Raw genomic sequence first — 72,089 nt, 5'->3', positions numbered from 1 at the left:
GATTATTCATGGATTTCTCCCGCTCAAGGATTTGTCAATGGCATCAGAACTCATTCATGAAATGCGTGACAATGGCTTCTTTGCCGATAACACGAGAGTAGATCTGGTAACAAAGTATAATCATATTTTGAAATCATTGTAAATTTCAGTCCCTAAACTTTATTTTCTCAATAAATTTTTCTAATGATTGTTTTTCCGTTGTAAATTATTGGTACTTTAATATATCTTAATATTAGTTTGATGCCTCTAGTTAATTATATAGAGGCACCAACACTGAAGGAGATATTGTTGTAATGTCAATTATGCAATGGAATTCATGATATTTGTAGGCATATGACCTCTTGCATTCTATCACTAAACTCCTTTATCAATCATTGTTTATTTCCTGCCTTTGATGTTTTTATTAATTATATGTGAAATTGTTTTTATTAAATTGTTTATCTTCTGCTTTGCGTTTTGAAAGAATTCAAATCTTCAAATTTAGTGTAACAAGAATCAGTTCCTATCAACAATCAGTTCATTGGGCAGTTCATCAACTGCAGGTGATATATTTTTTTCTTTGATAACTTCATTTCCCTTGCAAAATTTGTTTCAAATATGTTGATGATGATTGTTGAATTTCTGCAATTTGAACACTTTCAAGTTATTAAACAATTGACTGGATTAGTTCTTGAATTCGAAGATTACTACACATGTTTTCTAATTCCATTGGAGAATACATCAGAAAAGGTTTGTGCTGGATTTATCTACTGTGTATTTCCTTTATTTTCCCTTCTTTGGTTCCATTGCTTTATAAATTGTTTGTTTCTTTCATTGTGGAGTCAAAGTTAATATCAATGAATTTTTGCCCGAGTTCTCGTATCATCGTAGTTGTGTGGCACAGGTCATGCAATAATGTCTCAACAATAATTTTTCAACCGATCCTATGATCGAGACTCTATGCTTGTTCTTGGTTGCAATCATTCTCTTCTCTGCTTTATTGATTTCTGGTTTTCAATGATCAAGAAGGTTTAAATTAAATTGCCTTTTCTATTATGTGAGCAAGTTGATTTCATGTGTGTCGAAAATCACAGAATTTTCTATTCTAAAACTATTATGAGTCAGAAACTATGGACACATTTGCATTGAGCCGAAATGAAACGATGTTACCTTGCGTAACTGAAAATTGAAATGATGTTGATATTCAAGAAATATTACCTTTCCTTTGGGATAAAGAAACATGAAATTGAAACTTTTTTCAGTCTTAATTGCTATAATTTTGTAGTTATCACATTTTCTTTACCTGATGTGTTTATCCATTTTCCTTAATTGGAAGTTTAGGATTCATTTAATAAGTATATATTGTCCTTTTTTGTGGACTGTCCGAACATACTACTCTGTAATTATGTGTGGCCTTCAAATTTTCTCTGAAAATATGAGTTGTTATCCATAATGAATGTTTTCTGAAGTCTAGCAGCTTGCTGAAATTTCATGCTTACTTCTATTTGATTTCCAATATGTTTCTAATATGTTGACAACGTTTGTTGCATATTTCTGCTGTCTCAGGTCTTTAGATTATTCAAATAAGTTACTCCTGAATTTTAGCCTGGAGATCTTGTAAGCTCTAGATATCTATACAGAATCATATATGAATCAATCTGAAAAAACGTGTAAGATTGTGCAAAGGAATCTAAAATTATGATTGTAGAATCTACTATAAAGTGATCCAATTGGAGATTTAATTAACTCACAAACAAATAAAGTTGGATCTGAAAAATGTATAGTTCTAAATATAAGTTTAGTGAATTTTGGATCATACATTCGGAGATATAAGTTGGATCCGACATTCTTGCCAAGGTTGTACTGTCTTTTTCTCAAGCTGCTGAAGGAAGATATTTCCATGGTCATACAATCATGTGGAGCTATGGAGCTAGGCTAGTTCTCTTAGGTGAGTTCTTTAGGTATATCTTTCTACAAGTGTTTCAATAATTTTTATATGTATTGGAGTTCAGCAATTAAAGTAACAAACAAATAGGCTACAATAAAATCATATACTATAAGTAGGGCTGGTTCCAGTATTTTAGAGGCCCTAGGTAGGGGCGATCCTGATTTTTTTATGGGCCTAGATGAAAAAAAAGATAAAGAAGCCCTTAATAAAAAAAATGCATTTAAAAGTTTAAAATAAAAATTTCTACATATTTTAGATCTAAAATATCATATTATTTAGTCATTTAAAAAATTACTATATATACAGTAAAAAACAATTTGAGACCATTTTGGCTCAGGTCCTAGGCGATCGCACTCATGACCTATGTTCAGGACCGGTCCATAAACATTTGAGCCTTTTTATGATTTATTGTCCTACTAGATTATAATTTTCATTTTGAATTTGTAAAAATATTAAGCATAAAAAATTTGATCGGTACAGGTTCTTATGTAATTAACTTAATATGTTATATTACAAAAAGAATTATTTTTTATTAAATGACGTCATAAAACTCGAATACCGAGCTCATTCCATATAAGCCCCAAAAAATATATATATTATTTTTAAGGATAAGAAATGATTTGCGGTAGTCCACAACGTTTTGCGGTGGACCATAAATATTCGGACCTTCTTATAAATTGTTGTCCTATTAAATTATAATTTTTATTTTGATTTTGATTTTGTAAAAATACTGACCATAAAAAAATTGATAGATACAAGTTGTTATATAATTAACTCATATGTGTAATTAACTCAATAGCATGAGTAAATTAGTGAAAAGTAATTGTGTCCTAAAATATATTGTAACAAGTAAATCAATATATATTAATTATTTTAGATTGAATATATATTAACATTTTGGTTTAAGGAAAAAATTAAAATTATAAAAAAAAAATTATTAAAATTATATAATAATAATAATAAAAACAAAACATATGAAAAATAAAGAGAAAAGAACTTTATATACTAATAAGAAACATATTCTTCTTATTACTAAGAAAATCAGGAATAAAAGAAAATGGAAAATGAGAACCAAAATATAAAATTTTGAGAATCAAACTCACACCTTCACAAATAGCTCAACTATGCCTTTACCATTTAGCCTAGCAATACATTTTGTTATATATCCAAGTCTATATATTTTTAATCATTGCAATTTTAATAATTACTCTCTCCATTCTCAAATAAGTGTCGTTTTAGAGTTTTTCACACAAATTAAGAAACACAATTAATATTCACTTAAATTAATAAATTTACATGGATTAACTAAATAAAAATTCTCTCTCCTATAATGGTTGGAGAAAAAACTTTGAACGTTTAAAAAACACATAAATCAAGACAAAATTTAAATGCTTAGACCAAAAAAACTATACTAAATTTTATTGAAAAACGAAAACGACACTTAAAAAAGAACAAAAACAATTATCTAAAACGACACTTATTTGAGAATGGAGGGAGTATCAAATTTGAAAAAAATTCCGATCGGAGGCCCCGTAAGTCGGAGGCCCTAGGCGGCTTCCTCCTAGAGTCGGCCCTGACTACAAGGTGGAGTAAAAAAATCGATGTGCTTTCACTTTTTTTCAAACTGGTATCTAAAAAAAATATTATCCAGATGAGAACTGTGATTTTCGTTTGTGACCAAAAGATGAATGAGATTTTCCCAAAATTGAAAATAACCGTTGACGACCTCAAAATTGAAAAATTCAAAGACTCCATTATATTTTAAGTAATTTTGATTCTTCAATTTTTTAATTTTGATGTCATTTAGGTGTTGTTTGGTGAGAAAAGAGAAATTGAAGGTTTAGAGAAAAAGCTTCGAAAATGATAATTTTGATAAATAATTTGGATCCATAGTAAATGTTGTGCTAAACAACTATAATTCTTGAAATTTTCCATTTTGATATCGTTAACTGTCATTTTTATAATGTCAAACTAAACAATACCCGTTTTTAATAAAAGGGAAATCACAGTCCTCATCTGTACAAATGTTGCACATGGTTTTTTAAGATTTACCCTCTAAATAATAAAGCACTATGTGCTCCAATTTGTTATGGAATTTTATACGACCCTTCTAAGTTGATCATAAAAACCAATAGCCTATGTGTTGAATGTATAGTTTGATATACGGGAATATTATGGAGATAGAGAGAGATAAGTAATGACACAATAATGATTTGAATCACCTTGATGATTATGGCTTAGAGGCCTTGTATTTATAGTGAGCCAATAGTAGTTTGTATAGGAATACAATACACAAGTATAATCGTATTGAAACTCTACTTAGCTAGGGTTATAGACAAATTGAAACTCTAATTAAATAAGAATCTATTTAGAGAGATAATAGGAACATTATCTCTAACACCCCCCTCAAGCCGATGGCGGGCACGAACAAAGAGGCGAGAGCGTAGCATCGTGAAGCGAGCCGGAGCTAGCGGCTTGGTGAGTATGTCTGCAACCTGATCATCGGTTGGAATGAATCTGACACTGAGAAATCCTCTGTGAACTTGTTCACGAACAAAATGATAATCTAGCTCAATGTGCTTCGTACGAGCATGAAAACTGGATTTGAAGTGAGATAAATTGCTCCAACATTATCACACCATAACTGAACCGAAGTAGGTAAAGGAAAGCCCAGATCCGAGAGAAGTGATTTGAACCATAGGAGTTCTGCCGTGGCATTTGCCACTGCCTTGTATTCACTTTCTGTGGAGGATCTGGCTATTGTGGGTTGCTTGCGGGTCTGCCACGATACAATGCTGGATCCAAGGTAGACACAGAAGGCACCCGTGGATCGTCGATCATCAGGACACCCTCCCCAATCACTATCTGAGTAATAATGGATGTGCTCTATTGGTTTGATGGACATGACTATCCCAAAGTCTGATGTGCCCTGAATGTAGTGTAAGACCCTCTTGACTCCTTTCCAGTGCTCATCAGTCGGACAGTGCAGGAACTGACATAATTTGTTAACTACAAATGCAATGTCAGGACGAGTGAATGTTAAGTATTGAAGTGCTCCCACAATGCTTCGATATTCATCTCCAGAGGTTAAGCTGATGCCTAGCTCTTTTGGAAGTGTTGGCGTGGTGGCCATGGGGGTCAGTGTAGGTTTGGAGTCAATCATATTCACTCTGTCTAGGATGTCAGCCACATACTTGGCCTGACACATGTGAATGCCATCCTTCTCATATCTTATCTCAATTCCAAGAAAGTATTCTGCCTTGCCAAGATTGCGAATGGGAAACTCATGTTCAATGGCTGCAATTGTGTTGGTGATGTGTGCAGGGTGGTTACCTGTTATGAGTATATCATCAACATAGCACAAAATGTAAGTCTTTTCAGTGTCGGTGCGTCTGATAAACAGAGAATTGTCAGCCTGTGACATCTTGTACCCAAGTGAGAGGAGGAATGTTCGAAGGCGTGTGAACCATTCTTGCGGTGCTTGCTTTAATCCATAAAGACTCTTTTTGAGGAGACAGACATGATCCGGTCGGTCACTATCCCGAAAACTCTGCGGTTGTTCCATATAGATTGTCTTTGATAAGTTTCCATGAAGGAATGCATTAGAGACATCCAGTTGATTGATGAACCAGTTGTTTGCTGCTGCAATGGCAAAGACAGACCGAATGGTTATAGCTTTGATTACTGGACTAAATGTTTCTTTGTAGTCAATCCCAGCTTTCTGAGTGAATCCCCATGCTACTAAACGAGCTTTGTGTCGATCAATGGTTCCATCAGACTTCTTTTTTGTATGAAAGAGCCACCTAGAGGTGATGACATGCTGATCATGTGGTCTTGGTACAAGTTGCCAGGTGCCATTGTCCAGAAGAGCTTGAATCTCGTCAGACATTGTCGTGTGCCATTCGGGTTGTTTGTTGGCTTTGCTGAAGCATGTGGGATCCACTGTGCCATTTGGTTGTGTAGCTAGAAGCCCCTCAAACCGTCCCCTTGAGTGAAGAGATGACTGTCGAAGCTGCATATAATGTTGACGTGGACCAATCAGTGGTGCATTGCGAGGTCTGGGCCTTGCAGTTGGAACAGGAGCAGGTGGTGCAGTTTCAGGAGGAGGAGACTCTGTTTGTGGCATAGCATTCTCTTCATGAGGTACTGCATTTTGTATCTCCAGTGTGGTGATGTTCACAGAGTCAACTGGTGTGGTGAGATCATTCTGAGAAGCAGGTGTTGATGCAGCTGTGACTATTGGTGACAAACATTGATGTGGAACTAGTGGAGCAGTGTTTGTGGCTTCAGAGTCAGGGGGAATAATTGGGGTACCAGGATGAGGTCCGGAGTGGACAGGTGTGATTGGTTGGGAACATGGAACTAAGTTAGAAGGAGATAATATAGGAGTGGGATTAGACAAATTACCTGGATACGGGCCGAGTAAAGACGGTAGTTGACACGATGTGCTTACCCCCAAGTTGCTAGATTTATGTTGGGGTTTAGTGTCCTATAAGACAATTGTTCTAGGATACAAACTTAATGTAAATGAAGTGTTCTTTATATCATTTGTTTTAATGAGATATATGTTTTATAACTATATAAAGGCAATCCCTTTTAAGAACTAAATAAAGTCTAATAAAAGGAAATCCGTAAGTTTGTTTAAAGTGATTATAAAGTGTTCATACAAGCATGAAGTGAGACGAAACTTTATAATAAACTAATAAACTTAAAACCACCCCAAGTCAAGTAATATGTTCAGGATTGACATATCACTGTTGAGACTTGCATGTAACAATGTCTTCTGTCCGACAGAAAGCTGATCTCACAAGCTTCATATATACAGATATCTGGACAGTTACATAGATCCGATGAAAAGAAGTTCATTAGGATTGGGGACCCGACTTGAGATAACAGGATGGGTAGATTCATCCTTGTCACCTGTTCATCTCATTGGTATTAATAAGTATAAATAATCCTCAGACTCAAAGGAATGTTAATTAGTCATTCTGGATTACGAAATGTGACGCTTTGATCCTGTTGTAACACGATCCTTAACAGAGATGACTCTGGGGTGTGAACAGCAGACGTTGGGTATCATAGGAAGTAATTGCGGGATCGTTATACATTGGATTGAGCATTTATCACTCCCGATAAATGGGAGATATGTCCATGGATCGCTTGTGGAAGACTTGACTCTAAATCCTTGCAAGGTGATAGCTTAAGATTGAAATGCGGATTTCTCTTAACCTATCTAATTGGAGTTGACTCGGCCAGAACAAGTAAAACGAACGTCTCGCTATATGTGACTTGACATTACCCATAGTCATAAGATTCAGTTCAAGGACGTAGTTGATAAAGGATCGAATTATACCATAACTAATACGGAAAGGTCAACGACAGAATCAACCTGTCTTTTTATAGCTCTGGGGGAATGATTACGGACTTGCTAATCACATACTTTGTACATCATTCCGTTATGCAAAAGATTAAATATAATTCTTTGAAAATTAATTTAATAGTTGCATATGGCTAGAAGCAATAAGAACCTAATGGGTCACACATAAGACTTGGAATCCAAAAGAGAGACAGATGTTAATTAATTGACGGAAGCCCAACTGAGCCCAATAAGGCCCAATTACTAAGGGGGCGATTTATGTATGTTAATACATAAATAATTAGTTTGATTTTATTAATCCTAATTAGATTAGGATTATGAATTAAATTAATTAAAGGATAAATAAATTAGGAGTTTTAATTAGATTAAATTACTCCTATTATTATCCAATAAGGTTATTATTATTATCTATTATATTTAGATATATTAATGGATAATAATTAAGAATTCTATTCCGAATTAAATTCTTATTTCAATAACCTAATTCTATCTAACTTAGGATTAGATACAAGAGATTATAAATACCCCCCTATATAGATTTTTGAAATCTAACCCTAGCAATCAAGAGAGAGAATTTCGACCCCTAGCTCGAGGATGAGATTTTCTACCGCTTCCTTCCGTTCAATTGATTTTCATCTTTTTCTCTTTATCCTTGATCTTGTGTTGATTAATTAGAGACAATCTACTTTGGTTGTTTTAAACGGTTGATTCTAACTTGATCTTCCATTGTTTTGTTTTGTGCTCGGGAACTCGAAGTAAGAGTTGTGGGCACTTCGTTTGCAACGGTAGATAGAACTTCTGAAATGTATTTCTTTTATCCCTCTTTATATGAAATAACGATTAACGGATCTTAGGGTTAATGGAAATAGGTTAAAAGTTTTATATTTCCGCTGCTATACGTTAGCCTATTTCCCTTCAGAAGGTGATGATGCAGTGACTGTTGATGCAGGAAATACTTCTTCATTGTGCTGCACAAATTTGCAGATGTATATGCGTCTGGTAGCATACTCAAGACAAATATTCCCAGAATGATTTTCCGATGGACCAATGTAGACACATAACTTGGAACGAAAATCAAATTTGTGCTGGTTGTATGGACGAAGAAGAGGATAGATACCACTGCCAAAGATGCGCAATGCCTTATAGGCAGGCTGTTTCCTGTAGAACAAGAAATAGGGTGAATTGTTGTTCAGTATTTTGGTGGGTAAGTAGTTGATTAGCCTAATGTTGTGGATCATGGCATAGTTCCAGAATTTGAGAGGTAAAGATGCATTGGCTAACAAAGTAAGGCAGGTGTCAATGACATGTCTAATTTTTCTTCTCAGCTATACCATTTTGTGCATGAGTGTGAGGGCACACAATTTTGTGTATAATGCCATGTCGTTTGAAAAAAGGTTGTAGTTTTTGGAATTCTCCCCCAAGATCTGAGTAAATATTCTTAACCCTTGCACTATACTGATTAGAGATCATGGCATAAAAATCACAAAAGGTTAAGAAAACATCACTCTTATTCTTTAAACAGAAAACCCATCCAAATCTACTGAATTCATCAATGATTATTAAAAAATAACGGTGACCAAGACAGGAAACAACTGGAGCTGGTCCCCAAACATCCAGATGTAAGTTCTTAAAAATAAATGTGCTAGAGCGACTAATAGAGGGTAAAGGGATTCTAGCAAGTTTGCCTAATGGACAAAAAGAACAATTGCTAACTGACTTTGAAGAGGATAGATTGTTTCCTTTGAGAACTGTGTTGACTGTCTGATTTTGACAATGTCCAAGCCGTGCATGCCACCTTTCAAAAGACACATTCTCTCCTACTAGCGCCTCCTTTAGGGTGGGTGTAAGCACATAAAGCCCATCTTTACTCGGGCCCCGTAACAGGATTTCCCCAGTTGTTTGGTCCTTCACAAGAAAATGGTTAGGCCAAAATTCAAAGAAACATGAGTTGTCACGGGTAAATTTTTGAACAGATAGTAAAGATTTGGTAAGCTTAGGAACAAGTAGGGCATCATTAATTTTCAAATTATTGATATTTGAATTTCCAAAGTGAGAAATTTGCAAACCTTGACCATTGCCAAACTGAACCGTATCATATCCTGGATATGGCTGCATTTGATGAAGTTGAGTCAGATTTGCCGTCATGTGATTTGTTGCTCCTGTGTCATGATACCACGGCTGATTAGGACCCATGAATGGATTTGGTGGTTGTTGCCATGCCATGTGTGCTTGTGGTCCAGGATTGTAGTTTGATCTTGAATTGTTCTTTGGTCTTTTGCACTTATCAGCCCAGTGGCTTGGATCACCACAGTTGTAGCACTTGCCACTTCTTCTCTTCTTTGGATTCTGCTTCTTTGATTGATTTGTTTCCATGGTGGATACATTAGCCTCCCAGTGTGCTGATATACCATCAGGTTGAAGCAGAGTAGTCTTTCTGGTTGATTGAATCATGCCTTCAACTGTTTTCAAACTGTGCAAGATCTCCTGATAGTTGATGTTTGTACCGCGCTGAGTGACAAGATTCTGGACGGTAGAGCGATACTCTTCTCCCAAACCCTTGTAAAGAATTGACGGTAGTAGATGTTGAGGGTAAGGGTTCCCCGAGGCAGCCAGATCATCAAGAATGGACTTCACTTTTTGCATATACGCAGTAACTGACATTCCCCCTTGCTCAAGCTCATGCAGTTCAACTCCCATCTGAAACTGCTTGCTACCTGTAATAAGCCCGTAGGCATCTTTCAAAGCTAGCCAAATATCATGTGAGTATTTGAGATAAGCAATATCAGGAAACACCTCTTCGGTGATTGAATTTAGGAGCAAAGTCCTAACCACATTTTCTACATCATCCCATTGGGAAAAAGATGGATTTATGATTAAATCCGCAGCAGATGTCACAAAACCTGTTCTAGAAATAAATTTGGGTGGAGCAGGTGTTGAACTAAGAATGTGGGAAAGAAGATGATAGGTTTGAAGGGTAGATTCCATGGACATTCTCCATGCTTTGTAGTTGTGAGGGGTTAATTTGATGTTAATGGTGATATTTGTGGGTGGTTGTCTTGGTTGATCGACATGGGTAGAAACAGGTTCTGGATGGACAGAATTTGGTAAAATAATGGTATTTGAGGGAGGAATAAAATTAGGTCGAAAATTATTTGAAGGTGCATCAACAGTATTGTGATACGAATTTGAGAAAAAAGATGGGGCTGGATCATGGGTTAATTGAGTATTATACCCAAATGGTGAAGTATTGGATTCAGAAATTACCTGACGGTTGTTACTGGCTTCGACTGCCTGATAGACAGTTAGGGCAGCGAGAACTGATGGAGAAAATAGGGTTTGAGTGGCCGAGGGTTGTTGGGATTGAATTGGTGACTTCTGAACCGGAAGTTGATGATTTTGTGGGGGCGGAACAGCCGCATGATATGCCGCAATCGCGGCTAAAACCGCAGCGTCGGCAGCGGACGTTGTCGGAGTTGGGAGCATCGCGGTTTGCACAAACCGTGAATCATGAGCTCCTGTCGCGGAGAAGATTGGCGCGGGCTGCGCATGGGCGGCAGACGCAGACGCGAGGGGCGCATGAGCAACAGCAGCAAATGCGAGGGGCGCATGGGCGGCGGATGCAGGTTGCGCCGGGGCGACAAACACAGAGGAGATTGGCGCGGGATGCGCCTAGGCATTGGCCGCCTGGTATGCTTCGAGGGCTGCGCGTACCTCCGGAGGAAAGGAATCGCCCACGGTTCGCTGTGGAGGTGGAGCTGCCGCGGCTGGCGGTGCTGTTGTCGCGGTAAGGAACACGGAATCGCCGGTGACGAAGGGCGAGGTGAACCGCCATCCTGAAGTTGCAAACGAGCCACCGAAGGCTTCGTCCGTGTTTTGAGCAGCCGCGGAGGTTGAAGCACCGACAGGTGCGATATTCACGGCAGCGACATCGGCGGCGGTGGTTGCGGCGGCAGCAGCTTTGTATTGGGTGTATGTTGGTGATTGTGGATGATCAGAGGATTCGGAGGATGCGGAAGTTGATACTACTGATACCATGTTGAATGTATAGTTTGATATACGGGAATATTATGGAGATAGAGAGAGATAAGTAATAACACAATAATGATTTGAATCACCTTGATGATTATGGCTCAGAGGCCTTGTATTTATAGTGAGCCAATAGTAGTTTGTATAGGAATACAATACACAAGTATAATCGTATTGAAACTCTACCTAGCTAGGGTTGTAGACAAATTGAAACTCTAACTAGATAAGAATCTATTTACAGAGATAATAGGAACATTATCTCTAACACTATGAACTTTAAAAATGACCAATAGCCTTTGAGCTGGTTTAAAGGGATTTATACTGTCTCTCCTATCTCTCAATCAATCATGTAATTTCAAATAATAGGTCACACATGATAAAATTTTGAATATGTCATAAGCTAAATAACACTTTAAACTTGAATATTATTATATGCGATGAAATATTTTGGATTTTTAATTATTTTCTCCATTCTCTTATATATGTCATTTTAGCAAATTAATTTTTCCCCCAAATATAAGTCATTATAGGATTTCAAGAACTTTTAGTTTAGTTTTTTGGTCCAAATATTAATTTCTTTGTATTGATACATATGTTTTTTAATATTCCAATGCTTATTCCTTAATAATGATATGAGAGAGAATTTTTTTTAGTTAACCAATATATTTCTTAATTTATGTAAAATACCCTATAATGAAAAAAAATGAAAAACCGGAAAAATGAGAAATAGAAAAACGGTGAAAAATATTGAAAATGGAAATTAAAAGAAACGAGAAAAATGTAAAAAAATATGAAAAAGTGAAAAACTATATACTAATTTATTGATTTCGGTTAATCTAATTTTGTATTTGATTTCAATTTGATTTTTCACATTTTTCATGTTTTTCGTTGATTTTAATTATGTAAATAAAATTTTATGATCACATTTAATTAGGAAAATATAAATATTGTAATGGTTATTATATTACATCATAATTGTCAACCAAACATGATAATAGAATCACTATTCCCTTCCATTACATTACAACTTTGATTACATTACGACATTGATTACATGTCATTGCATTACGGCATACCAAACAGACCTTAAATGAGTTCCCAAACATTTCGTTAGTTTTTTTTTTTTAATTTCATGTTGAGTTATAAGTGCAACAAATTAAAACTAGTTTTTGACTTGTGCGATACACGGATTTATTTTAAGCATATAAATATTAAGATTTTTTATAATTTAATAATTAAAATTAGTGATACAAAAGTGTTATCTAAATTAAATTTTATTATTTAGTTTTTATATTTTCTTTAAATAATATTTTTATAGATAAATATAATAATATAATTAAAATTAATATATTATATTATATATTTTATAAGTAAAAAATGAGGAAGTAACACCTTAGTTCTATCGTTACTATTATATCGTTACTATTTTATAATATATATGGATTTCATAGATTTTTTCATAGGTTTTGTGAAATTTAATTTAGTGTATGTATTTTACTTGTGTTGCTATCATAAGGTGAAGAGTTTGTTTCAAAATTGGCTTTCAAGCATGGACAGAAAACCATGAATTGATTTAGTTTCATTTTCAAATGCAACTCCTAACTCTATGAAAGAGATTAATTTAAACAATGAAAACCATATGACATTATTATTTCTATGATTTCTAATTCTTAACCAATTTTATTATAATATTATATTAAATTACTATTAGTAGTTTATAAATTTTTATGGTTGTAAATGCATGATTTACAGAAAATTAGGATTGTAATTCACACCATTAATAAATAAATAAAATCACCAACAATGATTTTTTTTTTTTACTAATTTAATTTTGCGAATAACTTATCGAATTAAAAGGTTGTACGGAGGACGCGCTACTATTTTGAAAGTGATTTTTGATTGATGGAGCTGTAATCTGTAAAAGAATCCGATCGTCAAGATTAATATAGTAATCCCCGAATTCACATACTTGGAGACTTTGGAACAACAAAAATCACTTGATGTAAAAGGAAAAATTGAATTATAATCCGGCTCTATATTTTGTTTGAACCCGGATTATAATCAGGGTCTATATTCTGTTTTGACGAGACGCAAGCATGGTTTATTTTCCAAATATCTATTAAGACTTATCTCAGAATAAATTTATAAGCAAATTAATAGCTTTTCAATGTGAGACGAAACTAAGCATTTCTTTTTTCGAAAGAAGTATTCATTTTTCGTAACTGTTTTTTTATCTTTTAATTATATATAGAAGATAAAAAAAATGTTTGATAAGATTTCAAAACAACTGATTTTAGCAGAAAAATCAATAAATAGGAACAAGTGAACCAAATGGACCGTAATTAGATTTGACGTGTTAATTTCAATACATAAAGGCATTAATTTTGGATTTCCTTTTTGTAGTTAATGAATGGCATAAACAACATCACAAAGTAAACTACAATCCTTCATTACAAATCTACAAATTCATACCTTTTTTTTTAGTACATCCCCTTTATATTATATGGTTGCTTTTTTTTTTTTTTTTTTAAAAGAAGGAAAAACATCATGCATTCATAATATTTTCAATTTTTATTGATTAAATTGTTTATTTTTGAATTTGACACTTTGAGTTTTCATAAAGTCAGTTTTAATATCAAAATCAATTAAAAATACATAACTAATTTCTTTTGCATTTAAAAAAGCTTAATAAATTCTCGACTTCCAAGTTGTCCAAAAACTGCAATTAACTCCTGAACTTCAAAATGTTACAACTAAACTCATATCCCCAATAAACTCATATCACTCTCATTCACGGCAAATTATTAGAAGCACCTGGTTCTCGATGTCAAATGGAAGACCTCCCATACATATTTTTGACACATGTAACATGGATCCACACATATTATAAAAGGCCCCATTATTTTAATTATTACGTAGGGTCACAATACATGTGTCCAAATGTGAACCGGGAGTCCTCTCAGTGACATGGAAGACCATGTGTTTAATATAAGAACTCGTCAATCACCCTCTTCCAAATTTACTTAGGCCTTCTCCTACCCCTTACCATTGCACCCTTTACCACTCTTCAATAGACCTGTCCACGGGTTCGGGTACCCGTCTGGTCCGTCCAGGACCGTGTCCCTCGGGCCAAGCTTGGACAATACTAATTGATGTTAGGTCCAGCCCGGTCCAGGCCCGCTAAAGCCCATCTATTTTTTAGGTGGGCTTGGGATTAATAAAAATAGCACGGACCGGTCCAGCCTGGTCTGCCTATTAATATTAATTAATAAATTTTATATACTTATAGATTTATATATTAAATTTTATTTTTTATAATTAAAAAATTATGTATATATGTTTAAGTGGGTTTATATGGGCTTGAGATTTGATTTTTAAGCCTGAGCCCGCCTAAATTACTAGTGGGATGGCTTGGGTTTGGGCTGAGGACTTTTATATAAAAGCCCGTCTAGCCCGGCCTGAGCCCGATCCATGGCCAAGTCTACTCTTCAATCATTCTAACCGGCGCATCAAACACTTTTCGTCTTACATGGTCAAACCACCTTAGTCGATTTTTTCTCATTTTATTCTCAATAGATATAACCCCTACTTTCATCCTAATTATTTTTCCCTCACCCGATCCTTTCTCGTATGCATCACTCTCAACTAAACATACCTTAAAGTAATAAAAATTAGTCTCCTTAACGAAACTTTGACTTCTCCACCATTGACTTGGGAGGGTTTTTAGTCAACCATGTAGTAGTAGTAAAAAGGAAGCAAAGAAGTGAAACTTAAAAGTAGAGAAAAGGGAAAGATTAGATTAGATAATCCCATCTTCACTTAAAATGGCAACGTGTAGGTAACATGCCTTTGCTGAGAAAGACAACAAGAATAGAATTTCTACCCTTAAATTAATTATATATCTTATTAATTTCATGAACTCTTCATTTCAGAAAAATAGAAATCTAGAGAGAGATTAATAGATGATAATTAGCTCATAAACTCTGTCTAATCTAATCTCTCCATTAATTAATTTCTGAAATCATAATGGAAGAGAAGAAAACATCATCAGTTTCAGATGTTGGAGCTTGGGCTATGAACATTTTCAGCTCTATTGGTATTATTATGGCTAATAAGCAACTCATGTCTCCTTCTGGTTTTGGCTTTGTCTATGGTAAGTAAACCCTTCATTTCTTTTTCTTTCTTTATATATATAAATATTGGAATTATTAAACCGAACCGAACCGAACCGATTCAATTCAACTTTTTAATTTGGTTTTCCTAGAATTTGATTTGGAATTGGTTATAGTTTGAATGTATTTCGGTATGTGGGTTCGATTCGGTTCGCTAGGTAAAAAATGTAGAAAACTTGAATCGGATTGTAATTTATTAGTTCTCACATTTGTATGTACTATATTGTTTAGTTCCCTATTTTAAAAAACACATTATAAGGTCTATGATTCTGTTTAGTAAAGAGTTTTTTTTGGATAAAATTAGAGGTTTGATCTATTTTAAAGGTTTTGACTAGTCAAACCTCTAATAGTATTGTTTGGTGAAAAGAAGTTTGAAAAAGCTTATTGAGTTCGAAAAACTAATTTTGAAAAAGCTGTTTTAAGAGTTTTTTTCAATTAGCTTATTGCTCCATCTTTTTTTGAAAGACATTTTTACCCCTAATTACTATCCTTTAGCGGAAATAAAGGCTTTATCATGTCATTATTTATCATTTTTATACAAACAGCTATTAACAATCAGCTAAGTTTTACCAAACAAGTTTGTACAATATGCTAGTCAAATCAACTACTAGCTATTTGCCAAACATATCGTTAACCTTATATTTGTAATCAAACATATCTTAGCTTTCAAGACAGCCATGGTGCGGTATAAAATGACCATGATACTCTGTTATTTTCTGTTTGCATGTTTATACTGAATATAACGATTAAAAATCTAAAAAAATTAGATAGAAGAACCAAAAGGTTAACCGTGACAAAAAAAATATGGACCTTATACGTAATAGGTTTTTCAAAATATGGAGACTAAATAATATATTAAGTAAAAAAGAGATGACTAATAAATTATTTTCTATATATATTATGGGCTTAATGCATCTCTAGCCTCTATACTTGTTCAGAAAATTCAACTGCTCCTTATACTTTGAAAACATCACTAGTTCTATATTTATCATATGATCTTGTTTAAAGTGAGTTATTGATCCCCTAAAATTCACGTGGAAGAGAAAAATGAGATTATGGTGAAAGTTGAAATCTGTACACGGTAAGTAAGTTCAGGAGGCTAATAGACTATTGTAAGCAAGTTTAAGGGCCAAAATGTTATTTTAAAAAAGTTTAGAGCACCAACGTGTCAATTTAAGCAAGTTATAGGATAAATAAGATGTTTTCAAAGTATAAGAGAGTAGTTGAATTTTTTGACAAGTACAAAGGCTAGAAATGTATTTTATATTTATATGAATATATATATGGGTTAAACCCCCAAAGGACCATTTATGAAAATTATTCCCGATCTAGTAATGGTTGAGAAATAATTTCATTGGAGGAGCTGTTTTTAACTTTGTAGTTAAAAATATCCTCATTACGCCGCCGCAATGATACCATTACGGTGGTGGCTCCACTGTAATGGTACGAAGGACAAAAGTAACTTTTCTCTCTTTTGTACCATTATTGCGGGTCCACCCCCGTAATGGTATCATTACGGCTCTTTAGAGCATCTCCAATAGAGGGTGCTTAAAAGAGTGCCAAAACTTAACACATAATCCCCAAAATATAATATTTATTGTCTCTTTCATCCATATCACTTTTGACCACTTTTACTTAAAAAATGCTTTAATAGTGGTTCCTTGAAAAGTTGCTATTATAATCCAACAAATTATTATTTTATTATAAATATTAAAAATAAAAGGCTCCAGATTTTATTATTTCTAGGAGAGGGACCACAGTTTTTATATTAAAAAATAATTAAACAAGGTTGCCAAGAGGTTGTCAAAAATTGACAACTTTTCTTGGCACCCACAATCACTCCAATAGTGGGCACTCTTTAAAAGTTGTCAAACCTGATGCCACATAAGCTGTCACTCTTTTAGGCACCCTCTATTGGAGATGCTCTTAGGCGCCATAATGGAAAAATTATTAGGAGTATCGGTTTCTCATGTCAAATGGAGGACTTCCTATACATATTTTGTCATGTATAATATAGACCCACACATATTATAAGAGGGTCCACTGTTTTAAATATTAGATAGAGCGACAATATACATATCCAAATATGAATTAGGGGTACTCCAAGTAACGTGGAAGACCCCACGCTTAAAATAAAAACTCGCCGTAACGAGGCTATTTTTAACTACAAAGTTAAAAATAGCTCCTTCAAGGGAATCATTTCCAAACCATTGTTAGGTTGGGAATAATTTCCTTAAATAACCCAATTTTCAGGTTTAATCCTATATATATATATATATTGTATGTAAAATAAATTTGATCATTTTAGAATAATTAATTAATTAAATTAAAAATGTGCAGCAACAACTTTAACTGGATTGCATTTCACAATGACTGCAATGGTTGGATTGGCATCAAATGCAGCAGGATATTCATCATCAGCAGCCAAACATGTCCCAATGTTGGAACTTATTTGGTTTTCTATTGTTGCTAATGTCTCCATTACTAGCATGAATTTGAGTCTCATGCTCAATTCTGTTGGCTTCTACCAGGTGATCTTTTTTTAATTATTATTTTCATAACTATATACTAAAAACTATAAAAAAAAAAAAATTAATGTGATTTCGTGCATTTGCAAGTATCACATGTTCGTGGATTGGGCTCGGCCGGACCTTTATCTAAAAATTCAGCCCATTGCATTGTTAATTTAGGTGGGCTGAACTCGGATTTAATAAATCCCAAACTCAATCGGATTAAGTCCACCTAAAAAACAATACATATTTTTAATAATAAAAGTTAAATTTCTTAATTAAAGTAAATATATAAATTCAAAAATTAACATTGACAGGAAGGTATGCCCGATCCAACCTAGGGGTGAGCAGAACCGAACCGAAAATTCAAAGACTAAAAAATCGGACCGAAAAAACCGAACCAAACCAGACCGAATTATATTTTGGTTTGGTTCGGTCCTAAATTTTAAGCTAGTATGGTTTTCGGTTTGATTTTGTTCGGTCCAAAACCGAATAAAACCGAACCGAAATATAATATATACTACTTTTAGTTTTAGGGTTTTAAATTAATTAACTAATTATATATAGAAAAGAAAAAACAATTAAACATGTTTCTTCTCTTTTAACTAATTATATATACAAGAGAAAAAACTAATTATATAATTATTGTCTTTATATAATTGTTTAGCTAGTGAAGGTAGAGGTAGAAGCAGGTCTCTAATGCTTTGTTTGGTCCAAATATGAACCAAACCAAACCAAACCTAAATAATTTAGTTCGATCCACACCAAATCAAATTATAATTTAGTTTGATTTGATCTTAAAAAATACATGTAATTTGATTTGGTCCAATTCAGTTTGGTTTGGTTTTTGGACCAAACCGAACCATGCTCACCACCTGATCCGACCTGACTCATCCTATGTTTATAAATCCCAATCTCGGTCATAGAATATGCAACTTTTTACAAGTCTGAGCTAAACTGGGTTTTATATCAATTTTACTTATCCAAACCTGTAATATTAGATGCGGTCTAGATGGGCTAAATTAATTACATTGAGGCCCAAATTATCGACTGAAACACTTTTAGTATTTTTAAGGGTAAAGTTCAAATAAACCCCATGTGGTTTCACTAATTTTCAGATAAAGTACTGTGGTTTACTTTTTGTCAAAAGGAGGACTTAGGTTTTCAACTTTAGCAAAATAAGGACTTTTTCGATTGATACTATTAAAATCACCATTAACAATTTCAAAAATGGTATATTTTAAGAATTACTAATATTCTAAGCAACTTTAATTCTTCAACTTTTTCATTTCGAGATTATTTAAATGATGTTTGGTAGAGAGAGAAAGTTAATGTTTAGAAAGAGAAAGTTCCAAAAAAGATGATTTTCTAAAATCGAAAATGTAGTTCCATAGAAAATATGACATTGAACAACTTTAATTCTTGAAAATTTTCATTTTCAAGTCGTTAAAGATAGTTTTAATAGCATTATTAAAAGTGCGAAACCTCAGTTATCGTTTTGACAAAAAGTAAACCACAGTCCTTTATCTGAAAATTAGTGAAACCACCGGGGTTTTATTTGAACTTTCCCCTATTTTTAATCACAAAAGTGAAATATAGATAGAAATTGCAAAACAAGTTAATTTTTTTTAAAAAAGAAATTTATGTGCTTTTACGTTTTGTCAAAACATGTATTTATGGATTTTTTTTTATCTAAACGTGAACTGAACTGAGGTTTTCATTAATAAAATGAGAATCTTTTAGTTTAACACTATAAAAATATCTGTTAACGATCAAAATAGAAAATTTCAAGAATTAAAGTTGGTTAGTACCACATTTGCTTTGAAACTAGATTTTTTATTTTCCAAAATTATAATTTTCAGAGCTTTCTCTTCTAAACATTCAGATTTCTCAATTCTCATCAAACAACACTTAAATGATCTCAAAATTAAAAAGTTGAAGAATTAAAGTTGTTTAGAATATTATCAAATCTTTGAATATTTCAATTTTGAGATCGTCAACGCTCATTTCAATTTCGAAATCCTTGTTTTTAGCAAAACGAAAAACCTGTCATTAGAGTTGACGGGTAAGAGGACAAGCTACCCAATTAGAGTCGCACCAACCAGACAAAGTCAACTCGCTGTCCGAACTCAAAAGAATTCCTTGTCTAACGAACCACATGTAAGGGCGCACCCCAGTGTTAATGTCTCAATGATTCCATAAATCGAGATAACATATGAATAGAGTAAGCCAAGTCAGTGTGAGTTTCTGGCAAAAGAAGAGAGCTGACATCATGAGCTAACCGATGATTTTGCTCCATCGGGAAAGACACATGTTTTGATCCCAATAAGCCAGCCTTAGAGATAATATTGAGTGCGAAAAGGCAAATGGATCACTATAAGTTTAGTAAAATTAAAACCTGTCATTTCCTGATCGCAAAAAAAAACCCCACTCTCCATTTTGACAAAAAAAAAAAGTTCACAAATACATGCTTGACAAAACGTGAAATCACAAAGATTTTTTTTTGATTTACCTTTTATTAATTAATTTACCCCCTCTCTCTCTATATATTCTATTTATTTTTATTTTTAATTTTTTTTGTTGATAAATTAATGTAGATATCAAAGTTGAGTATGATTCCAGTGGTATGTATAATGGAATGGATACTTCATGGTAAAAATTACTCAAAACAAGTGAAAATGGCAGTTGGTGTTGTTGTTATTGGTGTTGGAGTTTGCACTGTCACTGATGTCAAAGTTAATGCCAAAGGCTTTCTTTCTGCTTCTGTTGGTGTTCTCTCTTCTTCTTTGCAACAAATTGTAAGTTTTTCCCCTTTTTTCTAAATTAATTACATATGGTATTTAAAAAAAAAATCAGAATTTCAAAACGAATTATCGTATCGTAATCATGTTATATATGATATATATTCTTAAATGATTATATATAATAGGATTAATACACATATTTGCCATTGTGTTTTCTCGGAAAAACAAATATGCCCTTGTATCAAATAAACCCACTAAAATCTCCTTATACTTTCCACAAACCTATAGATATACCCTAAACTAACAGAAGTGTGATTTGGAGGAAGAACCCTAAATCGCGCAATTGTATAGCAAAAGGAGAAACAAAATTCTCTTTTATAGGGTTGATTTGCCATGTAGGATTCCTTTTAATGTGTTGGCCCCTGACGTGGCGGGACGTGGCGTCCCACGTGGCACGCCGTTTGTGCCAAATCACACTTCTGTTAGTTTAGGGTATATTTGTAGGGTTGTGGAAAGTATAAGGAGATTTTAGTGGGTTTATTTGATACAATGACATATTTGTTTTTTCGAGAAAACACAAGGACAAATATGTGTATTAACCTTATATAATATAAATGACTCGAAAACGATGATCGTTTCAAGAGTCCTAGTAATTATGGTTAAATCTAAAAAAAGGATTCTAAGGAAATTACTCGCAACTTGTAATGGTTGCAAAATAATTCCTTTAAAGAATTATTTTTAACCATAAAATTAAAAATAGTCTCATTATGACGATGCCCTGCTGTGATAATGAGATTGTTTTTAACCTTAGAGTTGAAAGCAACCCCTCAACAAAATTATTTCTAAGCATTACCATATTGAGAATAGTTCTTTTAAAGGACCATTATGGGATTTAATCTTGACAATTCACCTAATTTTATTTGTTTGTTACAATTTTCATTTTTGTTATATTTATATCGTATATAATCATTTAGAATATATGAATCATATAACACAAATATAATACGACACTCTTATTAAGAAAAATCACAAGATGAATTAATGAACCTTTTTTTGGCTAAATTTTTCTTGTAAATGTATTTTAGGAATAAGGGTTAATTTTGTGCCTGACGTTTTCAGGAAAATCCAATTTTTAGCTGAATTCTTCACTTATTTTCCTAAACTTTTGAAACCTTACTTTATACATTCTTACCATTTTGAAAATAGTAGTCATTCACCAATTTTTTCCCATTTTTCGGTAAATAAACGAAGTCTGATCTTATTATTTTTGCCGTAACTCAATTTTGCTAAATCATATCTCATTTTCAAGGTGCAATTTTAAATTTTCGTACCGATTTTTCCATAGAGGTTTTAATTTTAAAAACTTTACTGTTTGCGTGGAAACAGTCAATTGGAGCCTTACAGAAGAAATATTCAATAGGATCATTTGAATTGCTAAGCAAGACGGCTCCGATTCAAGCTTTCTCTCTTCTGTTAACCGGTCCCTTCGTTGATTACTTCATCACCGGAAAAGTTGTCACAGATTACTCATTATCTGCTAATGCATTTGTAAGTACATATTATCTTCCTAAGCATGTATTTTTCTTTTTTGAAAATTTTCTTTTAGCTATATGGACCGAATTCAGAGGGCTTTCGTACCTAGGCCCAAGCCCAAGCCAACCCGCTCCAAATTCCCCCGAGCCTTCTAACTACAATGCTAGATAGTAGGGTGATAATATACTATTATTATAAAATATACAATATTTTAATTTAGACGGACTTAGGATATGTTCATGTTTTAAAATCAAATCTCAAGTCCAACCTGAATAAATCAATCTAAAAAAATATTTTCTTTAATAATAAGTATTAAAATTTATACTTAAAAATAAATATTGAGTATATAAATATAATATTTAATATTAATGGGGTGGCCAGGTCATCCTATTTCTATAATTCCTAAACCTGGACGAATATCTAAACTTGTGATCATTTTTAGTCATGATCAATGGCGCTTCAAAACAGTACTTTTGGCGCCTAAACGTGTTAAGCTACCGAACTTGTTTGATCTCTAATATTTTGGTGGGTGACATCTAATTCTTCACTTTTGAATTTTGTCAAATGTGCACTCTTATAGACGAAACTATCACTCGTGGGGTCCACACTCCATTAACCGACAGTAAGTCAGAAATAACACATATTATCCAACTTCTTTTATGAGATTTTGATACGTAGTATCCAAAATGTTATATATTATTTCTGGAGTCCTACGTGTCAAATCGTTAAAAAGAAATCGGATGATGTGACATTATTTTTGCAACACACATAAGTGAACGGCATACACACTCCATGTATGACAGTTTTGTCTATTAGAGTGTAGATTTTAACAAAAGTGAAAAGGTGAAACGCTAAAACCTCATCAAATAAAAGGTACCCAATTCGTATCCGATTGGTCGGGCTTGAATATGAAAAAATGATATTAGACCCGACCCCAACCCGTTTTAATCTGCCTATTTTTGTGCATTGCTTGAGATTTTAAAAATAGAACGGGCCAACTTAGTCCGACCTGACACAATCTATTAATATCAATTAGGATTAATTATATATATAGATGTTTTGTAATTTCGCCGATTTGCATATGAGTACTTAGAGAGAGAAAACTCAAAAAATAATGATTTTGAAAAATTAAGAATATGGTTCCATAGTAAATATGATACTAAACAACTTTAATTCTTGAAATTTTCATTTTGAAGTCGTTATCAGCCAAATTTGACAAAGAAAAAAAAATGCAGAAATTTGCAAACCACATTGTTGCGCTTGCAAAAATATATACCACAAGTACCCATCTGCAAATTGACGAAATAACATGACATCTATGTATAATTAACCCTATTAATTATATATATAAGGAGTTGAGTCTATTTGTGCTAAGCTCGAGATTTGATTTTAAAATCTAAATCCAGTCTAATCTGAGCACCGTTAATTAATAGCAGATTGGACCGAATATTTTTAGATATAAACCCGTGAAGTCTAGTACGACATGACCCAATCCAACCCAACCCAACTCGACCCGACCTGACCCACAACTAAGCCTAATTAATATATGCTACTAATTTTTTTTCTTGTTTTTGGCAGTTTTTCATAGTACTATCATGCTCATTGGCTGTATTTTGCAATTTGAGCCAATATCTATGCATAGGAAGATTTTCAGCAACATCTTTCCAAGTTTTAGGGCACATGAAAACAGTTTGTATACTCATATTGGGATGGCTTCTCTTTGATTCTCAACTTACTCTCAAAAACATCACTGGAATGGCTGTGGCTGTTGTTGGTATGATCATATATAGTTGGGCAGTTGAATTTGATAAGCAATCTAAATCCAAATTCATCAACAACATTCCACCCTCTAAACCTAGCTTTTCCGAAGAACAATCCGCCTTTTTGCAACACCAAATTGATCGTGACTCCGTCGGTAAAGATCTCGAGGCCCCACAGTCCAAATGAGTTGATATATCGGGTGGCGATGTCGATTGGGTCTGAGCGAGCTTTTTGGTTTTGAAAAATATTATTGGGTATCTGGGGTTTGACACTCGAAGTAATGGTTATTTCGTTAAAAAAAGGAAGTAACTATACAACTTACCGTTTATACTTTCAATTTTTTAGGGTTTTTTTGTTCTTAAAATTAAGAGATTTTTAGGTTGTAATTGAGAAAAAGAATGGTGAGAAGAGGTGTGTTTTGCTTTCTTGTGCCATTTTTTATGTGTATTAATAAATTATTAAAATTGAAATAAATATGTATTTTTCATAATTCTATAAATACAATATTAATAGTCCGTGATTCCGAAGAACAATCTGCGTTTTGGCAACACCAAATCGTCTGTGATTCCGTCGGTAAAGATCTCGAGGCCGCAGTTCTTAAGTCGTAACGTATCGATTGAACCTATATGATTGATGGGTAATGTCGATTGGGGTTGAGCGAGCTTTTCGGTTTTGAAAAATACTATCGGGTTTTGGTTTAGAGACTCGGAGTAATGGTTAAAAGAAAGAATTTGCCATTTACATTTTCAATTTTTAGGGTTTTAAAAAAAATCAAGAGATTTGTAGGTTATAATTGAGAAAAAAAAATGGTGAGAAGAGATGTGTGTTTGGCTTTCTTGTGCCATTTTTTTCATGTGTATCAATACATTATTGAAATAGAAATAAATATGTACTTTTTTAGAATTATGTAAATACAATATTAAGTAAATAATAAGTTCATGAACACGAAAGCTCATGAACAAGCATGAAAGCTCGATAATAGGTTTATGAACAGAGCCGGTCATGATATTTTAAGGGTTCTAGATGAAATAAGAGATAAAATGCCTTAATAAAAGAAAATTATATTTAAAAGTTTAAAATAGAAATTTGAATCCATTTTAGGTCTAAATTGATATTATAATAAAAAAATTACTACATATATAGTAAAAAAAATTTGGGCCTTGTTTGGCCCTGGACCCTAGGCGGCCGCACTCCTACCCTATGCTTAGGGTCGGCCCTGCTCATGAACAAGCTCGATTATAATGTTCATGAATACAACAATGCGATTTTGTCTAAATTGTAGTTTTATAGATTTCAAAGCTATGTAGTTTTTGTGTTAATTTTTTTTTTCAAATGTAACATAATTAATGAGTTATTTTTGAGTGAAGTTCATCAATAGAATAAACAAGTTGTTCGTGAGCAGCTCGTGAAAAAAAAAATATTGAGTTCAAACTCACCAATTTTCTAACCAATTGAATATGAGCATGCTAAAGCTCCGCTCATTCGATTACGGCCCTAAAAAATGTTAGGCTAGTTCCAAACTTTGCATGAGTATGCCAATTTTAGTGAAAGGCTTGACATTTATAAAAATAGGACAAGTCAATCTATTTTTCTGAGTATGCCAATGTTGACCTTTTTTTTTTTTTTTATAAAGATATCTGTAATCTTTTTGGTAAAGTTAAGGGAATGCTTGGAGCTGATGATGCAAAAAACGTTATTGAGTATATAGAGTTTACAAAGCAAGATGATAAAATGTTTTTTTTGATGCCAAACTCGAAGTTTTGATTGGTACCAAAAGTATGGTGATGTTGTAGTTTTTTATACCACTTACAAAGTCAATGTACATAACATGCCTTGTGGGATTTTTGTTGGTGTTAACAATCATGGAAAGACAATTTTATTCGATTGTACGCTCTTTCGCAATGAGACTACATCTACTTTTAAGTGGTTAATGAAGGTATGATTTTATTTTTATTAGTAACAAACACTAATGGAATATAACTTTTAAGAGTAATTTATATCTAGATGGCATAAAGAGTTTGTAACTACCATTAGACATGCTCTAATTGGATTAAAAAAAGGCCTAATACACAAATAACCCCCTGAACTTGTCCAAATGTTGCAACTGCCCCCCTCAACTTTCAATTGTAACAACTTACCCCTTAAACTTGTTCAATTGTAAAACATAACCCCAAATTTGGAATTTTTTTACCCCGTACTTGAAATAACAGTAAAAGCGTTTCTCCGGATTCGTATCACGCCAAATATCTGATTATCACACTCTACGAATGTTGCAGAATTTGCATTTCACGTGTTTCTTCAATTGCAGTCCATGTCAGCAATTTGAGGTTATATTTTACAATTGGACAAGTTTAAGGGGTAAATTGTTGCAATTAGACAAGTTCGAGGGACAAGTTATTACAATTGAAAGCTGGAGGAGGAGTTGCAACATTTGAACAAGTTTGGAGGGTTATTTGTGTATTAAGCCTTGACAAAAAAAGAGAGAACTAAATGTCTCACACACACCCAAAAAAAAAAAAGTCTAATTAACAATCTTAAATGAGTCCAAAAATATATTTGTCACACACACACACAAAAAGTCTAATTAACAAAAGGCATATTTCTTAAATGAGTCCAAAAGTATATTTGTCATAAATGGTATTCATCTATTTCTCTTCTCGGAATCCTTCTTAGAAAAATTCTTGGCCGAAACTTTCACATTATAAAAAAAATTGGAATTTAGTATAAGAGAAACAACAAAACAAAACTATTCCGCAATTAATAAGCTCATTCGCACTCTAAAACCAAATAAGCTTAAAATATTTCACAGTTGAACCAACTGCGAAACAAATCATAAAACTGCGAAGACAATTATCTTCGCAGTTCCTGTATTCCCTTTCATAGTGTTAGAGACTATGGAGATAATTCTCAACTCAATTATTTTCGCAATCATGAAAAACCTTTCACAATGGAAATAATTGCGGAGAAAATTCAAATTACTGATATGAATTTCCTCCGTAGTTGCTTCCACTGTGGAAGGTTTTTCATGATTGCGAAATTATATTCTTGCGGAAATACGAGAATTTCTAACACATCCAATCACGCAAATACGTCCCAAAATAAGTTTCAATGCATAAACATAATTCTAACTCTAAAAAGGTCAAATCACTCGAAAACTAAACCCTGCACCAGTAAACCCTAAATCGAATCAAAATCTTAAACTAAACCATAATCATATAAGGAAATTAAAACTTGTTTTCTTTCTAACCTGATCGCTTACTCTTGCAGCCGTAGATCGATGAATTGAGCAGACTAAGAATCCTGAAACCAGACGAACAAAAATCGCAAAAAAAATATTACCAAATTCACTCCGCAATTGTTTGCACAAGGTATGTTCTGCACGAACGATATTTTGAAAATGTCTACTTTAAAAGTATCCAGATGTTGTAATGGATCTAAATATATAAAAGGATGGTTTTAATAATTAACCCTATTTAATAAAAATAAAATATAATAGCATATAATTTATATATTAAGGAAAAATATATAAGAAGAAAATAGAAGATTTAAAAGAGTGGATAAGACAGAGAGGCAGAGAGCTGATATGGAAACAGCACTCATCCATTTTCACTCTCCTCTCTTCTCTATTCCTCTTTATTCTTCTTCTTCTTCAATCTGTTTCTTCAAATCAAGGAAATCCAAACAAAACAGCACTTCCTCTTTCTCCCTTCCTTCAAATTACAAAATCAGAACAAGAAGCAGCAGCAATGGAGCTAGATCATTCACAGAAAACGAATCAGAACGAGCAACAGAGGAAGAAGAGCCTAGTACTAGCGGCGGAGATTCAGGTATAATTCTGTCATCGTGTCTGGTCGGTGTTCTCACCGGAATCGCCGTCGTTCTCTTCAATAACGGAGTTCATGAAATCCGAGACACTTTTTGGGACGGGATTCCGTATCGTGGCGCGAGTTGGTTGCGAGAAGAGCCTCTCGATTCGATCTGGATTCGAGTCGTCTTCGTCCCTGCTTGCGGCGGTTTAATTGTTAGTATATTGAATTATGTCTCGGCTGTTTTGGATAATGATAGTAGGGGTAATCCTTTTGCCGGAGCGTTGCGGCCTTTTCTCAAGGCGGTGGCTGCGAGTTTTACACTTGGAACTGGAAATTCTCTTGGACCTGAAGGTCCGAGTGTGGAGATTGGTTCTTCTATTGCTAAGGGAATTGGATCTTTCAATCTGTTTTCGAGGAATTCACAAACTAAACTTTCGCTTTTGGCTGCTGGCTCTGCTGCTGGAATTGCTTCAGGTAATTTTCTCTCTTCCTTCTTGCAGATGTTAATACAAGAGCTGTTCTTAAAAAAAAAACTAGACATTCTTTCAAGTTTTCATATCTACCGTTTATTGTTGCTGATAGTTAGCTGATTTTCCTTTAAATTGTTGTTAATCAATCATGACCAAACATTTTTCTTTTTGGAGTGAAAAAGCTAAAAGAGCTACGAAAAAAGAAACCAAACATGCACTTTCGATTAGGTTAAGTGTTAGTAGTGTTTTTCTTTATGGAAACAATAACTATTTAGGAAAAGCTCTAAAAAGAATGACAATATGATGCTCTTTGCTTATATGAAGGATTTTATTTTTTCTTTTGCAGGGTTTAATGCTGCTGTTGCTGGCTGTTTCTTCGCCGTGGAATCAGTTTTGTGGCCGTCATCGGCTGATTCATCGGCCTCGCTTACAAACACCACTTCTATGGTTATACTAAGCGCTGTAATAGCTTCTGTTGTGTCTGAAGTTGGTCTTGGTTCTGAACCTGCCTTTAAGGTACCGGAGTATGACTTTCGATCTGCTGGTGGTAATGATTCACCCATTGATTATCCTCTTCTTTATCTTGATGACGTTTGCTTTCTCTCTGTGTATGAATGATAGGTCTAGACTCACTTTCCATATGTGAATTGGGAATTTGGGGTGAATTTCATCCGTAGATTATTGTATGGCAGCATTCTTATTTTGGTTTTACTTGAAAGTGAGAAGAACAAGTGTTATAGCTTAGCATAATATCATCAATGTTAATCCCAATTCAATTTAGAATAATTTCTTTTGATTGATGGAGAATAAAAACCTTACATGATGATATTTGAGTTTCTGTATCAGTTCACATTTGAACTAGAATGGCATCTTTTTTTTAAATTGACATAGTATTTTACAAAGATAATAGTTTCATAGACATTGAAAATTTTGCATTCTCAAGTATCATTCCCGAGTGATTTTAGCAACCAAACGGAGCATTAGATTTCTCATTGAATAATCCATGATCAGCTTATTATTTGAAAATTGATAATTTAGTTTTCTGTTCTGATCTTTTCCTAAAAGCATGCAAATGTCATTTGCAGATGTAAGCACTTTTTGTGAGAAATAAATGACTTTGCTTCTAAAGTTATTTGACTCATTTTCAGAGCTCCCATTGTATCTGTTGCTTGGAATCCTCTGCGGCTTGGTTTCGTTGGCCCTATCCAAATGCACATCGTTTTTGTTGTCAGTTGTCAACAATCTTCACAGCAATGTTGGTATACCGAGGACTGTGTTTCCTGTTATCGGTGGCTTATCAGTTGGGATCATAGCCTTGGCTTATCCAGAAATTTTATACTGGGGCTTTCAGAATGTTGACATTTTGTTGGAATCTCGGCCGTTTGTAAAAGGACTCTCCGGTGATCTACTGCTTCAGCTTGTCGGAGTGAAGATAGTCACAACCTCTTTGTGCCGCGCTTGTGGATTAGTTGGAGGTTATTATGCACCATCACTTTTCATTGGTGCAGCAACAGGAATGGCATATGGGAAGCTTATTAGTTTTGCTGTTGCTAGCTCTGAGCCACTGGTTCAACTTTCTATCTTGGAAGTAGCATCACCACAAGCATATGGCCTGGTAATTTTTGTTTCCTAATACATACACAGTTTCTCTAAGTTGGTCATAAAAATTGAATGCCCTGAACTTATTAACTCCTTAAACTTGATTACAAGTGACCTATTGGCCCCTAAACCTGCTTATAGTTTGTCCAAATCTCTCCTTGATCTGCCGCGTAGGACCAAGAGGGTTAACATGTCACTTTAAACAACTTCAAATCAAAGGGCTAATTGACTATTTTCAAAGTTGAAGGGGTCATTAGACTTTTTTGGACATGTTGGGGAGGTAGGAATGCATTAGGCCTTCTTTTTTTGGAAAAGAATTCAGCTTGAGGTCCATGATCTTTTCGATTTTTGTTGATTAAACCTCCGATCTTTCAATTTGGAACATTGAGCCATTGATCAATTATAATTGCACACATTAAGCCCTTGATGACTAGGAAAAGTCACCTTCAAATGTAGAACTCATTTAATAGATCTTTATTCATTTCATCTACAGACAGTTGCAATTCATATTTAATGGTTCCAAAGTAGTTTCTTTTTGTCTGCTTTATCTACAAACAAATTGTAGAAATTTTATTTCGAACTGTAAAAGATATAATTTCAGACTCAAATGAAATGAGTAAGCTCTTTTAGCTGAATTAGATGTTCGCAACTAACTAATTGGCAAACTATGGGTTCATATGTGCAATTATAATTAATCGAGGGCTCAATGTGTCAAGTTGAAGGATAAGGTGCTCAATCAATACAAATCGAAAACATCAGGGGCTTAAAGATGCTTTTTTCCTTGGACTAAGCCCTAAACATCCACAATAATGTGATATGATATGACCAGTCACTTAAAATTTCTGATTTCAGGTGGGAATGGCGGCAACCCTTGCCGGAGTGTGTCAAGTCCCTCTTACTTCAGTTTTGCTGCTGTTTGAATTGACACAAGATTATCGGATAGTTCTCCCACTACTCGGAGCTGTGGGGATGTCTTCATGGATTACATCTGGGCAGTCTACCAGAGGTGTCAAAGAGACCAGAAATAAAGGAAATGCTGCTCCAAATCGACAGGAAATATCTTCTTCCGCTGCACAAGGAGAATCTTCTGGCAATGAACTTGCTGAAAATGCTGCTTACAGTAGTAACCTATGTGAAGTTGAAAGTTCACTCTGTTTAGATGATGATTCTAGTACCGAAAATGATATGATCAATAAGAGGATTTTTGTTTCGGAAGCCATGAGAACACGGTATGTGACTGTTTTCTTGAGCACTTTGCTTGCCGAGGCAGTGAGTCTCATGCTTGCAGAGAAGCAATCTTGTGCAGTGATAGTTGATGACAACAATTTGTTAGTTGGTTTGCTGACTCTTGGAGACATTGAAGTTTTTAGCAAAATTGCAAAAGTAAAAGCTGAGAAATCCAAGGTTTAGAATACTTTCCTTTTACCTCCATTCAAGATTTAACTGGCTTTTGAAGGGTAAATTATATTCATAGCCCCCGAACTAGCATTTTAACCCCTAAACTTCATTTCTTGCCTTAAAAATCCTTGAACTTTACATTTTGTAACATTAAAGTCCCAATCAACTAAACCCCTTAAGAAATTAAGGAAATAATGAGGGTAAATAGGTATTTGACCTTTTTTTTAACAACAACAAAGCCTTAGTCCCGAAATGATTCGGGGTCGGCTAACATGAATCATCATATAAAACCGTGAAATCAAGTCGTGTCAGCGACACAAATTCGCTCCCTCCACTCCGTTCTATCCACTACCATATTTTCCTCAATTCCCAGTAAACTCATATCACTCTCGATCACCTTCCTCCAAGTTTGCTTAGGTCTTCCCCTACCCCTCACCACTACATCCCTTCCCCTACCTTTTTTTTAAATGTATAAAAAAATCAATAATGTAGTCAAACTTGTCCAAGCTATTATGTTGTTATCTATTTATTTCTTTAATACTTTTGGTGGATTTTTGTTGATTTAGACTTTAATAACATAGAATGTGAAGACCAAATTTTTTTTTATCGAGAAAAAAAGTTTAGAGACCATAACATTAGTAGCACCATGATTCAGGGGCTATGAATGTATTTTACCCGGTTTTCTTATGGTTGATATGGCAACATACATGTAAAGAAACTAGAAAAAAAAAGTATCTGTTTTAAAAAAAAAATATCTCTGCCAGATGGTATATATTGCTGGATTTTTTTTTCAGGAATAAGGGTCAATTTTTCCCTTAAATGGAGAAATTCAGTCTTGCCCTCAATTCTACCCTTTTTCAAGGAATTACGTTTCTAATTCCAGTGGCATTTTCTTAGAAAAAGTTAAAATCAAACTAGGTTTTGTATCATAAAGATAAAATTGAGCTAAAGTTTTTACAATGAGTGCAAAATTTGACTCATTTGTAGTTTGTGCAATAGGATAAAACTGAACTTTCCCAATAACTATAATGGTAAATTTGACCATAATCCTTTCTTTTTATTTATTTACTAATATTGTTTTACATTCCAGGAGCTTTTAGTGTCTGAAATTTGCTCATTGGATGGAGAAAAATGTCGAGTGCCATGGAGTGCTAACCCTAGTATGGACCTTTTCTCTGTGCAACTCATCATGGATAGATATGGTTTGAGTCAAGTTCCAGTTGTTTCAGAGCATGTTGAAAACCATACAATGCAACCAGTTGGGCTCTTAGATAGAGACTCTATCAATATAACTTGCAGGTTTTTTTCATACACACTCTGCTCTCTCAATTTGTGTTTCCTTTTAGATAATTGCCAGAGTATAATGCATTTCTTAAATCCGTGAGTGGGGGCTGTCAGTTTCTGACACGACAACACTTTTTACAGAGAATCCGTTTGACTTGATTATAATTTTTGTTGTATTTATATCATATATAATAAATATATAGATTATAACATGATTATAACACGAGAATCCATTTTGACACCTTTATCCATTAGTAGTCGGACGCTTTGACTTTGCTTTGTGATTAGTCTTTAGCCTTGTGTTTTTTGCCTACATAAATTATTATTATAGTAGCCGTCTAGTGGAGTAAAATGAACCGATAGTCATTGAATTTTGGGTTTGTTTCAATAAAATCACTGAACTTCATATTTGATTTCAATAAATCCATTCATTGACATGTCATAAAAGAAAGTTAACTATATGTCAACTAAGCATCGTGCCAGATATGTCTAACTTTTAGGCCTGGCATGGTAGAAATATGATAGCGACGTGTGTACCATGTTGCACATCCTAAGCTGCAATTTTTTTTTTTTTTGGATTAAAACATTATTTGGTATCTGATCTATCCAAAATATTGGTTTTTGGCTCTTGATCTATTATTTATTTGGTAACATTTGCCCTTGAACTATCCAAATTGTTATTCTTTTCCCCCTAATCTATTATTTGGTAACGTTGCCCCCCTCTTGACCTATTCAAAATAGATCAGAGGCCAAATGTTACTAAATAATAGGTCAGAGGCTAAAAGCCAACATTTTGAATAAGTTTGGAACCAAATAGTGATTTAAGGGGTTAAATGCATCATTATTGGTCATTGAAGTTACATAGTTGTCTCAAAATGGTCACTCAACTTCAACTGGTCTCAATAAAATCACTCTGGGCCACTCTAGCGATTTCAGTGATTAAAAAGTATCGGAATGATAACATAGGTGATACGTCAGCATGAGTCAACTCATATCTCTGGCCGAAACGACACATGACATCCACGTATGCGCCACCCGGCTATCACGTTGGTTATTTTTATGAAAAAAACAAAATTTAGTTTTTTTCCTTCATAAAAATAATCGACATGTGGCTGTCACGTTTCGTTTTGGTAAGAGATCTGAGTTGACTCATGCTGACGTGTCACCTGTGTCATTATTTCGATACTTTTTTAACCACTGAAATCGACGGAGTGACCTAATTGAGACAAAACTCAATTGAGTGATTTTATTGAGACAAATTGAAGTTGAGTGTCATTTTGACACAACCATGACCTATGGTGCATTTAACTCGTGTTTAAGCCAAAAAAAAAATATTAAAACATCACATCCTTGTTCGACGTGGTGCTTAGTTGGTATGTAGTCGAATAAATTTGCCCGGAATCATTTTAGTGAAATAAAAATGTGAAAGGTCAGTGATTTTATTGAATTGAATGTATGAAAATAAAGCTGATTTAAATTTGTGAAACATGCCACAAATTTAAGTGACCTTGTCTAGTGTAAGTGTCTTTTTGCCTCTCAATAGCAAAAGAAACTTACCATTTATTTGCTACTTTAAATAATACTTTGACATTTTGTAACAATATTTTCATGTTACACAGTGAAATTCTTTGTGAAAAAGTGTTTTTGATGTTTTTCCTGACCAGTGTATTATTTTATTTCATGTTTTGGAATGGATGCAGAGCTCTAGCAACCAGAGAATCCATCACATAATGCTCCATGCTAGAAATTATATGTCCAGCCTTCATTTCTGTGGTTGCTGATATGAATGATGTATCAGAAAACCGGACTACATGAACTTCGGTTCGCATCAACGGACAGAGATTCAGACATCTTCAAGTAGGTGAACATTTTGAACTGCTGCTCAATCTTAGTCACAGGCAAGAAAAACTTCAGCAAATTCACTACTAATTGTAGCCATGTTCTGCCTCAAGCAGCAGCAGAGCTATTGCACATAGGGAAAAGGAAGTACAAAGGATCGAAATTTGGCATTTCGAGGCACGTATCGAAAGGCGTAATTTCCATATACATGCCTGGAAATGCGCAATTTCTGTCAATTAGGCTTTAAGGATTCGACGTGTAGTAATTTTTACCTAGTCAGTGACTGACCAAGTGAATTTGGTCGATCACCATTAAATTTAAGCTTATTAAAATCTTGTGGTGGAGATTAAAATCATCGCAAGACTTAAATTTACACCTCCTAGATCTAATGGTGATTGACCAAATTCACTTGGTCAGTCACCGACCAAGTGAAAACCGCTAGTAGAAGTAAATATCTAGAAGTAATTGTTATTGGGATGGCAGGAATTAGGGTATAGATTTGAAATTTTGTAAAAGATGTATAGATTTGAAATTTTGTAAGAGATGTAATTTTTATATCCGCCTCAATGTTTTCATATTCATTATTGTAATGGTCCTTCTGATTCGCATAATATATTATTTTTAATAAATTGAAATTTTTTCGGTGCGAAACAGATAGGTTTTTTACTACAAAAATTACAGTTTACGAATTTTTTTTTTCATTTGCTTGTAAGATCGTCAATTTTGTATTATTCCAATGATTGGGTCTTGGATTTATTACTTCATTAATAACATAATTCGTTCTTAAAATGGATTAATTTGTGATTACAACACATTGAATTTATTTTCTACCTGTTTGATATTATTTCCAAGTTGAAGAAACACGATCATATGTCATGTTTTGATAATTAATGTAATCCAATAATTGCCTTGGACTTGTTATGTTATTCGCTGTCCAAATGAATTTGTTGACTCTGTGTCCCCGAAAGCCTGCAACTTAACCTTCGTTAAAATTATCTTTTGACATGATTGTCACGTTACTCAATCCTCAAATAAGATTTTTTCTATCTAAATTAATGGCTATTGAAATAAATTAGTCAAAATGACAAGTTAAATAATTTTTGTAATTTTATTAAAATAAAATAAATTTCAATAATTTTATAAAATTTGTCTTAAATTCTAGTGACCTCAACATAATTTATCCCAATAAATAAGATAAAATATCAACAAAACAGTTTAATTTAACTGTTAATACTAAGTTAGTTTTCTCATAAATAACTATTAAAATCCTAGCCCAATATAATAATGTGTGAAGTAAAAAAAAAAGGACAATTTACAGAAATTTAGATTTAAAAAATTATTTACAACTATATCAAATACTAATTTAAATAATGTCAAACGAAGGAAACTATTGTTTTTCATATCATGTTTTATGAATTAGAAGCCTAAATTTGATAAATATTTTTTAGGGTTTAGAATTATGAAATGAGGTCTAATAAATTAGGACATAAAAAATCATACTTTTTTGGCATAATGTTCTCCCAGTCTCCTTAACTTGTCCAAATTGATCATTTTATCCCCAACTCGTAGAATGTCCTATTTATCTCCTTAACTCCATAAAAGTATTTCTCACCCCTTAACTTGTCCAAATTGATCATTCTACCCCCTTCAACTCATCGAATGTCCTATTTACACCCTTAACTCTATAAAAGTGGTACTTCACCCCTTATGATACTGGGAGATGTTTCTTTGGCTGCCCAAATTATGAGGTAGTAATTATGTGGTTAATCTCTAATTGATAGTTAATCTAATGAAAAGAGAAAGTGTAAAAGTCTCAATAATATGGTCATTTTTATCTTTTCAAATATAACTGCTTTTATTTCCTTACACCGGTCAATTCTAACCTCCGATGATGAAAATAGAGGGTGAGGAATACCACTTTTATAGAGTTAAAGTAAATAGGAAATTCAATGAGTTGTGAGTAAAATGAGCAAGTTAAGAGAATGAGAAATACCACTTTTTTAGAGTTAACGAGGTAAATATGACATTCAATAAGTTGGGAGGATAAAACGGCTAATTTGGACAAGTTAAGAGGATTGGGCAAGCATTAAGCTTTTTTTTTTTTATGTGATATATAGAAAATAATGATATTGAGAATTAAATTTTGAAATATGATTTAATTGTAATTTTATAATAGATATGATTTTCATCTAAATAGTCACACAAACAAAAAAAACACAAAAAGCTACAAAATAAGAGAACTAATTGATATTCTTTTTCTCCTGACAAAATATTTGTATAAATTAAAAGATCAATATAACCTAATACAAGCTCCTGTTAGATTAATAAACAAACTACTTAAAAAAGTCTTCCATTAAATATTACAAAGAATCCATATTTCAAAACAAAAATTTCTTGTTAAATAACTCACAATGACTACATACACAAATTAGCAGTCGCGTTCACACGGTTTACGAATTCCTTCTCCTCCTCATTGTGCTCGTGATTCAGCGAATGGTTGCGTAAACTTCTCCTTGTGATTCAGCAACTGGTTGCGTAAGCTTCGACTCGTGATTTGGGTGTATTTCGAGTCATGATTTGGCAAACGGTTGGTCGGGTGGCTTGTTTGTGTTGTCTTGTTCAACTTTCACACTTGGTTCATCAATTTGCATAGGACCAATTTCTGAAGCCTACAAGCAATAAATATAAATTCAGAAGAATTTGATATATATATTGGGTAATTAATTTATTAGTTCTTATATTATGACAAAACATACTATTTAGTCCCTGTATTTTTAAAAACACATGGTAAGGTCCCTAACCTTTTTCTCAGTGAACTGTTTAATCATTCCGTCTGTTTGTTAGATTTTTTACCATTTATGACTTCGGAAATGACTAAATTACCCTTTACTATTTACCTTCAAACTTCAGAAGAGGAAATCCAATTTAGAAGAAGAAGCTATTTGTATGAGAATAACAAAAAAGAATAGATCCAATACTTACGAATTTGAATGATTAAGAAGAAAATCAAGAAGAAGAACACTCAAAGTTGATTTCAGATGCATTAGAGTTTAAAGGAAAGGAAAATAAAGGAAAAGGAGAACGCAAATCCAAATTGACTAACAGAATCTTCATGAGAGTCTAACGGCAGGGACTAAACAGTTCACCGAGAAAAACGTTAGGGACTTTACCGTGTGTTTTTGAAAATACAGGGACTAAACAGTGTGTTTTGTCAAAATATAGGGACTAATAAATTAATTACCATATATATTCCACGTGATTATTTATGATATAAATGATAATCGTGTCAAACAGGTTGTTTCTATAAATCATTTTGTCATGTAAAAAATGGACACCCTAAGTACTTCCCTACTGTTGGTATGTGTGCAGAAAACCTTACCTTTGCATTGGCAGAATCATCTACTGTAGTCTCAAAGCCTCTAGCATGCTCAGCAGTTCCTTTCTGGCTTTCCTGTACGGGTGTCAAAACGAGTTATCATATGTCATAACTGTGTTATTCGATCTAAGTATTCCACAAAATGGATAATCATATATGATAAATACAACAAAAATGATAATCATGTCAAACGGGTTATCTCACGTGGGTTGTCTCTGTAAATTCTGTTGAGTATTAGAAACTAACAGCCCTACTTTCATGAAGTCAATAAAACTACGCTTAAAGTGACCTATCCAAAATGTTGGTATTTGCGCCCTGACCTAATTGCTTGGCAACATTCGTTCCCGCATCTATCCACAACGTTGGTTTTTTCCCCTTGACGTATTTGGTAAAAATTTCCCCCTCACCTGAAATCTCAACCAATGTGTATGGTAAATTAACTTTTTATGGATCGGTTTCTGTTAAACAGTTAAGGTTTTAATAGAATTGTTAACTTACCATCTACATTCGTTGAGATTTCCCCAATTTTGCTAGATCATGGGCAAATAAAAAAGGGCGGCCCGATGCACTACGAGTCCCCGCTTAAGCGAGGGTCCGGGGAGGGGTCCCACCACAAGGGTGTACTGGGGGCAAACCTTCCCCTGCCAATTTTTTGACAAGAGGCCGCTCCTAAGACTCGAACCCGTGACCTCTCAGACACACGACAACAACGTTTACCATTGCGCCAAGGCTCGCCCTCTAGGTCATGGGCAAATGTTACCAAATAATAGGCCAAGGGGCGAAGACTAATATATTTGATAGTGCGGGGGCAAATTTACCAAATGAATAGGTCAGGAGCAACGACTAATATTTTAGATAGGTTAGGGGCTAATATTGCTTTGAGCCGACATACATTAATCTATTTTTACACATTAAGTCCTTAACTTTCAATTTGACATATTGAGTCATCAATCAATTATCATTACATATTGAGCCTTTAGCTAAGGGGACGAATATCAAACTCAGTTAAAAGCGTGGCGCACATTTCATCTGCATATTGCATTTCTGACAAGTCGTTCTACATGTAGCCACATCAGATGTATAATTTTCTCATTTCTAATTGTAGTAAAATGTTATGTCAAATGTGGTCGTGCATTTCTACCTGAGTTCGATGTTCACAACTAAATGTCGATACTCAATTTGTGCGATTATAATTGATCAATAACTCAATGTGTCAAATTGAAAGATTAGGAAGACCAAATGTGTAAAAAAAATTGAAAAAATAAGAACCCAAAGATGGTTTTATTTCCTTCATTTTGCAACAAACCATCATAACAATAGAACAACCATGTCACAGAATTAAGCTCCAATGACTAAATGAAAATTATTCCAGGAAGCACCGACATGGGTACTTGTACGGTGCGGAAAACGGCATTTTTAAAAAATGTGAGACACGGGGTACAGCAGGTACACCCCAAATTTATATATATATCATAATAACATTGATAACAAGTCATTAATTTATCAAAAAGAAACATTCAATACTTCAAACTAACTGCAAAAAAAAGAGACAGTTGCTATATTTTTTTCTTTAGATTTTGATTTCTTCTTTTTTTATTAGGGTTTATTTTATTTTTTATAGGCCTAACCCCTTCCCAGCCCCTTAAACTTGTAACTTTTTTTCATTTAGCCACCTAAAATTAGAGTGTTCCCATTTAGCCACTTAAACTCAACAAATGAGACACCTTTAGCCCTTACAAGCCTACATGGCACTTACGTGTCACTTGTTGCCTTCCCATCCCCTTAAACTTGTAACTTCTTTTCATTTAGCCACTATAACGGTAAAATTTCACCACTTAAAGTATCATGAAAACCCTCAAATCCGAGAAGATTGTTTTATGGATGTCCAAATTATGGGGTTAGTTGTTTATAACTTAATTGGTTATAATAAATTAATAATTGCATTTGACGAATTGCTAATTTTTTAAATTTTGATTTGAAAAAGAGGCTAAAAGAGTTACAATATTTGAGTTTAAGTGCCTAAATGGGAAGAACTAAAGTTAAAGTGGCTAAATGAAAAAAAGTTACAAGTTTAAGGGGCTGGGAAGGCGTTAGGCTTTGAGTTTAAGTGGCTAAATGGGAAGACCTAAAGTTAAAGTGGCTAAATGAAAAAAAGGTACAAGTTTAAGGGGCTGGGAAGGGGTTAGGCCTTTTTTATACATAAACCCCTCTTTTTTGTAAAATTATTAAAAGAACTCTATATTCTACTTAATTAACTCAGAAGCCGTCCTAGAAGTGTTTCAGAAGTGTCCTCATATTAAAAAAAGAAAAAAAGAGGGGGCACTTATTTTGGAGTGTCGGGTGCGTGCCCCACTCATAAGTAACTTCCTAGAAGTGTTGGTGTTTCCTAGAAATTATTTAAATCATGTTTTGTTCAGCTGTTGTTGCGGTTTGTTGTTTGTTATCGCTAATAGTTGGTAGATATTAACTGTTTTTCCTTCCAAACTAGCTATTAGCAATTGTATTACAATTCTAACCGAACACTCTACATCTATTGTTTGTTTGGAGTAAAACAACAAAAACAAACTACAAAAAGGAGAACCAAATGGACACTTATGTGTTCTAGAAACTAATGTTTGAAAAAAATGGAGCAAGCATGGTTTCTTTGTTTAGATTGAAAAAAAAAAAAGGAAATCACATTCAAAAAGTTTTCATTATATGTTTCTAAAGCAAAAGATCAGCAAACAGAACATACCAGATCTTTCGGGTCAGCTTCGACTGCTTCTCTTTTCACTCTACCTGGCATAAGCTTGCTGCATAAACCATAACGTTAGAGAACATAATACACCAAATACCAGAATTTGTTTTGTATTTTCAATCTAATTCATTTTTAAAGAAGCGAGACTCGGAGAGACAAATCAAATCATATACCGATCAAAATCGACATCCATGTCCGAATCTGGACCCCATCTCTCATCTGGATCATCCTGATCTTCGTCTCCCTGCTTGTTTCAGTCAAATACAAGAAAATTCAGTCAGGACTAAGCTAAGAGCAGGTTGAACCTGACTACATTAGTAGCAAGATATCTAAGTCGTGTTGGAATTTGAGAGTCCAAAGAAAACTTAAGTACGTTTAACATTATGAAAGATTATGAGTACTGAAAGATTAATTTTATTGGCACCGTTGTACTAAAGAATAAGACTGTAATGAAGCATTATCACTGTTTAACACGTCACCTCATGTGTGTTTTAACACGGTATAATTTTTTGCTAACGACATACCTTCCCAACCCCTAAAGTAACCTTACCACATCAACTCCCAAACTAATTTTATCCTAACCCCTAAAGTAAAACAGTCAAACTCAGTTAGTTTAACCTAGTTGCACGGAAACGGAAAATGAAACGGATACCGGGAAACGTTATTTCTTAGAAAAATTAGCTAGGAAACGGAAAAGAAACGGAAACGGTAATGAAGAAGAGTTTTCATGCAACATAGGTTTAACTGTTTTACTTATGCTGACAACTCTACAAGTGTTAAACAGAGTTTGAATTACACATAATTGAGCCGTCCAAGAGGGGCTTAATGTATTAAAAATGATTGATCAAGGGCTTATAAAAAAAAAAAGGGCGGCCCGGTCGCATTACGCGTCCCCGCTGAGCGAGGGTCCGGGGAGGGGTCCCACCACAAGGGTGTATTGGGGGCAAGCCTTCCCTTGCCAATTTAATTGGCAAGAGGCCGCTCCTAAGACTCGAACCCGTGACCTCTGGTCACACGACAACAACGTTTTACCGTTCAGCACATAAACATAGATACTATCACAGCTTCATGGAAACCGAAATAGAGATCATGCTAACATAGCTTCATGAACTTATTTAAATGCAGAATGGCTATATCTTATTTAAGTCAACATAATATGATATATTTATTCAATTCCAATACTATATCATGAGCAAATGTAAGCGAATATCCTAATTGAGTGAGCACGGTATTTGTATGCACCAAGATTTGAACAGCAGGACAGGTGAATATCGAGTCATTTCAGAAGTACAAAGATAGAAAAAAGTGAGCAAGCAAATGTTCATACCTCTGGGATCTCTGTGTTGGGAGGCCTTTCCTGAAACTGAACACTAGGTGCATGCTCAAGTCTCGACAGATTTTCGAGAAGTTTAACCCGAATATCATCGAGTAGTTGACGCGAATTCTTATTTTCCATGTTACTAGGAGCGACATGGAGGGTATAGTCTGGACCGAAGTACTCATAATACTCGTGCTGAGGCATCTTGTCATCAACGTCAATACCAAGTGCAACTCCTGTCTGCCTTACGTAAAACATTCAACGAAAACGGCAATCAGCTAAGAAGAAAATATTACACACAAATAATACTACATATTTGAAAAGGTTCTCTTCCATTTAGAATATGCTAATCAATAAAATTGTTTCCGAAAAAGTAACATTTACCTCATAGCACCAGCAGCGAGCAACGTTCCGAATTGTATAACCGCCACCTCCGAGTAGCAATAATGGCACATTGAAAGATCTCATATATTTCACACACTCTGCGTGGCCCTTTATTGAAAGATTGAAGCATCCTAATCTATCCCCAGATAATGAGTCAGCACCACACTGAAGAACCACGGCACCAGGCTTAAAAATTTCCATTACTTTTCCGATTATAGGTTTGAAAAGAGAATGGTAGCTTTCGTCGTCGATTCCATCATCCAACGGAACATTAAGGGAGTAGTATTTCCCTTTCGAATATCCAATATCACGTATATCCCCTGTTCCGGGGAAATAATCGCCGAATTTATGAAATGAAACTGTCATGACCCTATCAGTCGTGTAGAACGCCTCCTCTACACCATCACCATGATGAATATCGATATCCACATAGAGAACACGCTATAAAAATATAAATGAAGATGTCAAAAAAGCGAAGAATTAAGTTGGTAACCAAAAATTGAGGAATCAAAAGTACAAACAAACATTGATGTTCATGATCAACAGGTTGCCAAACACAATAACCAAACAATTGTGTGAAAGGATAAGTTATGTGCATTTATTTATGTTGCTCAAAAACTTTGATTTTAAAGGGTTTCACTTTTCCAAAACCGAAACTCTCGGAAGCTTGTACGAAACAATTTGGGTCACGTTTTCGTAATTTAAGAAAATTAAAAACTCGCCTCTTAGAATTTCAAAACTCGGATGTAATGTGTATCCAATAGTAGATCAATGTTAAGGACATGTTCAATAAATTCCTAATATTTTCTAGATCATCTTCTACACGATTTCACAACGAGAAAATCTCTTTTTTCCCCTCAATTATACGTAATTCTTTTAATATATATAATATTTGCGCTTGCCCCCTAACCTATTATTTTGTGACATTGACCCCTTACCTATAAAAAATGTGTGTTTGTTTGCCACATGATTTATTATTTTGTGACATTGACCCCTAATATATAAATCAATCACATGTGGTCCAATTTAGACGAAATTAGTGCATATATAAGGAGACCCATTAAATGTTAACACGTGAAGATAGTTAATCGCAACACATCTATTATAATATTTCGCAAAATCGATTAGTTGCCTCAATTTCATATAATTATATTTCACACCGAAAAAACCACTTGTTTCTCCACTTTTACAACCTTAGAGAACATTAGTTATTTTCCACCCGATTAGGAAATACCTTATGTGCAATTTAACGGGTCTCCTTTCATATATGAAAATTTCTACCTAAATTAGACTAAACGTGATTGATTGCTATATGTAAGGTAACAAACGTGATTGATTGCTACGCGTCAGAAGTCAATGTCACAAAATAACAGGTAAGGGGGAAAACACAAACGTTTTTATAGATTAGGAGTCAAATAATACTTTAAAGCCTATTTTTATCATTTACACATCTCCCCCTATTTCCATTTCCTATACTTCTAACAAAAATCATCTTTCGGTGTCCGTTTTCCTTTCCATATAACACACGCATTTATAAAACAATTAAAAGAAGGAAACATAAAAGACCTATTTTTATTCTTTACACATTTCCCCCCATTTCCTACACTTTTAACAAAAACCGTTTTTCGGTGTCCCTTTCCATGTAACACAAGCATTTATAATCAAAATACGATGAAACAACTAAGAGAAGGAAAACAATTGAAAATTGGACAATACCTCACATTTCCCCCCATTTCCTACACTTTTAACAAAAATCGTTTTTCGGTTTCCGTTTCCATGTATGTAACACAAGCATTTATAATCAAAATATGATGAAACAACTAAAAGAAGGAACACAAATGAAAATTAGACAATACCTCATGCTGTTTAAGAAGCTCCAAGATAGCAAGAACAATGTCATTAACATAACAGAAACCCGAAGCTTCACATTTCTTAGCATGATGAAGTCCACCAGCCCAATTAACAGCAATATCACAAAGACCATGGTTTAATTTAACAGCACCACCAACAGAACCACCTGCATAAGTCTGGCAAAATGAATATAATCCATCAAAAACCGGGCAATCTTCCCCTACATTGAACCTTTTAAGTTGCCTCAGCTGATCCTGCTGAGTTTCGGGGGTAATACTACGAAGAAAAGCCACATAATCATCGGCATGAAACCGGCAAAGATCTCTATCTCTAGCAGGAAATGGCTTAAGAACTTGCATATGTTGAAGTAAACCATAATGAGCAAGAAGAGCATGAGTCATTCTGATTCTATGAGGTTTCATTGGATGTCCTTGTCCATAGTAATAATTCCCAACTTCTGGATCATAGAAGTAGCATACTTTTCTCTTTACCCCATCTGGACCTGAAGGCAGAGAATTCTGCCCTAACTCCATTGTTATCCTCTCTTCAAAGCTTTAATCACTTCTCTACCAACACTATTTTCCTGCAAACCCTAACTAGTCAGATTTTTTCATACTTTCTAAACAAAAACACTGAAGAAATCAGTCTAAACAAGCATTTAATACACATAAATCACAAAAATAAGGAAGGGGAAAGATCTAATCGCATTAAACAAAGAGATTTTGACGATTTAATTTCGTTTCCTTACGCTATTATTCACAGATGTAATGAAGAAAAATACTCAATCGAATATGAAATAGCTTGAAACGTTGAGATAAATGGAGGAAGAAATAATCAAAACCCATACCTAAAAGTACAAACTCGATTTGCCGCTTGAATGAATCAGAGCTGGGACTGTGTTTCTTTTTCTTGATTCTCTTTCTCAACTCGGCTTTATGAATTTATATCAAACTGAAAAATAAGTGTTCAATGAGATGATATTTAACGCATTTTTACTCCTTTAACTTTAGCTTGTTACGAAGCTTAGTCCATAAAAGTAGTGTTTAGCTCCCTAAACTTTATAAATATTTCGTCAGTTTCGTAAACTTGCTTATTCCGTAACAATTAAATACAAAAATTTATTAAACTAAAATTCTAAAAATATCTTCATCTATTCAAGAGATAATTTTTTCTCGTCTCCTACCTTTGTAAGAGTTAGTGTTACAAGTTTGAGAAATCGAATGGATGAGAACCGAGAGTTAGTATTGTAGTTTTTGTATTTAATTGTTACGAAATAAACAAGTTTAGAAAGTTTGTGAAATATTTGTAAAGTGCGGGGAGTTAATCCAGTTTTATGGATAAGTTTAAAGAGCTTGACAAGTTTAAGGAGCTGGTGACACACTGAAAAAGTTCAAACAACCAATTTACTTTTATAGACTAAGGAAGCTGCTGATGTATTAAGCCTTTTAAACTATTTAAATTTGGAAATTACTAATTAGGCAAAAATGTATATAGTTTTTTTTTTTTAGCTCGATACATCGTGAGTCCTAAACTCGTCCCAAAACGTCAATTGATATTTGAATTTTAAATATGTTGTATTGCTATATTGGTAATAGTTAACCTCCTAAAAGTTTTCATCCGGATTGTTACGGCTTACGGTTAATACATACCAAATCAGTGTGATCTATCTAGAAGACACTCTCAATCTTTTCCCTCCATATGTCTTAGACTCCTCCTAGGACACAGAAATTGATACTTACCAAGAATACCCTTAGAACCTTATAAATAGAAAATAATACATTGTAGTCAACGTATCTCATCTCTTAGCCTTTGTTTGGGAGTTTGGAGGTTAATGGAGGTGGGAGTTAAAGGAGGTAATGGAAAGGGAAGTGATGGAAACGAAAGTTAAAAATTAACCTTGTTTGGGAGTTTATAGGATGTAAATGAGGTTAAATGTTTAACCTTGTTTGAGAGTTTAAATATGGAGGAGAATGAAGGTTAAATTTACTCTGTAAAGATAAGAAATTTTAAAAAAGTTTACGTTACTCCCATTAACCCCCAATTTGGAGGTTAGAGGAAGTAAACATTTAACCCCGTTAACCTCTATTTACTCTCAAAAAATAACTCCCAAATAAGATTAACTTAATACGTAACCTTCCATTACTTCCATTTACTCTCATTAACCTCCTACCAAACAAAGGTTTACTAAACGTGTCCACGAGTCTATGTACTCATTTGACCTATCCAGACCCATCATAAATGAATCGGGCTTGGACATGTTAAAATAGTACTAAACCCAACCCACATATTTATGGGCTGAATTTGAAATTTGTTTAAATATTATGGGCTAACTCACCCAGCTTGACCATATATATATATATATAATATTTAGAATTAGAAGAAAAAATATATAAGTAATCAATATGAGTATTTAATTTCTTCTCTAGAAAGATTTGGACTATTGTGGATAGCTTTAAAGAATACATTTTAGTTGGGTCTATCGAGAGAAAGGAGGTCCATCTCTTTGGTTGGAGTAGGCCTAGTGAAGGTTTGATGAAATTAAACACGGACGGCTCTTGCCTGAAAGATGGTAAAATTTCTGCTAGAGGGGTGTTGAGAAATGCAGGAGGTGGCTGGGTGTATGGGTTTACTCAAAATTTGGATAAGGGGTCTTCCTTTTCGACGGAGCTCTAGGGGATTTATTCTGGTCTCAGATTAGCTATTAATCTGGGGTTGAAAAAAATGATCGTAGAATCTGACAATATGGAAGCTATCAGAATAATCTCTGATATGAATACTACTTGTCTAAGTAGCAAGAACTTAATCAAAGAGATTAGAAGGTTTTGTTCTTCCTTCGAGATCATCAGTTTCTGTCACATTTTCAGGGAGCAAAACAGGGTGACGGACCGTCCTGCAGCTGAAGGTCACATGAGGATTTTGGGAGTTTCTACCTTCTCTTCTCCTCCTAACTTCCTTTCTTCTCTTCTGTTGGATGATATAGTGGGGGTCGGTTTTCCTAGACTAATCCCGGGTTAAATCTTTTTGTTTTTGTGGTTTTTTGTTTTTCCTTTCTTGTCCTACTAAAAAAAATATGAGTATTCAATTCATGTTATGTATTTTGTACTTTTACACAAAAAAAAAATATAGTTTTTATTTAATAATATAATTTGATTTTTGGAGGTGGACTCTACTAGGTTTTTGGGAACCTAAATTACTAGTAGAATGGATTCCGCTTGGATAAGGTATTTATAGTTGTAAGACTGTTAAACCCGGTTCGCACCTGATCAATGGACATGTCTATCCTTTAAGGGGCGGAGCCAGCATGGCCTGGGTCTCTCCGACCGCCGCTATGATCACGAGTAGGGATGCACATAAAAATTCAGAAAACCGAAAAACCAAACTGAAAATAAGGTTAACCGAAACCGATGGACTAGTGTACGGTTTTTAATTTTAAAAATAATGGTTAATGGTTACAGCTACGGGTTTTTTATTCCAAAAACCGCGATTAACCGAAATTGACTAAATCTCAGTTAAATATTAAAAAATATGAAAAATAAATATATTTATATGGTAAACAATTATTTAGTCTCTATAGTTTTTCATAACTCATTAATCAATCCACTATTTAATTATAAGGTCTTTAAATTTTTTCCTTTTTAATGGTTTAGTCCTTCTATCAAATATTAACATCATATGAGATCAAAATATGTAAATAACTCTCGGTTAATTTATTAATGTCTCTCTAATTCAGTTTATAAAGCTTTTTTTCTTTTATGTTTTTGGATGTAGAAACAAGGATAATTTTTTTTATTTGTTTTCCAAAACTTTATAGCCAGAAGTTTTATAAGGGGCATTTGCCTTTTTTTTATCCATTTAATTGTTCTTTAACATATTTTTAGACGGAGATTTGATATAGGGACTAAATAATTTAACGGAATTAAAACTGATGGATTATATATAATGCACGTACATCTCCCTCTCCGCAGTTAATCTATTCAACTCGTCATTGACCCGTCATCTCCCTCACAATAAAAATTAGAATTCTTTTATTATTTTTATTTTTATTTACTAATGGTTAGAAACCGAAATAAAACGTTAACCGACCGAAATAATTAGTTACCCGATTAGTGGTTAACCGAATTTAATGGACTAGTGTATGGTTAGTGTTTATAAAAACCGATTAAATGGTTAACCAGCCGAATTAACCTTGATAGACTAGTTAACCGACCACGTGCATCCCTAATCACGAGTAGTTTCGGCCCCCTCCGTCTCTATGAAATTTGAGATTGTAATGGTCCCGGTCTCCTGTTTCCAAGAAATAATGATTGGATGCTAAATTAGCACCCCAAAATTAGCATATGTTTTTGTTAGGCCTTCTCTAAATCTAAAATTCTAATTTTTTTAGCCTCTTAGGTCCTCCTTGAATCCAAATTTCTAATTTTTTCGGCTTATTAGTTTTCTATCAGACACAAAAAAAATTTACATGTTAAGAATCTTAAACACAATATAGCTTAATTTCAAAAAGTTTTATATTGGTACTTAAAAATTGATTTTTGACCACTATGATTATAATTTATAACACGTATATATATAGAAAAAATTTAAACAAGTTCAATTTAGCATTTTTTTTTTTTGCACACCGTGTGTAAAATCGTCTCCCCCACCCCCCTCCTCCTCAACCGAACGATCATGTATTTGCCACTGATCTTTTACCCTAGGCTTAAAGCGCTTTTTGGCCTCTGACCTATCCAAAATTTGTGTATTTGGCCCCTGACGTATTATTTGGTCATATTTGGCCCCTGGCCTATCAAATTAGATAAAATTCAACCCATATTGAATGGAAAATTAACTTCGTTGGAAAATTAAAAGCAGTCACCAATACAAAAACGACACATGATACATAAATAAAATTAATTTTCAACTGGAGATGGCAACAGTAACTATTTTACACAGTAAAAAAATCCTAAAAACTTTTTCTAATGTTCCGATAGAGTGAAAATTAATTTTATTTATGTGTTATGTGTTATTTTTGTATTGGTTACTGCCGTTAATTTTCCAACAGAGTTAATTTTTCATTCAATATGGGTTGGATTTTTATCTAATTTGATAGGTTATGGGTCAAATATGACCAAATAATAGGTCATGGGCCAAATACACAAATTTTGGATAGATCAGGGGCCAAAAGTACTTTAAACCTTTACCCTACTGAATTCCACTATTCAATTCATCTTCATTTTTCTTCAAATGTTAACTTAAACATCATCCCCTCCTTGGCGGGTCCCTCAAATCATTTTTAAGGGGTTAAAAAATGTTGACGTGGCATTTTGACCGGCGTTGACCGGTCATTTTAACTGGCCATGCACCAAAGTGGAAAGGTTACCTATAAATTCGTACATATTAGTGAGACAAATTGAAGGTTGTACACTAAAGTGTGAAATAGAACAAATGTTGTACAAATTTACCCCAATATATGCCAACCATGATTCGAGATCCTCTTCCTTTGCTTTCAATATTTATATATAAACATTTAAAATTTAGTACTTATTTTTAAATTTTAATTTTCAATTTTATCCAACAACAAGTAAAATTACAACAGAAAATAAATCTTTTTACTATTATGACATTTTTTTGTAACTATAAATCATCCCAAATTCATACCAAAATCAAAATCAACGACACAACCACAATTGTTCAATTTTTAGATTTGATATCTTAGATCTAGAATATATATATATATATATATATATATATATATATATAAATACTGTATATCGTTCCATTAACATAAAAAAATACAATACAATGTGGAAATAAAGGGGAATAAACTTTCCTTTCCATACAGGCTACAGTCATTATAAGATCCACGAAAGGAAGAAAATAGACTATAAAGAGCAATAAAAGGACTACAAAGAGTAATAAAAAACCATAAAATGTATAAATACAACAAACATAGAAATCATGTCCCTCTCGTAAGTCGGATCCCGTTGAATAACCGTTGTAATCGTATTCTTCATCATTTAGGCTCTTCTAGACATTCGGATCTGAGTCATTTCTGTTTTTGCAACCACGTAGATCTATAGATTTATGGACAATATGAACATTTTCCGCTATTTCTAAGACCGAAAAAAGAATAAAAGAAAGAAGTATAACTAACAAGTGTAGATCTGATGGAAAAAGAAGTTCAAGAAGGTATATAGACTTCAACCAACAAAAAATAAAAGTAAATCTGAAACTAAAAATAAAGACTAAAAATAAATGGAAGGAAGAAAAGCTTCGTTCCTTCTCCTCTAAATATACCTAATTAAAAAGCTAGAACGGAAAAGGTGACAATGATGGTAGCGACAATGGTGAGGATCTAAGAAGAAGAAAAAGCAAATGAGAAAGAAAATGAAAATGTTCTTAGATCTAGAAATTAGCTAAAAAGAAATATCACTAGACTAAAAAACCATTAATTAGAAAACAATTCTTATAACCTGTTTGGTTCAACAATTTTTCTTTAGGGATAATGTGCAAAAATACATTACCTCTTTTGTTTACTGTATGTTATTACATCCGTTTCATATTACATATCTTTCTAGAGACTCATTTTTGTTTCATTATACATGTCATTTTATATGATCAGTACATTTTAAGTCATATTTTTCCTGCTATAAAATATTAACTCCTTAAATTTTACAAGTGTCTCACTAGCTCCCTAAACTTTCTTATTCTGTAACCATAAATAAAAAAAAACTTATTAAACTTAAATTCGAAAAATACATCTTTATCTATTCGAGAGGTAATTTTTTCTCTTCTCATACCTTTCAACCTATTATAAAAGTTAGTATTGCAGGTTTGATAGATCAAATGGATGAGGATAAAGAGTTAGTATTATGGTTTTTATATTTAGTTGTTACGGCATAAGCAAGTTCGGAAAGTTGGTGAGACATTCGCAAAGTGCAAATCTACTTTTATGGACAAGTTTACGAAGCTGGTGATACGAAATAAATAACTTTAGGGAGCTGGTGAGACACTAACAAAGTTCAGGGAGTCAATCTATTTTGGTGGACAAATTCAGGGAGCCGATGATATTTGTGTAGAATTACAATTTTATAAATAATGTATTTCCTAATTTTGTAATTTTTGAAATATTTGCATCATTTTTTTAACTAATTTTACCTGAAACAAATTGTATGTAATTAAATTAAGGGATAAGTACACAAAAAATGCATGTGGTTTACACGTTTTACAAACGCGAATCTGTGGTTTTTTTTAAGAGGTCTGTGTTAAACGTTGTTAGCAAACAGAGGCAAAATAGACTAACAGTGTTAAAATTCAAAAAGAAAAGAGTTAATTTGGTCCTTATATTTATTTATTTTATAAATTAATCCGCCTAATTATCTAATTATCACAAATAAACCTCAAAATAAAAAATAAAAATAAAAAATAAATCCTCTCCATCTCATTTTAATTTTTTATTTTCCTTCTTCTTTCTCTCTCTTCTCTCTCTCCTCTCTTCTTCTTCTTCTCCTTCTTTTTCTTCTTTTTCCTCCTCATCTCTTCTTATTCTCATCAAAAGAAAGCAAAGAAAAGCAAGAGAAAGAGCAGATATGGAGGAATGGGAATTAGAATATTGGCCACACAGAATGTTATACACAGAAATCGAAGCTGCAACAAGAGGATTCAGTGAAGAAAACATAATTGGAATTGGGGGAAATGGTAAGGTCTACAAGGGTGTATTACCAGGAGGAGCAGAAGTTGCAGTGAAGCGAATTTCACACGAAAACTATGGAATGAGAGAGTTCTTAGCTGAAATTGCAACTCTAGGAAGATTAAAACACAGAAATTTAGTAGGATTGAGAGGTTGGTGCAAGAGAGAAAAGGGAATTTTCATGTTGGTATATGATTACATGGAGAACTGAAGTTTAGACAACAAGGTGTTTGATAATGGCCTCAATGAAACTGAAACATTAAGCTTTGAAGAAAGGATCAGGATTTTGAAAGATGTAGCTTCAGGGGTCCTTAATTTACACGAAGGCTGGGAGTCCAAAGTTCTCCACAGAGACATCAAGGCCAGCAATGTCCTACTTGACAAAGACATGAACGGAAGATTAGGCGATTTCGGGTTAGCGCGAATCCACAGCCACGGTGAGGTAGCGAGCACGACAAGAGTGGTGGGCACGGTGGGGTATATGGCGCCTGAGGTGGTTCGAACAGGCCGAGCATCAACACAAACAGATGTATATGGGGTTTATATGGGGGTTTATCGGACCGGAGGAAGAAGAGAGGAGGAGGAAGAAAAAGAAGAAGAAGAAGAGAGGAGAGAGAGAAGAGAGAGAAAGAAGAAGGAAAATAAAAATTAAAAAGAGATGAAGAAGATGGTATTTTTGATTTTGGGGTTTATTTGTGATAATTAGATAATTAGGGGGGTTAATTTATAAAATAAATAAATATAAGGACCAAATTAACTCTTTTCTCTTTGAATTTTAACACCTTTAGTCAATTTTACCTCTGTTTACTAACGGCATTTAGCACAGACCTCTTTTTGTAAAAAAAAACCACAGGTTCGCATTTGTAAAACGTGTAAACCACATGCATTTTTTGTGTACTTATCCCTTAAATTAAAATCCTATAAATATTTCAAAATTGAGAAATTAATAACTTAGTATTAATATTGAAGAGATTATAACTTTGTGTAGAATTATAGTTTTATGAATAACTTTATTCTTAATTTTACAATCACTGAAACATTTGCATCATTTTTTTAGGGTAAATTCTAAAAAAAAAACCATGTGGTTTCACCGATTTCCAAATAAACCCATGTGGTTTGTTTTTACCAAAAAAAGAGCGTGATTTACGCCGTTACCCGAAAAACGAAAAATGGGTTAACAGTGTTAAAAATGAGGGGTAAAATTGGAAATTCCGATTTTTTTAATTTTTTTAATTTTCTCTTTTTTCTTTTTTTCTTTCCTTCTTCTTTTCCTTCCTTTCTTCTTCTTCTTCTTCTTCTTCTTCTTCTTCTCTTTCCTCTTTTTCTTCTTTTTTTAATCGGAAATCTCAGATTTCCAGATTTCTGGAAATTTCCAGAAATCTGAAATTTTCAGATTTCCGATTTTGGAAATCTGAAATCGAAACAAAAAAAACAAAAAAAAGAAGGGAAGAGAGAGAGGAAGAAAACGAGAAGAGAGAGAGAGGGGAAGAAGAAGAAGAAGAAGAAGAAAAGGAGGAGGAGGAGGAGGAGGAAGAAGAAGGAAAAAAAAAGAAAAAAGAAAAAAAAATCATTTTTTCAACTTTACCATTTGCCATGTCAGCATTTTTAACACTGTTAACCCATTTTTCGTTTTTCGGGTAACGACGTAAACCACGCTCCTTTTTTTTAGTAAAAACAAACCACAAGGTTTTATTTGGAAATCGGTGAAACCACAGGGTTTTTTTTTGGAATTTACCCTTTTTTTTATTAACAGTTGTTACCTTAGACCTGTCCATGGTCGGGCCTATCGGAATTTCATGTAAAAATATGCTCAAATCTGTCTTCTTTCTTTCAGATCTGTCTTCTCTTTTCAGATCTATCTTCTCTCTCTCAGATCTGTCTTCTTTCTTTCTTACTCATTGTTTGAGTAAGGCGGCTTGGATTTGTCTGAGGTGAGTCCGGTGCATGGTTGGTTGTTTATAATAAGAGAGAGATCGTGAGGAGCGTCTATGGAGAGAGAAGCCATGAGAGATCAAGATCTGGCGGCGGCAATACAACACTGGCAGCGACGACGGCGAGACGGGGAACGACGGTAGGTGGGGCGAGCGGGGCCCTAGTGGGTGTGACTCGTTCCGCGAAGGCGACGTTGGATAGTGATTCTGTAGGAGATCGTAACCACGAGAGATCCAGATCGGGCAACAGCGGGCCATCTTTGGCAGCGGTGTGATACGGGGATCGACAACGGGTGGGACAAGCGGAGATCTGGTTTCTCTGGTAGAAGGCATAGATTTGGTTTTGACTAATGGGATGGGCAACGATCCGGTTGTCGACGTTCATTCCGTTAATGGTTCTGTGTAATCTTCGTGTAGTAGGAAAACTTCTTGGAGAGATACAGTGATGGGAGTGGTAGAGGAGGCGACATCTATGAACGGAGGTCCGGAGGAGGGAGGTTTGGATGATATTTTGTCTGGTTCTATGAGGAGCAGGATGATCCGTTGTGCCCTGTGATTCGTCTGTCCTCGGCTGATAAAAGTTCCATACGTTCCAAATGGAAATTGTCTTTAATTGTGACAGTTTTGGGGAAAAGAATTGGATTCAAATACTTTGCACAAAGGATTCAGGCTCAGTGGGCTAAAAAAGGAAAAGTCAGTATAACTGATTTGGAGAATGAATATTATATGATTAAATTCACAGAGGCCGGGGACTATGATGTTATTATTAATGGAGGCCCCTATATTATTTCTAATCATGTTTTGGCCTTAAGGCCATGGGTTTCTAACTTTAATCCAAGAGATTGTTCTATGAATAGAATCCTAACTTGGGTGAGATTTCTGGGACTTCTAATTGAATATTATAATGAAATTTTCTTGAAGAAAATTGGTGGGCTTGTGGGTAAAGTTCACCATGTGGATAAGACAACTATTGGGGCAGAAAGGGAGAAGTTTGCTAGAGTATGCATTGATATTGACCTATCTAAACCTCTACTTTTGAAATTTTACTTACAACATACCATTTACTATATTGAGTATGAGGGAATCCATGATATATGCTATGAGTGTGGTATGTTTGGACATACTTATGAAGGTTGTCCTAGCAAGAAAAAGGTGAACGAGGGTTTGAAGGAACCTGTTGAGGTTAGGAGTGATGGTATCCAGAGGGAGGGTAATAATTTTGGCCCTTGGATGGTTGTTAGAAGATCTGGGAGACGGAGGACGCGTGTATCTTTGTCCCAAAATATCTCGCATGACATCAATAAAGAACAGATTCTGATTCAAACTAGTAATGGTAGAAAGGTTATATCTACCCTGAAGGCAAAAGAGCTTGCTTTCAGCCCTATGGATTTCAGTTCAGGGTCAAGATTTGGGGTTCTTCCTGTGGATGAAGGAAATGAATGCTTGGTTGATGATCCTGGTCCACCTCCTGAGCAGTTGAATCTGGGTATGCCATACTTAGAACCCTCTGAACCTTTAGTGAGAAATGTGGATGCAGTAAACACCCTTTTTGAGTCTAAAGAAGAGGTCCAGGGATGTCCCCAGACTCAAAATTTTCAAGAGACTGAAAGGAATAGGGGTGGTATCATCCCTGAAGTTATCAATGAATCCAGGAATGTTAAAGCCATGGGAATTAATAAGATGAGTATGAAAAAAACTCAAAGGTTCTCATAAGAATAACCAAAACTCCTTTGGATTCTTAGAGAAACGAGGGGCGACAGGGACCTCTTCTAGGCTCGTAGGAGCCCCTAATAAATATCCGGCCTAATGGGACGAGTCTGTTTTTTGTTGTCTTCCTTGTTGATGGATTTATTTGTGTGGAATGTAAGAGGAGCGGCAAGCAAGGCTATGTTGGTCCCTTGTAAGGTTGCAAATATAGTTCCAAGGGGGGGTTAGGAACTATTTTACCTTTTTAAAATAATTTGGGCAGATTTCTTTTCTTTAAGAAAAGTTTATAAAACAGCGGCACTTAACACTCAGCAAGACACTGGCTTAGTCAACTAGTGACTAGGACAGCTTCGTTGCTTAGGTCAGGAAATAGCACTTAGAGTCTATTCCTGAACCTGCTCGTTTGTAGCGCACAACTCAGCTTGACCTCTTTTACTTGGTCAGTTTTAGTTTGTTTTAAGCAAGCAATATAAATAAGGAGTTAAGGTTTAAGAAAACTTCACTCAGCAGATTTATCCAGGTTCGGCTTCTTCTAAGCCTACGTCCTGTCCCCGGAACACCTCCGAGATTTCAAATCCTCTACTGAGCTCTTTAAAGGTAGAGCCTCAAACCTTTTACAATATCAGCAATTGAGTATGACAAGAGTACCTTCCTCTATACTTCTACTCAATCCTAATCTCTCCGCTGAGTACTTAAAACCGAGTACCCAGCCTCTCCTTTCTACTTCTAGAAATGATAAAGATTTTGTCCTAAACAACAATTGCTAGAACACCTTAGATGATTGAAAAACAATCACTCTAGACTTTTACACAAATGAATAGACTTTGTAGTGTAAGAAATTTGCTTTGCTTTTGATGGAGAACTTTTGTATACGTTTGGTCAGCGTAGCGGCTCTTGCTCAAAGTTCTCTGAAGAATGTGGATTCTGAATGCTCTATTTATAGAGAGCTATGAGAGCTTCTGGTTATTTCGAATTTCGAAATAACCGTTGGAGACAAACGGCTACAGGTCGCTTTCACTGAGTCTGCCAGCAGTTCTCGTTAGCCAATCAGATTCCAGCGTCTTCTGTTCTTCGGTCAGTGAGTCAGTATGTTCCACCATTTTGGGTAATGTCAACCAGACAGCTTGTTGTGTCTTCTGACCTTTACCTAATGAGGAAATACTTTGTCTGGAAGCTGTCTTATGGTCAGTAGCTGTCCTGCACGTTTTGTCGAGACAGCTCAGCAGCTTCATACCGAAGTTGTCTACGTGGATCTTCTCGATCCTTCTTTACTCAGCATGCGTTTTATCACTTCAACGGCGACGTTTTGGAGATACGCGGGCTGAGTGGTCTTTGGCTCGTTTGACTTGGGCCTTGATTTCCATATAGGGCTTGAGCCTTATGATCTTTATGTCTTATGATAAATTATAAACTCAACATTGAACAAACACATTAGTAACACTAAATCAAAGCATTTAAACTTAGTGTGTTGTAGAATATTTACTTTCACTTAATTAATTTTGTCAAATCAAAATCTTGTGGAAAGGTGTTTCAACAGGCTACCCGTCTCCATGTGAATGATTTAATTAGACAGTTTAACCTTTATTGTTTTGCTTTACTGGAGACTAAGATTAGTGGAGGTAAAGCAGATGATGTAGTTAAGAAATTTAAAAGCTAGAAGTGTGTTCGGTCGGAGGCTATTAGTCGTGCTGGTGGGATTTGGCTTTTCTGGAAGCCTAATTTTGTTCATTTCGATATCGTGAAGATGGATAAGCAATTTATTCACAGTAAAGTCATATGTCCTGGTAAAGACCCTTTCTTTCTCACCATCGTGTATGCTGATCCTATCCTCGCCAATCGTAAACGGCTTTGGGAGATTTTATATAGTATTAGTGTTAGAACGGTGGATGTTTGGTTTGTTGCTGGTGATTTTAATGATATTGCTCTTATGAGCGATCAAAGAGGTAGAGGTAATCATTATATTAATCGGTGTCTCAACCATAAACAAAATATGGATTTGTGTGGAGTGTCGGATCTTGGTGCGGTGGGTCATAAATTTACATGGAAACATAATAGCACTTTTGTTCGCCTGGACAAAGTCTATGCTAATATCACGGCTCGCAGTCGGTTTTCAGAGGCGGTAGTGCTGAATCTTCCCATTCGTCATTCTGATCATTGTCCTATCTTATTCAGACTGGTTAGAGCTCCTCATCCTAAAGGGGTGAGAACTTTTCGGTATTTGGTGGCTTGGGAGTCTCACCCGGAGTTCAAAAAATTTGTTCATGACAATTGGAAGCCTCAATCTAACGTTTTACAAGCTGCGGATGGTTTTAGAAGCAATGTTGCGGGTTGGAATAAGAACGTTTTTTGCCACATTATCAAAAGGAAGCATAAAATTCTGAGTAAGATTGCTGGGATTCAATGCTCATTGGAGATCAGGTTTGACCATAGCTTAAATTGTTTACTCAGGTCTCTTCAGCATGAGTTGGAAGCTGTGTTGCGTCAGGAATAGTTGCTTTGGTTTCAAAAATCAAGGAAATCTTGGATTAAGGACATAGATCGAAATAGTAGGTATTTACATCTCTCTACGATTATTAGAAGGAAAAATAATCGGATTGATGCTATCAAAAATCCTAATGGAGTGTGGGTTTATGAGGATGAGGATATTCGTCATTTGGCCTTAAACTTCTATAAAGAGTTATTTCAGGAGGATCAAGTGGATTTAGAAAGAGCTCAGATAAGGGATACTTTTCCTTCAATTAGTGAGGAGAAGATTCTTGAAGTCTTTCACCCAATTAATTATAAAGAGATTGGTCAGGCTATCTTTAGTATCGGGGCTACCAAAGCTCCGGGTATTGATGGGCTCCTGGCTGGTTTTTATCATAAACATTGGGAAACGATTAAGGATGGGGTCTGCAGTTTTGTCGAGGGGGTTTTTAGAGGATCTGAGGATATTAGGCTGGTTAATAAAACTCTACTTGTTTTGATTCCTAAAGTGGAGAATCCTTCTTATTTCTTACAAATGAGGCCGATTAGTTTGTGCAATGTTCTGTATAAGGTTGTCACCAAAATTGTGGCTAATAGACTTCACTGTATTCTCCCAGATATTATCAGCCAGAACCAAGGTAGTTTTTTTTATGGTAGACAAATGATGGATAATGTCATTATTGCACAGGAAATGGTTAATTCGATGAAAGTTGAGAAGGGAAAGCGTGGTTTTGTGGCTTTAAAGCTTGATCTGGAGAAAGCCTATGATCGGCTTAACTGGAGTTTTCTTTTTGAGAGTCTTAGGAGAGTTGGGATCCCGAAGAATTGGAGGAGGTTAATTGAGGTTTGTATTACTTCTCCTGTTTTTCAAGTTATGATAAATGGAGATATGTCCGATGATTTTACTCCTTCCTGGGGCATTCGTCAGGGTGATCCTATGAGCCCTTTCTTGTTTGTTATTGCTATGGAGAGGTTGACTCGCCTTATCAAGGAGGCTGTGGTCACTGGGAGATTTCATCTTGTGACCATTAACAAGTTTTGCCCCCCGGTGACACATTTCTTTTTTGCGGATGATGTGATTATTTTTGCCGAAGGAAGTGAGGAGCAAATTGGTGTGATTATGCATATCCTCAATTGCTTTTGCTCTGCTTCTGGACAAAAACTTAACATCAAAAAATCCCAAATGTTGTGTTCTAATAATATGGAACAAGGTTTATAAACAGCTAAGTGAGTTGTCAGGAATTCCTCTTACCAAATCTTTGGGCAACTTGTTGGTCCCTTGTTTAGTTGCAAGTATAGTTCCAAGGGGGGGTTAGGAACTATTTAAACTTTTTATGCAATTATGGCAGACTTATTTTTCTAAGGAAAAAGGTTTGAACAGCGGCGCTGAGTAAACAACAAGATACTGGCTTAGTCAACTGGTGACTAGGTCAATTTCTTAGCTTGAGTCAAGAGATAGCACTTAGAGTCTATTCCTGAGTTCAGACGTTCAACGCGCACAACTCAACTTGACCTCTTTACTTGGTCAGTTTTGATTATTTAAAGCAAGCAATATAAATAAGGAGTTAAGGTAAGAAATACTTCACTCAGCAGATTTATCCAGGTTCGGCTTCTTCTAAGCCTACGTCCTGTCCCCGGAACACGTTCCGAGATTTCAAATACTCTACTGAGCTCTTTAAAGGTAGAGCCTCAAACCTTTTACAATATCAGCAATTGAGTATGACAAGAGTACCTTCCTCTATACTTCTACTCAATCCTAATCTCTCGCTGAGTACTTAAAACCGAGTACTCAGCCTCTCCTTTCTATCTCTAGAAATGATAAGTGTTTTGTCCTAATACAAAGATGTGCTAAGACACTTTAGACGATTTACAATCACTCTAGACTTTTACACAGATATGAGAATTGTAGTGTAAGAATTTGCTTTGCTTCTTGCTTGCAGAACTTGTGTAGAAATTTGGTCAGCGTAACTGCTTGATCAAGTTCTGTATCTTGTGAAGCTTGTGATGGCACTATTTATAGAGACGTCTGGGCATCGGTCATTTCGAATTTCGAAATAACCGTTGGAGGGAAACAGCTATATGTCGTTGTCATCCTAACTTGCTCAGAGCTCTCGGCCAATCACAACCGTGTATCTTCTGTCCTCGGTCAGCTCAGCAGATGGTCTCTCCTTTTATGATAAAGTCAACTGGACAGCATACTGTGTCGTCTGAACTTTGCCAAAAGAGGAAACACTTTGTCTGGAAGTTTTCCTTTGCCAGCTGCTGTCTTGTACGCTTTGTCGAGACTACTCAGTAGCTTCATCTTGAAGTTGTTCCCGAAGGTCTTCTAGATCCTTCCGTTTGCTGAGTTGCGTTTTCATTCAAAATGGCAACGTCTTGACATGCGCGGGCCGAGTGTACTGAGTTGTTTGACTTTGGGCCTTGGCTTCTGTATTGGGCTTGGGCCTTTTGATTCTTATGACTTATAACATTTATAACTCAACATTGAACAAACACATTAGTAGAATAAACCAAAGCATTTAAACTTAGTGTGTTATGAATATGTATTTTAAATTATACTTAAACAATTTTGTCAAATCAAAATTATGTAGAAAGGTGTTTCAACAAACTCCTCCATTTTGATGTTGGCAAAACTATTCAGCAAGGAACTCAGTATGAGCTCCCCCATGATAGTTGACCTAGTATAATTTAGCAAACTCCCCCGTAAGGGTTGAGCTACTGACTTAGTTTTACTTAAAACATTTAAGGGTTTAAATGAGTAAGTCTAAGGTCAGTTTTCAGATATAGGTCAGTTATATCACATATTCTATTTACTCAGTGTTAAGCGGAAGGTTTAAACATATAGAGCACGCGCTGAGTAATTTCTTTGTTCAATGAGTTCTTATCAGAATGTTTCATAAGTACATAGGTTAATGTCAAACATGTTATCAACATATCATTTAGTCAATAAATGTTATAAGTATTAAACATAGCTGATTTAATTGAAGATACATAATGACTCAGTACTTAATAGCATATATCATAACTCGGGATTTGAATAAGAAAAGTAAGTATGATATATATTGATAGAAGTCAGCAATTACACAGCAAAAGAAATAAACCAGACAAATAGATTACACTGTTATGGCCTAAGCTAAGCTAACCTATCTATTTCTTTTTCTTGCCCTGTGACTGAATTCGCTCGTACTGACGTCGCTCATGCTGAGCTCTAGCAGCTTTCGCTTTCTCCCCCGTTTTGTCAACTTCAGGGAGCTTGAATGCATCGGTTAAGACAGCGTGAGTCAGTTCCTGTGAAAGCTCGTTTAGCTCGTCAGCACTATCATTTACGCCATCAAAAATGGAAACTCCATTAGCTGATACTTCTACTGGTACTCGAAGATCAGCAGCACTGAGCATATTGATGCTGAAAGCTTGAGCTTTGGCTTGCCAGATGAGAGCTTCAGAGAGGCCAGCAAAGACTTGGTGGAAAGTCTTCAAGAGAGCTGAGTCATAATGATGACGTTGGATATTATTATGACGAATGTGGTTGAAAGATTGTTGTGCGAGAGACAGTAACTCATTCTGCTTCAACGCGTCAGTATCCATCTCTTGCTTGTTTAGGTTAAGTAGCCTGATGGCCTCACTGATTTGCTCGACGGAGCACTAACTATATGACACCATTTGCTCATTTGTCTTAAGTTGCTCAGTATGAAGCTGAGCAAAGAGCATTTTGAGTTCAGAGGAAGTGGCGTAGTCAGTGTTCACAGCAGACAACTTCTGAATTTGCTGATGGAGAGAGTTCAGATGTTGAACTGTTGTCAGCTGTATCTCTGCCAACTTGGCAAGTGAATCCTGCTTAGCTTGCTGAGCTTGGAAGGACAAGACTACATTCAGCAGATCCTTGAGTCCCTTGACTTCGTTTAGAAGCTGAGTGACCTGGGAGAGCTGAGTTGTCTCAGGAATTGAAGATCCAGCAGTAGGCGAAGCAGAATGTTGAAGATCGTGGATGAGTGCTTGCACTGAGTCAATGAGCTTTTTACCGGACTTAGTGGCATCCCGATGGACATCAGTATGACCAGTAGAAAGTGGAGTGAAGGGAGTACCCTGGTCAGTGACTGGATGAGTTTGCTCAATCTGCACTTGAGTTGGAGGAATTGTTGATTGATCAGCAGAGAGGTTTGTTGTGGAAGTAATAACCCGAACACTGTCTGTGCTGACGGCAGTAGGATGGGGAGTCAGCACCATGCTTGAGGAAACCGCATGGATAGTAGACGGTTCAACCTGACTGGTTGAAGTGTGATGGTCGGCATGTTCCTGTTGAGAAGAAACAGAGGCTTGTTTTTCCAACAGTGCGGAGGTAGTTAAAGTGGATTGCCGTTTGAAGAATGTCAGTTTGACAGTAGACGGATCCTTTGTTGTCTTGGAGAGGACAAGTTCAGGAATAGTTGGTGATTGCATAGGAGGTTCACTGACCATCATCTCACTGGCCTTAACCAGCTTTCGCCTTCTACGTGGTGGAGTGGTATGATGAGCAGGTTCTTCTGAGTGAGTAGGAGAAGGTTCCTTTTGCTCAGTATGGGTCCGGTCAGCTTGCTCAACTTGCTCAACTCCAGCAGCCAACTCAGTATCATGCTCATTACCGGCATCTACCCCGGTGTCAGCATCCTCAGCTTCATTTGCGCTGGCAGTTTCTTCTGAATCCTCAGCGTCATCCTGACCGCTGGCTTCTTCGTCTTCCTCTTCCTCCTCAGTAGTTTCTCCATCAAGTTCTTCCTCAACTTGAGAGATGAATTGGTCATCTAACTGGACCTCAGGTTCCTCAGACTCAGCATTAGTACATTGGCATTGGGTGAAATGAGAATCACCCGGGACAATAAAATCGGTCGGCATGACGTCCAGAGGTGCTAGTGTTGAAGGCTTTTTCTTCTTCTGAGGTAGCTCAGCAGTTTCCTCAGTGCCAGACTCATCTTGCCTGCTTCTCTTCTCAGCTGACTTCTGCTTCTTTTCTGGAGACTCAGTGTTTTATGAAGGAGTCTCAGCAGATTTCCTCTTGCGGGAAGCAGGGGCCTTAGTTCTTCGCCCTTTCTTAGGCTCAGCAACAGATTCCTCAGTTTGGTCAGCTTGGCCAGCAGCAGCAGCAGCTTTTCCTTTCTTCAAGGGCTGCCCAAATTTCAGTGCCCTCAGCGAGGCAGCTATGATCTCAGTTCCTTTGAAAGATTCCTCACCTTCGAGGTCAATCTTGTGGTCGATGAGGATCCTGGTGATAATTGACCCTAACCTCAATGTGCCAGTGCTGCGTAGAAAACCAGCAACAAGAAAAACTGGTAGGTTGATGGGGGTGTACGTCAGCATGTGCCAGATGAAGCACTGCTCGAAGTTCGTTGCTGATGTAGTGCAGTTGATCTTCGGGTAGATAAAATAGCTCAGCAGGTAGTGAGCCATTTTCTGATGCTGACCCATTGAAGAAGCTGAGACTTCTCCTGAGTAACCATCAGGCTTGCAGAAGGTATGGACGTAGTTGGTTTTCTCCTGATCGCCTGACTTCCTCAACCTTACTCCCTCAGTTTTGAGCTGGAGGAGATTTCCTATGTAGAGAGGGTTTACGAAGATGGTTCTTCCTTTTACCTCGGTGCATAGGTAGTCAGTATTGTCATTAGCGACCTTGAGGTTGTGGTAAAACTCCCTCACTAGGTCAGGATAGGTCTCATCCCTGACTTAGAACAGCCCAGTCCATTCATTCTTGGAAATCCATTCGGCAAATGGCTATTCATGTTGTATGAAATGCTCAGAGACCCATCTGGAGGGCTCAACCTTCCATTCGAGGACATTTTCGAAGACCTTGGAGTAGGTCCTGATCTTAACAGCTTTCCCTTGGCCAGAAGTTTGGTCAGTTTTACCCTTGCTTGGTGTAGAAGGGTTTCGTGAAGGTTCATCGGAGCTGGACTTTTGGTGGCCGGCACCGGAGACATTGTAGGAAATCTTAGTCATAGTTCGAAGATGGGAAGGGTTTTAGAAGGATTTAAGAGAGAAAGTATTCTTTGCCTTAGAATGATTAAACGTAAAGAATAAAAGATGGGGAATTTCCCATAATTTATAGACGGAATGAACGGTGTGGATCTTAATCGAATCCATGTGTCAGTTTTGCCTTGGGATCATGTACCGACAACGATCCTGACATTTATGACACATTACGGCGAATACGTCATCCTAGGCTATACGCGTGCTTTTCATTTATGCTAACGGATCAATCACTCAGTATTTAGAATGTCAAGCGTTTGATATTCTGAGTGGTCAGTATTGTATTTAAGGATGATTTTAAGTTCAAGTTCTAAACTAATTTACTCAGTGTGCAAGTTTACTCAGTATTGTATATTCAGTCAGTTTCGATGAGTTACTCAGCAAACAATAAATCATTCAGCATGTAATTCACTCAGCATTCATATTCATTTAGCACAGGAATTTACTGAAGAGGATTAAACATACCAATTGCTTCTCTCAGTATGCTGAACTGCTCACGGGCCAGTGGCTTCGTGAAGATATCCGCAAGCTGTTCGTCCGTTGGGACAAAGGTCAGCTTGATCTCACCCTTGAGTACATGGTCTCTAATGAAGTGATGTCTGATGCTGACATGCTTCATTCTGTTGTGTTGAATTGGGTTCTTTGAGAGATCAATTGCACTTTTGTTGTCACATTTGACTTCAATTGTCTTCGTTTGAACACCATAGTCTTCAAGTTGTTGCTTAATCCATAGGATTTGAGCAACACAATGACCAGCAGCAATGTACTCAGCTTCAGTGGTAGACAAGGCTACTAACGCCTGCTTTTTGCTGAACCAGGATACAAGACAACTTCCTAAGAAGTGGCATCCTCCAGAGGTGCTTTTTCGTTCCAGCTGATCCCGTCCATAGTCAGCGTTAGTGTATCCGATGAGTGTAAAATCATGAGTATTTGGATACCACAAACCTGCGTTCACTGAGCTTTGCAAATATCTAAGGATTCTTTTTACAGCAATGTAATGAGATTCCTTAGGGTTAGATTGATATCTAGCACAGTAGCATACTGAAAACTGAATGTCCGGTCTACTGACTGTTAAGTAAAGTAGAGAGCCTATCATACCTCGATATAACTTGCTGTCTACTGACTTACCATTCTCATCAGCGCAGAGGACAGTGTTAGTGCCCATAGGAGTGGATATTGGCTTGCAATTTTCCAAGTCATATTTCTTTAAAATCTCCTTGGCATATTTGGCTTGACTGATGAAGATGTCATTCTTTCCTTGTTTAATTTGAAGATCGAGGAAGAAGTTGAGTTCTCCCATCATGGACATTTCAAACTCAGTCTGCATTTGTTTGCTAAACTCCTTGCACATTGATTCGTTAGTTGCACCAAATATTATATCATCAACATAAATTTGGGCCAGCAGGGTATCTTTACCCTTTTTCTTAATGAATAAGGTTGTATCAGCTTTACCTCTGACGTAATTTCTAGTCAGAAGGAAACTGGTCAGCCTCTCATACCAAGCACGTGGTGCTTGCTTGAGGCCGTACAGAGCCTTTTTGAGTTTGTAAACATGGTTTGGGAACTTAGGGTCCTCAAAACCTGGAGGTTGATTTACATAAACCTCCTCGTTTATAACTCCATTAAGAAATGCACTTTTGACATCCATTTAGAATAATTTAAAATTCATGTAAGATGCATATGCACATAGTATTCTAATTGCCTCTAGCCTTGCCACTGGGGCAAAGGTCTCACCGTAGTCAATACCTTCTTGCTAACTGTAGCCCTGAGCTACAAGCCTTGCTTTGTTCCTGACTATGTTTCCTTGTTCGTCCATCTTGTTCCTGAAGACCCATCTTGTTCCGATGGTCTTTTGACTCTTTGGATGAGGCACTAACTCCCATACATCATTTCTTCTAAATTGATCGATCTCCTCTTGCATTGCGTTCATCCAGAATTCATCGTACTCAGCTTTAGCGAAATTCTTCGGTTCTTGTACTGAGACGAAAGCAACATTGCTGAAGTACTTCCTGAGTTGATTCCTCGTCATCAGGGTATTCCCAGCAGAATCAAGGATTGCACTTTCAGAGTGCCCTCTTGGAATCCTTATTTCTTTGGGTAGATTTATGTCTTGTGTTGTTCATGTTTCAACAATCTCTGCAGAAGTAGATGGGTCAGTAAAAGTAATCTTAGGTTCACTCTTACTCTTGGTCAGCCTTTTCGTGAATGACTCAGTAGCTGGTTCTGGGTCAGCGGTGGTTACTGAGTTTGGATCATCTTCGGTCAGCGGCTGGTATCTACCTGCAGGGTCAGTTTCATCGAACTCTACATGTACTGACTCTTCTAAAACTTGAGTTCGCTTATTAAAAACTCTGTATGCTTTGCTGTTTGTTGAGTAGCCCAAAAAGATAGCCTCATCAGCTTTTGAATCAAACTTTGCTAAGCTATCTTTGGTATTTAAAATAAAACATCTACAGCCAAAGGCACGAAAGTATCCAATATTGGGCTTTCGTCCTTTCCAAAGTTCATAGGGGGTTTTCTTGAGTATAGGTCTAACTAGAGCCCTATTAAGAATGTAGCATGCTGTGTTAACAGCCTCTCCCCAAAAATACTTTGGAAGCCTATGCTCATCCAGCATTGTCCTGGCTATTTCAACCAGAGTTCTGTTCTTCCTTTCTACAACCCCATTTTGTTGAGGTGTTCTAGGAGCAGAAAAATTATGGTCAATGCCGCTGGCTTCACAGAATTCAACAAACTTTTGGTTTTTGAATTCTCCACCGTTATCACTACGGATATGAGCTAATTTTAGGTCTTTTTCATTTTCAATTTTTCTAACCAAATTTGAAAATGTCTCAAAAGTCTCATCCTTGCTGGTCAGCAAGATAACCCACATATACCGAGAGAAGTCATCTACAATGACCAAGGAAAATCTTCTTCCACCCAGACTCAGCGGCTGGACTGGACCAAAGAGATCCAAGTGTAGTAACTCTAACGGACGTTTAGTTGAGACAATGTTTTTGCTGTGAAAAGATTGTTTGGTTTGTTTTCCAGCTTGGCAAGCGTGGCATAATTGATCTTTTTGAAATTTAAGTTCAGGCAGTCCCTCAACCAATTGCTTTCTTGCTAGTTTGGCCAGGAGGTCCATGCTTACATGACCAAGTCTCATGTGCCATAGCCATGAATTTTCTTCCTTTGATACTAAGCACACAGTTTTTGAAAACTTTTTCTCTAAGTCTAGCATAAAGACATTATCTATCCGAGGGGCAGTTAAAATTAACTCATTTGTTTTACCCTCATATATTTTACATCCAGTAGCATCAAATATAACTTTTCTCCCATTGTCACATAGCTGAGCTACGCTGAGTAAGTTATACTTGAGTCCGCTGACTAGGGAGACATATTCAATAGTGGGATTACCTCCGATGGTTCCTGACCCAACTATCTTACCCTTCTTGTTGTCTCCAAAACTTACGCTCCTTCCTCGTTTACGCTCAAACGTGATGAACTGAGTTTCATCACCCGTCATATGCCTTGAGCATGCGCTGTCAATATACCACATCTTTGACTTCTCGGCACATCTCAGGCTTACCTGCATTGTAGCTAGTTACTTTTAGGTACCCAATTCTTTTTGGGTCCTGATTTGTTAGGTGCAACAGGTATAGCATCGTATTTTATTTTATGGCGACATACATGGGCAGTATGGCCACTCTTTCCACAAAAGTCACAACTGACCTTCTGTTTAGGATTTTTTACTGACTTGTCAGCACCCCAGTGCTGAGCGTGCTAGCACACCTTAGTGGTGTGTCCTAACTTCCCACAAAAGTCACACTGGACTTTTCACTGGGGATTTCGTCTCTGCTGAGTACCTTGGTACTGAGTTCTCAGAGGAATGTTGTTTTTATTTGGAACCTTTAGTTGGTTCTGGATGGTTGTGACGTCCTTCCTCAGTTTCTTTGAAACTGACTGGACTTCAAAGACAGACTCATGTATGATTTTCATATTATCATGCAGAGTTGAATTGTCCTAAAGAAGGAATCTGAGGTCACTCAGTTTGACCTCTTCCACTTCGTCACAGCGCCTGCTGAGTGCTCTAACTTTCTTATTACACTTCTTAACAAGTGTATAGAGATCACTCAGGGCATTAACCATATCGTTTCTGAGCTGGGGAAGAGAAATTACCTCATTTGATTGCTCTTCATCATCTGATGCGATGGATGGGTCAGCATGCTCAGAGACGCATGGCTCAGTAAGTTCGTCAGCCATGAAGCATATCTTCGCTGACTCGGTGGCCTCAGTTTCTGTAGATGAAGACTCATCACTGTCACTCCAAGTAGACACCATTGCCTTCTTCCCACTCTTCTTGTCTTTCCTCAGCGTGGGGCAGTTTGACTTAATATGGCCAGTTTGATGGCACTCAAAGCATGTAATGGGCTTTGAGCTGTCCTTTCTGTATTTGCTGTCGCTTGAGTCAGCCTTATACTTATCAAACTTTTTGTAAGGTTTTTTAGAATATTTGTCGTTCTTCCTGAACAGCCTTTTCATCTTCCTTGTGAACATAGCCATCTCCTCATCATCAGTTGAGCTCCCGTCAGTGGAGTCAGCTTTCATGACAAGTGACTTCTGCTTCTTGTCTTCAGATTTTTCCTTCACCTCAAAGTTTTTCATGGATATCTCATGGGTCAGCAATGAACCGATGAGTTCGTCATATTTGTAGGTGGTTAAATCCTGAGCTTCCTCAACTGCTGTCTTCTTTGCTTGCTAGTCTTTTGGAAGACTCCTGAGTATCTTTTTGACTTGTTCTTCCTCAGTGAAGATTTTCCCAAGTCTCTTGAGCTCATTAATGATGTTAGTGAACCTTGCGTTCATGTCTGAAATGCCCTCATCATTGTTCATCTCGAACAGCTCGTACAGTCTCATCTGCTGATTCACCTTGGATTCTTTTACTTTGTTTGTTCCCTCGTAGGTGACTTCCAGCTTTTTCCAGATCTCTTGCGCCGACTCACAACCTGAGATTTTGTTATATTCTGCAGCATCGAGCGCACAGTGAAGCATATTGATAGCCGAAGCATGGTTTTGAAGCTTCTTATGATCATCCTCTGTCCATTTGGCCTCAGCTTTTACAACTATTTGGCCAGCCACAATCTCAACAGGTACAAATGGGCCTTGGACTATAGATAGCCAGACACTCATGTTTGTAGCCTGAATGAAGTTTTTCATCCTATTCTTCCAGAAGGTATAGTTTGACCCGAAGAATGGGAGAGGCCTAGTAATGGACAGCCCCTCAGGCAGTATTTGAGTTGTTTGATTTCCAGGGAGAAACCGAGTGATGTTTTCGCCCATGGTAGGGATCAGCTCAAGGTTGTTAGACCTTTTAAGGTGAGCTTTTATGCTATGATACCACTTGTTGGTCCCTTGTTTAGTTGCAAGTATAGTTCCAAGGGGGGGGGGTTAGGAACTATTTAAACTTTTTATGCAATTAGGGCAGAATTCTTTTTCTAAGGAAAAAGGTTTGAACAGCGGCGCTGAGTAAACAACAAGATACTGGCTTAGTCAACTGGTGACTAGGTCAGTTTCTTGGCTTGAGTCAGGAGATAGCACTTAGAGTCTATTCCTGAGCTCAGACGTTCAACGCGCACAACTCAACTTGACCTCTTTACTTGGTCAGTTTTGATTATTTAAAGCAAGCAATATAAATAAGGAGTTAAGGTAAGAAATACTTCACTAAGCAGATTTATCCAGGTTCGGCTTCTTCTAAGCCTACGTCCTGTCCCCGGAACACGTTCCGAGATTTCAAATACTCTACTGAGCTCTTTAAAGGTAGAGCCTCAAACCTTTTACAATATCAGCAATTGAGTATGACAAGAGTACCTTCCTCTATACTTCTACTCAATCCTAATCTCTCGCTGAGTACTTAAAACCGAGTACTCAGCCTCTCTTTTCTATCTCTAGAAATGATAAGTGTTTTGTCCTAATACAAAGATGTGCTAAGACACTTTAGACGATTTACAATCACTCTAGACTTTTACACAGATATGAGAATTGTAGTGTAAGAATTTGCTTTGCTTCTTGCTTGCAGAACTTGTGTAGAAATTTGGTCAGCGTAACTGCTTGATCAAGTTTTGTATCTTGTGAAGCTTGTGATGGCACTATTTATAGAGACGTCTAGGCATCGGTCATTTCGAATTTCGAAATAACCTTTGGAGGGAAACAGCTATATGTCGTTGTCATCCTGACTTGCTCAGAGCTCTCGGCCAATCACAACCGTGTATCTTCTGTCCTCGGTCAGCTCAGCAGATGGTCTCTCCTTTTATGGTAAATTCAATTGGACAACATACTGTGTCGTCTGAACTTTGCCAAAAGAGGAAACACTTTGTCTGGAAGTTTTCCTTTGCCAACTGCTGTCTTGTATGCTTTGTCGAGACTACTCAGCAGCTTCATCTTGAAGTTGTTCCCGAAGGTCTTCTAGATCCTTTCATTTGCTGAGTTGCGTTTTCATTCAAAACGGCAACGCCTTGACATACGCGGGCCGAGTGTACTGAGTTGTTTGACTTTGGGCCTTGGCTTCCGTATTGGGCTTGGGCCTTTTGATTCTTATGACTTATAACATTTATAACTCAACATTGAACAAACATATTAGTAGAATAAATCAAAGCATTTAAACTTAGTGTGTTATGAATATGTATTTTAAATTATACTTAAACAATTTTGTCAAATCAAAATTATGTAGAAAGGTGTTTCAACACAACTATCTGGGGATTCCTCTCCATAGTGATAGAGTGTCTAAAGCGTCTTTCAAGGATGTTTTTGACAAAATTAATAGCATGTGTGCTAGTTGGAAAGCAAAATCACTATCTCTTGCAAGTCGTCTTACTTTGATTCAGTTAGTGAACTGTTGATAGCGCGACGCCTAGTGGTAGAGTTTCTTATGACGGAATATATATATCATGAGTGTGGACTCTATATCTATGGATGTGATCTTTATAAATTGCTCTTAACTCTACTAGACGCTACGACTACTTAGGGGCAAGTGTACCCCGTCGTATCAAGTAATAATCCGGTTAAGACCGGGTATCGAATCCACGAGATTTATAACTGCAAGTATTAGACGACTCGGTTTTACACGTTATCCAAACGGTGAATACTTTGAGTTGGTGTGAGACACAACTACAAACTACTCCTAACTATGGGCAAGACAGATTTATGTAACGAAAACTCCACGGAATGAAATGGCAACGATAAGTTATAAATATAAAAGGCAATGACTCCGAATATATTCGATTGACGATTTACTCTTGCAAAGACGACTATATTTAGTTCGACCGACCCGTGAAGTACTTAGACTACGTGGTTCCTAGTCAAGGCGTGTCTAATGCTGGGGATCAGAAACTAGGGCCCGTAAGTTCCGTGGTGTGTTGATAGGGGTCAAAAACCCCTATCTTTGGGTACGGTTTTAGGACGGGTTTTAGAGTTTTTGTGTTAATAAGCGAGCAATTCTCGCATTTAAATGCTTTTGTGTGAGTTAGTTAGGAATTGGAAACATTCTATTTACTTTTCGTCGTTTAGGCTCGTTTTATGATCAATTTAGGCAAATACGGCCGAAATAGCATGCATAGTAGAATTCCGTTATCTTTTGAAGCTAATTGGTCCGTCAAAAGTCGCACCAAACGAAGCGTTTGCTCAAAATAAGCGATTGACGGATCAACTTAGCTTTTGGACTAATATTTTCCGGAGTTTTTATGCGTGTGCAGGTGTAAGTTTGGACGAAAAAGGGCATAGAAGTCACTCGGCACGAATTGAGCATGCTTCGGGCGAAAACGCTCGGCGAACAGGGCCCCACAGGCCATTTCTGCTCGCCGAGTAGGCCCCTGGAGGCCTGCTCGGCGAGCAGGCCACCAGGCGCCTGCTCGAAGAGTAGGGGGCTGCTCGGCGTGAGCAGCCTTCCCTGCTCGGCGAGCAGCCCTGCGGGAATTGGTCAAAAAGACCAATTCCGCCCCCACGAAGCCACGTTCGGTCCCACATCTTCCTACACTAATAAGGACACGAAAATAGGTCAAAACGAGGCCCGAGACGCGTCTATAAATAGGATTTTTCCATTGTAATTCAATATCTTTCGTTTTTGTAAATTATTTTAGCTTTCCCCTTGTAATTCCTCTCCATCTTCTCCATCTTCCTCAACCTCCATTGAAGCTCCTTCAAAGCTTTCTACCGAGGAATTACCAAGGTCC

At 35.8% G+C, this 72,089-nt stretch overlaps 3 protein-coding genes across 3 annotated transcripts; 2 read left to right on the top strand and 1 right to left on the bottom strand.

The window, feature by feature from the left end:
* Nucleotides 1-15,273: 15,273 nt before the first annotated feature.
* Nucleotides 15,274-24,571, top strand: LOC136205711 (UDP-rhamnose/UDP-galactose transporter 2-like). The gene is made up of 5 exons (XM_065996433.1): nucleotides 15,274-15,483; nucleotides 17,843-18,033; nucleotides 20,610-20,810; nucleotides 22,143-22,304; nucleotides 23,868-24,571. Exons 1-5 carry the CDS (start codon nucleotides 15,357-15,359, stop codon nucleotides 24,234-24,236), a joined length of 1,050 nt encoding a protein of 349 aa, XP_065852505.1. The 5' UTR covers nucleotides 15,274-15,356; the 3' UTR covers nucleotides 24,237-24,571.
* Nucleotides 24,572-27,613: 3,042 nt separating this feature from the next.
* LOC136205709 (chloride channel protein CLC-e) lies at nucleotides 27,614-35,100 on the top strand. Its single transcript, XM_065996431.1, has 6 exons — nucleotides 27,614-28,333; nucleotides 28,676-28,876; nucleotides 29,478-29,944; nucleotides 30,781-31,332; nucleotides 32,417-32,625; nucleotides 34,311-35,100. Exons 1-6 carry the CDS (start codon nucleotides 27,634-27,636, stop codon nucleotides 34,339-34,341), a joined length of 2,160 nt encoding a protein of 719 aa, XP_065852503.1. The 5' UTR covers nucleotides 27,614-27,633; the 3' UTR covers nucleotides 34,342-35,100.
* Nucleotides 35,101-36,674: 1,574 nt separating this feature from the next.
* LOC136205710 (histone deacetylase 19) lies at nucleotides 36,675-45,078 on the bottom strand. The gene is made up of 8 exons (XM_065996432.1): nucleotides 44,963-45,078; nucleotides 44,121-44,698; nucleotides 42,265-42,705; nucleotides 41,890-42,120; nucleotides 40,736-40,806; nucleotides 40,560-40,617; nucleotides 37,829-37,900; nucleotides 36,675-37,118 (listed from the first exon to the last, which is right to left on the bottom strand). Exons 2-8 carry the CDS (start codon nucleotides 44,646-44,648, stop codon nucleotides 37,020-37,022), a joined length of 1,500 nt encoding a protein of 499 aa, XP_065852504.1. The 5' UTR covers nucleotides 44,649-44,698; nucleotides 44,963-45,078; the 3' UTR covers nucleotides 36,675-37,019.
* Nucleotides 45,079-72,089: the final 27,011 nt, after the last annotated feature.

Source organism: Euphorbia lathyris, chromosome 9 (genome assembly GCF_963576675.1).
Source record: "Euphorbia lathyris chromosome 9, ddEupLath1.1, whole genome shotgun sequence".
NCBI lineage: Eukaryota > Viridiplantae > Streptophyta > Magnoliopsida > Malpighiales > Euphorbiaceae > Euphorbia > Euphorbia lathyris.
Note: the sequence above shows the minus strand (reverse complement) of the source record. Positions and strands in the feature narration are given on the sequence as shown.

Excerpts from the sequence above, each read along its gene's own strand:
- LOC136205711 (XM_065996433.1), top strand. The coding sequence starts at position 15,357 with ATGGAAGAGAAGAAAACATCATCAGTTTCAGATGTTGGAGCTTGGGCT. Across the intron at positions 18,034-20,609 it reads ATTCTGTTGGCTTCTACCAG|ATATCAAAGTTGAGTATGAT; the intron begins GTGATCTTTTTT and ends AAATTAATGTAG. Across the intron at positions 20,811-22,142 it reads CTTCTTCTTTGCAACAAATT|TCAATTGGAGCCTTACAGAA; the intron begins GTAAGTTTTTCC and ends GCGTGGAAACAG.
- LOC136205709 (XM_065996431.1), top strand. The coding sequence starts at position 27,634 with ATGGAAACAGCACTCATCCATTTTCACTCTCCTCTCTTCTCTATTCCT. Across the intron at positions 29,945-30,780 it reads CACCACAAGCATATGGCCTG|GTGGGAATGGCGGCAACCCT; the intron begins GTAATTTTTGTT and ends TTCTGATTTCAG. Across the intron at positions 31,333-32,416 it reads TAAAAGCTGAGAAATCCAAG|GAGCTTTTAGTGTCTGAAAT; the intron begins GTTTAGAATACT and ends TTTACATTCCAG.
- LOC136205710 (XM_065996432.1), bottom strand. The coding sequence starts at position 44,648 with ATGGAGTTAGGGCAGAATTCTCTGCCTTCAGGTCCAGATGGGGTAAAG. Across the intron at positions 40,807-41,889 it reads CCAACACAGAGATCCCAGAG|GGAGACGAAGATCAGGATGA; the intron begins GTATGAACATTT and ends TGAAACAAGCAG. Across the intron at positions 37,901-40,559 it reads AAGCTGACCCGAAAGATCTG|GAAAGCCAGAAAGGAACTGC; the intron begins GTATGTTCTGTT and ends ACACCCGTACAG.